This window comes from Glycine max, chromosome 10, assembly GCF_000004515.6.
Source record: "Glycine max cultivar Williams 82 chromosome 10, Glycine_max_v4.0, whole genome shotgun sequence".
Classification (NCBI taxonomy): domain Eukaryota; kingdom Viridiplantae; phylum Streptophyta; class Magnoliopsida; order Fabales; family Fabaceae; genus Glycine; species Glycine max.
The window spans coordinates 37,945,260-38,017,348 of NC_038246.2; the positions used below are offsets into that span (position 1 = coordinate 37,945,260).

Here is a 72,089-nt window from a genome sequence, read left to right on the forward strand (position 1 = left end):
ATAATATATCCTAAATTAACCGTCATTACAAGTTTTTACTTGTGGAGTACTTAAACCTAAACAAGCAGTAAGTCGTTTTTAAATAATAAAAAATTTGTTTTTTCTTCTATCACGGCTTGCAAGTTGTCAAGTTTGGGAATCTAGATAGATATCTGGTTTTAAAAATTTGTTAATGGCCAAAGTTTGGCATACCAAATTTGCACTCTTAGACTCGGACATATTATATTTATATTCTTTCTTTGAATTAGAACTGCTATTCTAAGCCATTCTGATAATGCTTCTTTGCTGTAATCACATTTAGGCTTTAAAAGCTAGGCAGAGCAGAAGAATAACGTGAGTTTTGTTGTTTAATACTTAAATCACACGCTTTGCATAATTCTAGAACAACAATAATAACAAATACTCTTCATAAATGTGCTCAAGGCGGCAGTATTGTTTGTGTGCAAAATAGGTGTCAAAAAATAGAGTTGGATGGAATATATAACGAAAATATTTCAAGAAGTTTAGTAAATTTTATAATAATTATCTTAAAATTCATTTTAATGGTGAAATTATTTTTATATAATTTTATTTGTTAAAATGAGAAATATTTAATCTCTATACATAAAGAAAGTTTGTGTCCAGTGACACATGTTTAGAAGCCAATAATAATGAAAACAGGAAAGGGATGCAGGATTCGAAGAAAGCAGTGAGTCTTACAACTGAGACCTGAGACACTTTTGTATGATGTTTGCATCTTGTCATATTCTCTACTCTTTAACCTTCCACCATCGAAAAAAATAATGAAATTCTATTTCATTTCTGCAGAAGTATTCTGAGACTGTCCAAATATATGGAAAAGGAAAATGAATCAGAAACTTTGTAATTTACTCTGAGCAATGTTGACCAGTTTATTAAATTCTTCGAATTTAATTTCTAAAAACTATCATTAGCTATTGTAAAAGTAAACAAAATCACTGCATACAAAAAGTAAACAATACATTTAGTATCTATTCAAATTCTTTACTGGTTGTCATATTGACAAAGGAGAACTTGCAACAATAATTGTTGTAAAAGGTTATTTTGTCTGTCAAAACTAAAAAAAAAAAAAAGTTTTACTTTGAATCAAAGATGAATATAATACCCACCAAAGTAAGGTGGAAAGAAAAGTACACTCAATTGTCTAAAGGTTACTTTTAATCCAAACATTTCAAGGCTTCAAGCCAACCAGGTAAACAATTAACAAAAGGAGACTAAGGTGCGGATAGTAATTTGTTTTCCTTATTGTAATTCACCTATCCGATACATATCCGTTATCAAAACTGTACGGATTTCTTATTTAACCTTCAAATATTCGCATCTTATATATAATAAACAAGTTAAAGATTTAAAGATGATCTATTTGTTTTTAAAGAAGTCGCGGTTTATTCTCTTTCATTTTATTATTTTGCCTAATCGGAAAACAAGGTACCAATAGACAAATGAAAAGGGAAAAGGATGTAAACCCGGGTCTAATCCCATTCAAAGTTAAACCAAGTACCAACCTTGTAACTCAAACTAATCCCATTCAAAGTCTTGTTTTACTTTTTTATTGTTGTTTGAATTGAATTGGCTTGAAAATTTTAAGAGAACTTCAATTTAGGTAGAATTTGGATTGGTAAAAATTATAAACTACAATTAGGAATCAAATCTAGCCAAGTTATCTAATAATTTAGCTCGGTTGAGGATGTATACTTACCTTTAATTTAAAGTGGTTTATGTTTACAAAATGCCTTAATTCAAAGGATAAAGTTTCATTTTCTCACTTTACATATCTCTTCACTTTAGAGAGGCAATGCTAGTGGAGAAAACCCTCATTCAATCCTAAATGGATAAATCTCAATAATTACTTTTGAGAAAGCCCTCAATTTGAACCTTCAAAGTTACATGTACCACTGTATTAGACTATTAGCAATGCTAAATAGTGCAAAATATGTTGGCATGAAGATTTGATGAATGAATGATGTGTTAATATTTGAGTGGTTTAATTATAAGCTGAATTTTTTTAAAATTCAAGATTTTCTAGAAATCATGAAGATTTATTACGTTCATCGTTTTCGATTTTGCACGAATTCGTACCATATCTTGCTTTATTCTTTCTGTATTAGTGTTCAAAAAAATTTATCACTAAATTAATCCTTAGAAAAGATTCCTTTTGTTACTACTTTAATCCTTTAAAGATTTTATCATTTTTTTTGGTAAAGCAAGATTTTATCATTAAAATAAATTATTCTCTTGAAGTTTTTTTTTTCTTTTTTGCTAACCACTCTAGTTTTCTATAAGAACCAATGTGTCTCTTAAAAGATTGTAACCCAAAAACAAAATATTTAAATGATTAATTTAGTGACAATTTTTTTAAAGAACTAACGTAGTGATGTTTTAAATATTTAAAAGACAGTCGGTGAGCAAGAGTTTTAAAAGACAGACAAGACATAATGGAATATGTAACTTTTGAGGATTAGATTAAATTGAGGATTTTTCTTATTATTTTTATCATCAATTATAAAAGTAGATAATACAAATGTACGCAAACAGATCGCATGATACAATATACGAATATTTGCAATCCTTCTGTTATTATTTGGCACGCGTCACACATAAACTAAAAGGAGTAATGAAGATGGGAGGGGGTAAAATTAGGGTTTAGACTTTAGATTGTTTTTCTATAAAGGATATTTTGGTAATAAAAAAGAAAGGAAGGTATATTTATTAATTAAGGTGGCTATAAATATCAAAAGCCAATATCCGATATACTGATAAACCCAATAATTGGCATGCTGGTCAAATGGTTGCTCGAATTGGTTTTGATGGTTTTGGATCAAAACCAACCTTTTTTTAGATTTCAAAAAGTTATGGGTGGTCATTAGGTCAAGCAAGCCGACCAAGGGTGTTGCTAGGTGCACCAGCATTATTGCTTGTGCACCCAGCAATTTTATGTAATTTTGAAAATGCCCTTTTGCTTTCTTCTTTCTTTTTAAGTTGTTTTTTTTTAGTTTGAGTTACGCATTCATTCCTTCTTCGTTTTCTCCGTTTCCTCTTGGTTTTTTCATTGTTGTGAGAGGTGCACATTGCCACTTCGGTTGAGGTGAAAGACCCACGGAGGTACGTCGGTAGTGATTATTGCGGTGGTTGATTCAGTTGCTAATGGAGTTAATGGAGATACGTTGGAGGTATGCCATTAATTTTTTTTTGTTTGCGTAACATACGAATTAAGTAATCCGTAATTTTTAATATAACTTATGGATTAACTAATCCGTATGATTTATACAGATTACATAATTCGTATAAATCATACGGATTAGTTAATCTGTATGGATTTTTAATTTTTTTAAATTAAAAGAAATATTTAATTTTTTATTTTTTAAAATTATAAATATGTTAGTATGAATGTTAAAAATATTAATTTAATGTGTAAAGAAAAATTATTTGTTTATATGTTCATTTGAAATGTAATTCATATTATTGTTTTAAATATTTTTAAAGAAGTGTAGATTGATAATTAATTTGTAATTACTTATTTTTATATTTTTAAAATGATATTATTTGTAAGATAATTTATAACTGTAATTTATGGATAATTTACTTGAGCTTTTGTGGTCTAAAATTGATTGTTTTGTGTGGTAATAATTTCATGGATTAGAATTAAGTTGAATAAAACAATTTATTTTACTACATATGCTGCAGTTATAATTTTTTATGTATTATATGGTTATGAATTGTAAGTATAAAAAGTTGATGTTATTGGTTTTTAATATATAGGGTTATCAATTTTAATGTTTATAAAATTATATGTAGTAAAAAAATTATGTAGAGTTTTGTGTGATAGTATATGTATGGTGCAATTAAGGGTTATTTGTTTGTGTTGTTGAAACTTTTGAATGTCTTCTTAAGATGGACGAAGATCACTAGATGTAAGATAATATAATGTTTAAAGAAGTTGATATGAATGAAAAAAATGAAGACCAAGCTGGTGTGAATGAAGAACATGTTGATTGTTCTTATGGATTTAATACTTCTAAGGTAATAATGTGATTTATTGTTATTAAATTAATAAAATGAGTGTCCCTTTGAAGACTAAAGTTGTGTGGATTGCATTGTAGGTGTTTGCTAGCTGAGATGATGTATTGTAGTGGGCTCGATCAGTTGCTTATGAAATTGGATTTGTCACAATGATTATGAGGCTAGACACAAATACTGGTACGAGAGAAAACACTTCATTTGTGTTAAGTGCTTGTGAAAGGAGTGGTCAGTATAGGTGTAGGAAGAAAGATTTTGTCAGAAGAGATACTGGCAGTAGGAAATGTGGGTGTCCCTTTAAGATTCGTGGAAAACCATTGGTTGGAGGCCAATGATGGATGGTGAAGTTAATGTGTGGGAGTCACAATCATGAAATGACAAAGCATTAGTTGGACATCCATACGCTGATCGATTGACTAAGGATGAAAAGACAATTATTGCTAATATGACAAAGTCAATGGTGAAACCAAGAAATATTCTGCTAATGCTGAATGAGCACAATGTCAATAGTTGTACAACAATCAAACAAATATACAATGCAAAAAGTGCATACTGCTCTTCCATAAGAGGAAGTGATACTGAAATGTAACATCTAATTAAGCTTCTTGAACGGGATCAGTATATTCATTGGCATAAATTAAATGATGAAGATGTTGTACATGATATCTTTTGGTGTCATCCTGATGTAGTGAAGTTATGCAATGCATGTAATTTGGTATTTTTTATAGATAATACCTATAAAACAAACAGGTACAAGCTCCAGTTACTTGACTTTGTTGGTGTGACAACAACGGGGATGACATTTTCTGCTAGTTTTGTAGATTTGGATGGAGAACGTCTAAATAATATGGTTTGGGCTCTAGAATGGTTTCGAGGTCTTTTTCTAAGACATGATGCCCTCCCTGGAGTTATTGTTATCGACAGAGATCTAGCATTGATGAATATAGTGAAAACTGTATTCCATGACTGTACCAACTTGTTGTGTAAGTTTCACATCGACAAGAATGTCAAGGCAAAATGCATGGGAGTATGTCATGGATGCCTGAGGGAGTTTGGTTGATTGTCGTTCCAAGCATTAGTTCAATGATTGCCTTAAGAAGTTTGAAATTGGTTGCTCACCATAACCAATGTTTGTTGACTATGTCAACGAAACATAGATACTTCCCCACAAAGAAAAATTTGTTAAAGCCTGGATGAATAGGTGATGCACTTAGGAAACACAACAATAAACATGTATGAAAATGTTCATATTTTTTTTTATTGGGGTTAAGGAATTCATGGATTTTAATAATTGTATTTGTTTATTGTTTTTTGTGTATTTCAAATGTAGGGTTGAATCTGTCCATTGGGCTTTAAAAAGACTATTACATAATAGCCTTGGAGACCTATGTAGTACTTGGGATGCCATGAACAACATGATCACGTTGCAACACATTGAAATTAAGGCATCCTTTGAGACAAGTACACATGTGGTTGGACATGTTTTTAAAGTTACCTTATACAAAAGGCTACTTGGCATGGTATCAAAGTATGATTTAAATCAGAATGTTGCGAAGTATGAGCGTGTACATTAAGCTGGCAAAAACTCTTCTCGTTGTGGATGTGTCAAAAGAACTACTCACGGTCTTCCATGTGCATGTGAGTTATCCAAATATGTTCTTGGTATCATACCACTTGAGATAATCCATATGTTTTGGTGGAGGCTAAGTTTTTCAAACCAGGGGTTATTTAAGCCTCAAGTGACCATAATCAAAGAGATGGAAACCATATCCAAGCGATGTGAAGAGCTTGATGTTTGTGGCAAAGTTACTCTAAAGAGTAAACTCTGGGAAATTGCCTACCCTGATTTAAAATCTATGTGTCCTCCTCCAAAAAAGGTGAACACCAAAGATGCACAAAACAAACCAATGATCAAACACCAAAGATCAACAAAGTGTGATCCGTATTACTGGGAGTATGTTGATGCTTTACATTTTGTGCAAAATAGTAATTCTTCAGTAGTGCATCATCTTCTGACCAGGACATTCCAAGAAGGACTATGCTAATGTTGGATCAATTTCATTCGTTCATTCACGATTCCATTAAAAACATTGTTGATGTGAAAGCTAACGGTAATTGTGGATACCATGCAATTGTTGTGTTATTAGGTATGAGTAAAGATTCATGGTCATTGGTACGCAACTATTTGCTTAAAGAACTTGCCAAATGGTTTGATGAGTATATCAACTTCTTTGGCGGCATAGACAGATTTGAGGAATTAAATAGGTCTTTACTTATTGATGGATTATCCATGGTATGTAATTTATGTTTTGTTTTTTATTTAAAATTTAGTTTAAATAAATGTAATCTGTATAGCTGGTTCATGCAGGTTATTATGGATAAGTGGATGGATATAACCGACATGGGATATGTCATTGCATCAAGGTATAATGTTGTCCTTGTATAGTTGTCTCTGCAACAAGCATGACGTTTTTTCCTCTTAGAAGTCAATCACCAACAAATTCTTCTGTGCATCGCGTAATATGTATTAGTCATGTCTTTGGCAATCATTTTGTTCAGGTAGATTTATCGTAATGGTATTTTTAAATTAATGAAATTAATTGTGTTATCATAACTTGAAATTTTTTGTGCATGTGTAACAGGTTTATTTAAGAGATCATTGTCCCTTACCACCTCTAGCTTTGTTATGGTTTAAGAATTGGCATCCTCAAGCAAAGCAGTGGCCAACTCCATATATTAGTAGAATGTATATGTACAGAAATTTGATGATGTTGAAAAGAGACTATGTTGATTTACGTGAAGAGTGAACATTTAGGTACCGATAACATTGTAATGTACTACATCAATATATAATTGTTTCACTGGAAATTCACGTAATTATGTATTATACAGTACCTTACGTTAAAGTTAATTGTTTAGGGTTACTATAATACTTAGGGTTTACTCTTACGTGCGTTGTTAGAGTTAACTGTGACGTGAAAACCAGGGTTTAGTGTTACGCTTTAGGGTTAAATAATTTATGTTTGTCAATAGTAATATTAAAAACAATTCAAATAAAATTGCTAAAACAAAAAATGTTGTCAAATAAAAAGATAAACATAATTTTCAATTTTTCCTAAAAAATTGTAAATGTCTTCATGCGTGATACGTGCGCCACCTTTGTCGCGACCGCACATATAAATTGTGATCCACAGTGACACCCCTAGCGATCCGTATATGTAGTTCGAGCCATGTCTAATCTTGCATGATAGGTGGATGTCTAGGTGGATCCCCGGGCTGTGTCGGTCTCATGAATGGATGCAAAATCATGTATAACCAGTCTATGTAGTCTAGTGCATATTGTCCAAGCCCAACACAAATCTGGTCCACCGATGCAAGGTATTCAGAGAAATGCATCCATCTATCACCAATATCTTCGAAGCATAATCTTAAACCTGGAGAGTGTGGAGGAATTGTCTGAACATACCCAAATTGTTGTACCACCCTCTATGGTCGGTGTATGACGACAACGGTGTTAGAAAAGTGGCCTCAGTATCTTAAGAAGGGAGGTTGAATTAAGATACAAAACTATCCCCAATAAAAATTTTAATTCTCTTTTGGATTAACAATGCACCCTTAATATGAATTACTCAAAGAATAATTCAAAATAAACTTCTTTAAAGTGAAAGATAAACTGCAATAAATAAAAAAAGTTTAAGGGAAGAGAGAATGCAAACTCAATTTTTATACTAGTTCGGCCATGCCCTGTGTCTACGTCCAGTCCCCAAGCAACCTGCTTGAGATTTCCACTATCTTGTAAAAAATCTTTTACAAAGTCTGAACCACACAGAGGCACCCTTCCCTTGTATTAAAAAATCCTTACAACTTAAGAGATCCACGGTCTCTTGAATAATTTTCTTTGAATAAGAAGAAGAAATTTCTCTCTTTAAGAGAAGGATATTACAGTGTAAAGATCACTCAAGATTCCTTATTGAATATGCAAGTGTTTGGCTAAGGAATATTTTGAGAGGATAAGACAATTTGGTTTTGAGGATAAGACAATTTTGTTCAGACAAATTCTAAGGAATTTCGTACCCCAAGTCACCTATTTATAAGCTTTTGATGGCCATTCAAAAACTTTTTGAACAGTTGTGACTCTTGGGAGTTATTTTGAAAAATTCCTTACTGGTAATCGATTACATAAATGTGGTAATCGATTACACGGTTAGTTTTGAAGAGTTGTGACTCTTTAGACTTGAAATTTGAAATTTTTGTGTCTGGTAATTGATTACACAACTGTTGTAATCGATTACAGGCTTTTAAAATTTAAATTCAAATTTCTAATAGTTGTTACAAACAGTTTTAACTTCTGGTAATCGATTACATGCATTGTGTAATCGATTACACTATTTTAAATTCAAATTCAAAATTTATAAAAATGTTTCAGAAATCATTTTAGTTACTGGTAATCGATTACTAGAGAGAAAACATCTTATTTTTGAAAACATAATTTTACTTAAAAACTTTTGTAAGATATTTTCCTTAGCCAAACCTGCGCCGCATCATCTAAGAAATTCTTTTCAAGATCCTATGAACTAAGTACATTGTTCTTCTTGAATTTCTTGATTCTTGACTTGGATTGTGCTCATCTTTGGCATCATCAAAACTTCATATCATATATGCTTCTACAAACGAGATCCCATCGGATATGTCCAGAAAAACATGAATTGAGATCAAACTCTTTAACTACACAGTTGTCACCGTAAGGCATCCAACAAACATCAGAAGTCATCAGTCGATCTAGACATTTCTGATATGTCGATGCTGGTAATGCCTTCGTAGAGGTCTAGCGGCAAGCACGTGGTGACCTTTCATCATAGTCTGACTTGGTAAAAGCCTCAGCAATAGATGGAAACTGCTCATAAATCCAACACTACACAAATTTGATCAGAACAAAAAAAATTCAATTAAACATATTAAAATATATTAAAATAAATTAAATAAAAATCAATGAAAAGTACCTGTAATAGTGTGATATATCCAACAAGTTGCCTCCTGCCGCTCTTACAAGCATCATTCAAATTATCGTACATGTGCACTAGGGCAGCAGCTCCTCATGCATAGCTTCCACTTTGACTGAGGTCTCGGAAGGCGTCCAAGAACACCACATGCACGTGTGTTGCATTCTTGTTAGCAAAAAGAGTGCAACCTAACAAATGCAGTAAATAAGCTCGAGTTGCTACAGTCCGGTGTCTGGCCTCACATTTGCTATGATAAATCTCTCGTAGCCATGGCAGGCGTACATATGCCCCATGACATTGTGCTGTCTTAGCTTTAGCTTCATCTCCACTGACTTCAAGTAACTCCACTAACATCAACACTGCTTCGTCGACATGAAGATTGTCGAAGTTGTGGAATGCGCCTATGATGGGCAGATGAAGCAAAAAGGCTACATCATCGAGGGTGATGGTGACCTCTCCTACTGGAAGATGGAAACTACTCGTTTCCTTATGTCACCTATCGACAAAAGCTTATATAAGTCCCTGATCGCCAGTGTCCTATGAACATGTGATCAAAGGACTTAATCTTGTGCCAGCGACTAACCCTTCAATTTCAGTAGCAGGCCTCCCGAATTTCTAAACCTTCCTTCCATGGGAGGATAGCTTCAATTCAGAATGTTCCTAAAAAAATTTAAATATTTTTAACAATAATAACAAATACTTATTGAAATATAATTTATTAAAAACTATAAATACTTCTTCATTCCAAATAATGACTGCAACATGATCAGCATAGGCAGTCATAACTGATGTGTCATGTTGTCCGCCTAGAAAACCCTGGGCATCAACACCAACCTCTTCAGGATGTTGGAAGACCTCTTCAGCTGCATCATCCACGTGAGGAGCATCCTCAGCAACAGTGGCAACTTCTTGTTGCATAATCTGAATCACGATTATCTTCTCTCCCCATGACTTTTCCTATAACTTTGCCTAAGGCACAACCTAAACCTCTAGTTCTAATAATAATCTGAAAATTTGCACATACATATAAGTTTATGTCAAAATTCAAACAATACTTAAATCAATTACAATACAATCATTCATAAATAAAAAATTAGTATATATATATATATATATATATATACACACACACACATATACATATAAAATTTGATTTTTAATTAATTTTATATAGTGAATTAACTTCTTTATTAAAAATCATCAACTTAAAAAAACACTATAATTAATTAATTACATACAAAAAAAATTATAATAATTATAATTAAAAATAAAACAATAGCTTTTTCAAAACTAAAATGAAAATAATGTATTTTTATTAAAAAATAATAAAAATTTATAAACATAATTCAAAATAATCTATTTTAAAAAAAAAACAAACAATAGATATTTAAAAAAAATAAAATTAATATATTTATAATTTTAAAAAAATTAATATTTCAAAACATAATTCAAAATATTTTATTTTTATTTGAAAAAACAAACAACAGCTATCTAAAAAAATGAATATATTTACAATTAAAAAATAGCTATTTAAAAACATAAAAAAACATTTTTCAAAACAAAAATGAAAATAATCTATTTTTTATTAAAATATATTAAATATTTAAAAACAAAATTCTAAATAATATATTTATAATTAAATAAAATACATTAACTATTTATAAACATAATTCAAAACAATATATTTTCATTTAAAAAAATAACAATACCTATTTAAAAACAAAAATAAAAATAATATATTGACAATTTTAAAAAAATAACTATTTAAAAACAATATTCTAAATAATATATTTATGATTAAAAAAATACAATAACTATTTAAAAACATAATTCAAAATAATCTATTTTTATTTAAAAACCAAACAATAGCTATTTAAAAACACAAATAAAATAAATATATTTACAATTTTAAAAAAAAAAATTTAAAAACATAATTCTAAATCAACTATTTTTATTTTAAAAAAACAATACATATTTAAAAACAACAATTAAATTAATATATTTACAATTAAAATAACAATTACTATTTAAAAACATAATTGTAAATAATCTATTTCTAATAAATAAAATAAACAATAACTATTTACAGACAAAAAACAAATTAATATATTTATATTTAATAAATAAAATAACTATTTAAAAACATAAATCAAAATAATACTTTTTATAATGAAAAAATATTTACTATTTTAAAAAAATTATTTATTAATAATTTTATAAGACATATGGATTGCATAATCTATATGCGTTATACGAATTAAGTAATTTGTATAACACGTACGGATTATGTAATCCGTATGTCGTGAAACGCATATGAAAGCGCAAACAACACCAAGACAAAAAAAAAATACTTACCTCGAAGGTGGAATACCACAACGGTAGTGTGGACTGCGTCAACGGACCCAACGGAGGTTGGCGGCGGCGGCGATGCGGCACGAAAGGCACAAACACGAAGGAGGACAAAGGGTTGCCGCAACTGTGAAAAAAAAGGGTGCACGAGAAAGATGAGAGGGAGAAGGATTTAAAAATTTAAGTGAAGGGCATTTTTGTCACTTCACTTAAATTGTTGGGTGCACCTAATAACACCATAACACCCGCCAACCAACCCAATATATGTCGTATCCATAGGTTGACATATTAATAGGTTTAAGTCTTATTTTGGTCGTTACAAAATCAATTTAGTATCAAATGTTTTATTTGTTCAAATTTTGATTTAAATTTTACTAAATTGTGTAAATGTTTTTCGTAATAATGACATTTATTATACTAGTTGAAAGTGATTACATCCTGCTTGGTAAAAGTATCTAAAATGCATAGTTGATTATGTGAGTTACTTATCATAATTTTGTGAGCTTTACAATTTCATATAAATTCAAGAATTTTAAATAAAAATTCACTCCAATGCCAAGATTGTTAAAGTGAGTACTTAAATTAATTGTGTGGGTCCTACGATGCTTGAAACTATATTATTTATAATATAATGTTGTTAAGCAACAATTATTTATATAAGCAATGATGTTTATACTCCAGTGGACAAAAAAACTTAAACAATGTTGCTTAACCTTTTTCTCTACTTGAGTAAATGGCATAGCGTTGCTTATATAAACATTATTGCTTATATAAAAGCATCTCCAACCGGAGATGCTTCATGGGTTTCTTAGCCTAAGGAGTCGTGTCTTTCGAGTTCTTCAGTGCTAGAGCAAATTGATGTGGCACTTTAGATTTCTTTAGCGGATAATGCATTCCTTATGTAAGGAACCATTTTTTACCATTAAAAAATCATTACTTTCACAAAATTCGTACTCCCCAACCATCAACTAGATTAAGAGGGAAAAATTCACATAGATGAAGCAAACGAAGAAGATGAATAGTTCCAACAACAACAAATTCAACCAGTATTCAGAACCAAATAAAATTTCACAAAAAAAATTGTATTTTACCCAAACAAATAAAATCACCCATTGCAATCTCAACTCAAAATAAAATACAAACTAGATTGAAGAGATATTGAAACATACAAAGTTTGGAGTGTGGTGGTTTCATATCCGCACTCTGTCAACCACAACATGATCAACAAAGTCAACCTCATTCATTTCACAATCATTGTCAATAGAGTATGAACAACTCACTAATTCCAACGATGCCATTCTAAGTGACTTCAAACATCGCTTGTTATTCTTCAACCACACCAAAACTACCTCCATCTGTGCCCTCCTCCACGACCACCTCGACCAACCCGCCACAACCTTCAGGGTGCTGAACCTAGATCTGAAGGAAGATGTTCAAATGTTCATCGTCAATATGCTTGGAAAGTTTAACCCACCGGCAACTACTTTGCATTTTTGGCGGCGATGAGATCTTTGTGAGAATCCATTGAAGTATGTCGTTAGGTTGATACAGAAAGCACATGGCTGATCTAATGGCAAATGAGGGAAGGCTTTATGGCCAATCTAAAAGGGCGAGGTGTTGCATACGACACACAATGGGAGAATGCACTGTAAAGAGATGTTGAAAGTGGAGTAAGGGATGCAATGAGGGAAGGATATGGAGTGGAGTAAGGTCGGTTCTCAAGGAAAATGACAAAAAGGAAAGTGAGGAGATGAAGGGAAAGACATCGGAAGATTATGTAGTTTTTTTTCTTCAAAAATTAAATTAAGCAAGATAAAATATCAGTTTTTATTCTTTGTTTAATATTACATGCTAATCCCAATTGCTTTAATTTTACCATTTGCAATCAATCTTACTGATATCTATCACTTGTCATTTCCAAAGTGTCGTTGTGAGCAAGATTAAATTTTTTGTGAGTACTGAATTTTTATTGTTAACTATTGATGGTATAAATATAAGTTCTATTGATTAAGTTCTGTACACAATTCTTCCACTTCTTACATTATTTTTCTTGTTCTTGTAAGATCTCAATTTTATTTCTTCTCTTTGAGATGAATCCCAATCATTATAATTATCAATATTACTACAACCATTTGCAAAATCAACCATTGGTTACGAGTGAAAATTCTCAAAATACACTGTCGTATGTTATGTATCCACCATAACCCCATACCAGTGAAAATTCTCAAAATCCGCCGTAATATGTTATGTATCCACACATGTGATATATGCATCCTTCATCCAATGTAGAGTCACCTACCAATGATAGTTCTCAAAATCCACAATTTTGTAGTCAAGCACCACCACCCACCACTCCAAACACGTGTTATAGACCTTCTTTATCCAATATTGAGTCCCCTAGCAATAAAGTTGAATCACCAATCGGTCTAGACAATATTCAACTAGTTGAGGGAGAACAAAATTCTAGTGGAAACAAAAATCGCATAGCATTCTTAGTGACAAAAGATGTGGTTCTCGTTCGATTGGGGCTCACTGTGTCAAAGAACTCGATTACAAGAGTCAACCAAACATCACAGCAATATTGGACAAGGATAAAAAAATGCATACAACAACGATGAAAAGCATCAAAGTGTGTAATTTTGTGAAAAAAGCTAGACTCAATTGAAATCTCGGTGGAACAGAATCCACCCTCCAATTCAAAAGTTTAATGGATGCTACAAACAAGCAGATAAACATAAGATAAGTGGAAGTTCAAAGAAGAATGTTATTGTTGATGCTCATATAATTTACTCCTAGGATACCGGTAAAAAAAATTGAGGTTGAGCATGCTTGGTTATTGTTGAAAGATCAACCAAAATTTGATGCAAAATTTATGTCAAAGTCTTCAAAAAGAACCAAGGTTTCTGCTGGTGAAGATTACTCATCCTCTTCAAACCCAGAGACACCCATTGAAGTTGAAGAATATGATACACCATCGCTAATGTTTCGCTCAATTGGACAAAAAGCGGCAAAAAGGAAGAGTAGAGAAAAAGGAGCTTCTAACACTCTCGATTTATTTGACATAAAAAGTGTAATGAAGGAAAAAAATGTGAACACATCAAAACTTATTCAGTTAAAATAGGAAAAGCGTTTGCAAGAACAGGAAAAACATATGAAATATGAAATCCTCATGAAGGATGCATCTAACATGTTCGAACAACAATGCCAAGCCCACCAAAAATATTGTGACCATATTAGAAAAAAAAACTAGGATATTAAATGTTTAGTTATGTACTAATGTTGTGCTAATGTTGTGTTTCTTCTTTAATTTTAGTTGTGTAGGTTGTATTTTAAATTCAAAATTTTATGTTGTAAAACTAACCGTTGTAATTCATTATTTTTAATTGATATTTAATACTTTCTTCAATTATTGATATTTAGTATTTTTATACATAAAAACTCAAAAAATGAATAAATTATTGTATTTGAACAATAATTAAGTTACAATAAAAAAATATAAATGTGTGAATTTTATAGTCTCCTATGGTTTCACATTGAAGTAAAATTATATATGAATTTCTTAGAACATAACATTATAATAATTACAAAAAGTATCATGAAGATCACAAAAAATTAATTAAAAAACTCACAAATAATTACATTGAAGATGTCCTAAGCAACCATTGCTTAGCAAATTTATACCATAAATAGAATATTTTTCAACCATTATAGGACCCACAAAATTAATCTCACCCACTCCAACAACCTTAGTATTAGAGTAAATTTCATATAAAATGTTTAAATTTATGTAGAATTATAAAACCCCACAAAATTATGATGAGCAACCAATCTAAACAATTATGCATTATAAATGCTCTAATGAAATGGTTTTAAGTGTGTGCTTTTCTTGACTGTAGACATTTGCTGCAGACCTTGTACTCGAAACTCAATTTGAGATCCAGCATATAATCAATCAAACTATGTTGTTCGATAAAAAAAAAAAAAAATTGTAGAAAAATATTATTAATGTCTCAAAATCAGTAATGGTTAAATATTTTTCATAATCAGATGCTTTGTGCATCATATTCCATTAGCATCATCATTGGCCAGAGAATTTAAATAGAGCAGAAATTTTAGGCCATCCATGCTATCCACATTGACATGGCATATAACATAGGGGGTATAATAATCTATACGGTTCTACATGACATTTAATGAAAATGGTCCCTTCAAATACAACACAATACATCAAGGTGCATAGTTTCACAAGTACATTCTTGAGATCTATAATGTAAACCTGTGCCATAGTAGTTACAGAAAGCTTATTTACAACACACTAACAAGCTTATTAAAACATGCCCTATATAATCTCCTAGATGTCTTGTTAGGCAGCTTTGGCGAAACCAACTCGGAGGTTCCCATAGTCAAAGACGGTGTGATATACCCTCATGAAAACATCGCCAAGAATCCTTCAAGCAGATAGTGACAATAGAATCAGAAAAATAAGTAAAGGGAGAAACTTAGAACAAGAGATAATTGATTTCATGCATGGTTGTTCTGTACTATGCAAGTGTGTGCATAATGAATAATATAAATTGATTAACGTTATAGGGGTAACATACCAGAGAGGACCTCGAGGAGGAGGAATGTCAAAAGCAATAAACCCACTAAGGCAAACTTCTGCAATGCCTTCTCCAGTTTTCAGAATATACTGAAATTGCAAAGCATTTTCAGAATCAAAAAAAAAAAAATCTAAGTTAGCCTTGGGATATAGTCATATACTCATAGATAATAGGTAATATCATAATTCGTTGTTCAACATGCCCTCCAATTCAATTACATGTTTACATCTTTAGGAAAGTTATTGCTATTAGTTTTTCTTTGAACTATAATTCATATTTCAACCCAAAAGCCATTCAATGTTCTTTTGATGCTTACAGTAAATTGATGGAGTATAATCATCTAACAAAACTGCATTGTAATTTAATTATTCAAAATTTCAAAACCTAACCTGCTCAGGGGTGAGGGTGAAAGGTTTGTCTCCAACAGTAAACGTGATGTTTGGCAATCCATAAATGCTATTACAGTCTACTACTGACTCTCCATTTGGACTTGGCAAGCTCTCGCACAGCTGCCAATGATCAAGGGGAAAAAATAAATCAGCACACCGTATATTGATATAAATGTAACCCACAACTTGGATTTCTGGACAGGTTGGTTCAAAAGGCCTACCTGATTTACATAGTTGAATACTATCTCCTTGGTCTTCTTTTGTTTTAGTTGATTCTGAATCCAAACCACAAGCATCTGACAGGAAGTGCACAAAGCAGTATCTTTAGCTGATAACTCTCTTTGTCCCTTTTCGGTCACCATCTCAATTCCATTGCTGCATGGTATTAGGATTCAAAGTAAACTTTGGAGTCTGTTTCACCCAAAATCTGATAGCATTATAAGCAAGAATAGAACCTAAACTCTCCCAATAGCAAAAGAAGAAATGTATAAACCAGTAATTGTAACCTACGAAGGGTATCAAGCCCTGAGAAATTGGTTGGTAATAGAGGTTCTTTGACAATTATTTTTGCAGAAAATTTCTGCATATTGTATACTTGATTATACTCAGAACTTGACTTTAAGCTCACAGCCAGAATTATTAAGCATCCATCAAACATCTTTAAATCATTACTCAATCGAAGTATACTGAATCAAATATGACAAAAAGAGCATACAAAACATTGATATATAAAAAATGCTTCTTACAAATTTAAAAGACCAAATCCTAACCTCTCTGATTTAGCCCTTTTGAAACATAAACCAACCTGTGAGCATACATCATCAGGTCGTACCTGCAAATCAAGATCAAACTAATTCAGGCTGGGGAGTGAAAACACGGGAAGGGAAAGGGCAAAGACTGCAATTGAGGTGAAGAGAAAACTTCACGGTTGGGCAAAGAGAACTTACCCCTGATACCAAGAGATCCCATAACAATTCTCCATATTCAGAAACAACTTCCTTACATTCTACACTTAGAACTCCTTCAGCTCCAATAGCATGATTGATTTCAGTTACAACAGTCTGAAATAAAAAAACAGTCATAAATAGTATAAATGAAAAATTATAAACAATAAATCTTCAAAAAGATGTAAGCACGCACAGTTGGACCAGCAAGCAAAGATGTTCCTGAATCCACAATAGCAGCACAGCCACCCTCACAAACACCTAAAATAACATTGATATATGCCATAATTAGATACATTTCACAAACACCTAAAATAACATTGATATATGCTAGAAGATATGTTGAGTACACAGATCATGTTTCTTTAAAATATACTACAGTAAGGAGGGGAAAAATACACACCAAGTTTGCTCCTTATACCATATTCTAAATCCTTTCAACAACTCAATCACTCAATTATTTCTAAATAACTCCCCAAAAAACAACTAAAACTATCTTCTAGCATTGAAGAACAATGAAGTCACCTGTTGAGAGACCTCCAATAAAAAAATCTCCCATTTCAATCTGAAAAAGAAAATATTCATGTGAGCTTTTCAACAATATAATATACATTTAAAGAAAATTCCAGATAAAAACTAAATCTTGTTTTGCTAACCTGCCAGTAGCCCTTTTTAGTAACTGGGACATAAATATGATCTCCTTTGAAGTGTTTAGGATCAATACCTCCAAAAATTAGTTCACCACCATCTTTCGCTTTTGGATCACCATTGAGCCAAAAAGAGAACACCTGTTCGCTTACAAGATTTTGCTTCACCATATTGTACCTGTAATTTATAATGGAGCAGTAAATTAAAAGACTTGTCATTTGTCCTTCTGATATGGGAACCAGATGCAAATGAATTAACAAAGGACAGGAAGAAACATACCATACTGGCACAGCATTTTCAACTGAGATCTCCTGAAACCCAAGCCCAAGTAATCCATCAAACTTAGCTAACACAAAGGAAAGACTTCCTTCTCGGGTAGCCTCGATGAAATCCTACAGTTGAAAAGGATAATGTAATGGTGAATTCTCTAAAGTATTGCTGCAAAACTGTACAGTCTAGATGTGGGAACTCATGTATAAACAAGCACTCACCTGATTCTTGACAACAACATCACCAACTTTAACATGATCTTTACTGAAAAAACCAGATATTGATCCAGATCCATATCCTATTTTACATGATGTTCCTGATTGACAAGTAAAAAAGTAAATTCAAACATATTAAACGGCATCCGCGTAGCATCTTATTTAACATGATTCTGAATACTGAGAAGCTGGCATTACCATTTTTGGTATATGTTTTGGATTTCTTTGACTTGTACCAATGATGGGTATAGCACGCAATCTGTAACAGAACATTGGTCAATAGGACTCATTGGTAGTGAAGATTGAACACACAGGAGTTAAGTTGAACTCACAGAAAAATAGCACTTTGATGATGGAACCCAGAGGTTGGAACTACCGGTATCAAATATGACATTAAATTTCTGTGGGGGTGTGCCAATTCCAATCTCTCCATAATATTGTGCATCCAAATAATTTTTCAAAGGTACTATGCCCTCGTCAATTGGTTTGCCAAGATCATGATCATACGCACCCAACACAGGTCTGCCTAATCTTGGCTTTTCTCTTACCATTCTAGCTGCTCTGATACTATCAAGATCTAGATCTCTCTTCTTCAAACCAATTCTCATTAGTCCAAAGGAGAAAGAAGGAAGAAGTGAGCATGTTAAAGCCCACAAGCAAAAGACCAACCACAAATACTTGTGCCCCATCATCAGGGAGAATCTGCCATACAAGGTAATATGACAGTAAGAAGAGTTCGAAATAGTCCCAATTTTACATACAAGGTAGCAACCATGAAACAGAATCATAGATATAGTCCAAAAATTAACAATTAGCACACCAAGTCCTTATAGCCTAATTTCCACATGAACAAAATCAACAATAAATTAACATCAAATCAGATAAACCATAAAGACAATATTATAAAAAAAATTCTCAGAGGATAATCGATTCTTCTTATCTAGATGTTCAACAATGATTACCTTGTACTCTTGTAGTTATTCTCTTGCCTCCTTGTTAGTCTCTGCTAAGAGTAATTTTTTTTAATAAGAACATTTAAAATGGGGGTAAAAGCTCACTCAGTAACAGTATACTTTTTACAGATTTTGGTCATGTTTGGATAAATTTTTTTATAAGCGCTTCTGAAAGAAAGAAAAAAAAAGAAGGAAAAACTGAAATAATTTTTTTGTGAGTTAAAATTAGCTTATGCATAAGCTAATATGTAGAAATTCTCTCTTATTAACTCTTCTAAAAGTTGATTTTAATTTATGCATAAGCTAATTATGGGAGAAACATTTTTCATTTTTCTCAAGTGGAACCTTAAGTGAGCAACACTTGTCTTCTCCATCTTATCTCTTTTTAATGTTTAATTTCAGTTGATTTATCCATTTCTAAATTCGTTTAACACAAATACAAAGAAAATGAACAGCTAAACCCCAAATCCATATTATCCATATGCGGAATATTCGAATAGATTCATCAAAAGAAAAGGAAGGGCTAAAAGTGAGACGAAACATGTTTACACAGATAACATGAAGACAGATCAAAACCAGTGGAAAACTGAGGATAAAATATCACAGTAGAGAAGTCACCTGGACTGAACTCAACATATCATAAACATAGAAAAGGAAAAAAAAATCATAATCAAAATCAAACCTGTACTATAGCAAAACTAGGACAAATCAAATCTAGTGGAAATTAGAAGAAACCAAGTTTGTTGAACTCACTGATGATTATATGATTAAAGTTTTCAACTTTCTTTCTTATTTTTTTGTCATATGTAATTAAAGAATTAAAAAAAAAAAAAAAAAAAAAGCAAACCTTAAGCTGCTGCAGATGCTTGTGCAGCTAGGAGCGTAGTACTAAAGTCCAAAGCAGAGTTGATGCAAGAACAATTTACCCACCAAGTTAGGAAGGTCGAAGGTCGTCTAGGAGCAGCAGATTTGGATTCTTCTGAGGCTCATTTAATATACATTTTTTTATTATTTATTTAATAGATACTTGGTTTGTAAAACAAATACGTGTACGTACGTAATTGCTATAAAAATATCGGTGATGACATCAACGAGGCCATGCTTTAATAGTCTAATAAATAATTAATGCTTTATCTAATGAAAATTGTATGTTAAAGTTTATAATATAATTGGAAGAGAAAAATAAAGAGAAATAAAAAATATTGGAGAAATGTTTAGAATATATGTTTATCTATCATTATTCTTATCAAATTATCTTAAAATGATAATGCGTTTGTGTATATTACTCGTATGGAAATATGTTATCTTATTTTTTTTTTTATCTAAGACAAACATGTTTTTTTTTGTACTGAAAAAAAAAAACTTAACTTTCTCGTGCTCGTGCAATATTCTTTAGTTTTATCTAGGGCAAAAAAAACTATTATTTAATCAAGGGAAAATATATTCTTATTGGGTTTATGGGTGGGCTGTTATAACACTAACCCGGTCCATTTGACTCCGGCCCAACCTCTCTACAAGGCACAAGGAAGAAAAGCAGAAATGTGCTTTCTTCCTTGCAAAGTCGAGGCTGCAACGTTCTTTAGCTTCACTCTCTTTGTATTTTGAGGTAATTCTTTTATCATTCTGAACTGAAGCTTCAATTCAGCTTCACCTTCTTTTATTTCATACTTATAATGAGTTTCTTTCTGTTAAACCTCATGTTGCTGCAACCTGAATGCCAATTCATTCGTTTGGCCCTTATCTAACATGTTCCTTTAATTCTGTTCCTGCTTACATATTAAAATCTGGTTTTTATCTATAGTTTGATTATTTGATGGGCTTGCTTGTTGAGTGTTTGATAAAATGACCCCAAGGGACTGGTTGACACGACTAGGATTTAAATGCAATCATATTTGATTGAGAGATGGTATATTGGCCACTTCAGTTCCTTGTTAAAGAATAATTACTGTAAAAAATTACGAATCTTAATGATACAGAGGCTTCTGTTCTGATCAATGTTTTGTTATTGGGAAGTCTATGTTCTTTTTATTTTTCTAGTTTGCTTAGATAGAAGGGTCTATATATTGTATACAATTTGCTGGCTTCTCGCGGGAGTGTGAACATGTTTGGATGCATTTTTCTAAAAGCACTTCTAAGAGAAAAAATAAGAAGAGAAAAAGAAAATGAATTTCTTCATAAATTAAAATGAGTTCTCAATTAGCTAATTTATAGAGGCTCTCTTATATAGCTTCTCTAAAAGATGAGAGCACATCTACAAATTAGCTAATGGTTAATGGTTAACTAATAGAAGACTTTTTTTACCTTATGGAGAAGCTCATTTTATTTTTTCTTCTTATAGAAATACTTCTAGAGAAGTTTACCCATACCTAATTAGATAACTTCTTCTATAAGCTAAAATTAGCGTATACATAAGTTAATTTGTAAAAACTCTCTCGTATTAGTTTCACCAAAACCTAATGGTAATTTATGGATGAGTTAATTTTAGCTTATAAAAGAAGTTTATTTCATTTTTCCTTCTTATCTTCTTTTCTTTTTAGTGCTTTATGGAAAAAATTATCCAAACATGGCCTATATCCTAGTTCTTGTTATGAGACAATATTTCCAGGGGAAATCTGAAATGTGACTTCTCTGAATTTGACTTTTTAAAGGAAATAAAACTGTTTAATAGAGACCATAGTTGCATATATTGAGATAAATTTATATTTTATAAAATATGTCCTGATAGCTTCTGCTGCTGCATTAGCTTTGTGATAATGAAGCTTGTCTTTGTCCATTTTGATTCTTAATGTGCATAACAAACCTGTCTCGTATATTGTGTGGCTATTGTCATGTAGTTATTTAAAAATTAAAAATTATCATAGGCAGAATTCTACTAAAAAAAATAAAACAAGTAGTTTCCACAACTTGCAATATCAGCAGCATCAGGAGATATTTCGTTCCTTGCATATACTTGATTCCACCCTACTAGCCAATTAGGTATCAACTTTATACTTTTCTGCACTTACAATGATTATTTCTTTTATCCTGTTTGATTTTCATTTTACATCAACCACTTTTAAGTTAGTAATCTGTAATTGCCATTTCTCAAGTGCCTTCTAACTGTTTGAGTAAATTCCGCTTTATCACATGGTCTTTTTTGTTTGCTTGTTTGCATTGCAATCCCAGGCACATTGATGCAAAGTAACTTTCTGATATGCTTACTGTTATATTAAAGTTAGAGCCATTCTAGTGGACATCTTTCTTATGCACACTTGCACAGTATGTTGAGGCATTAGCTGTTAATTACCAGGGATATTTGTGTCAGGTAGCTAACACAATGTCACCGAGGTATTTCTTAGGCTATTCTGATGGTGAGGTCTTGAGATCTGATGCAAAACCTTGTTCTAGGCTAATGAGGCACACAGATGCAATCTTTAGTGTTGGTGGAGTATTGGGATTTTGAGTCCTTTGTCGAATGCACTGTGGTTTGTTCCACCTTTTGCCCTCACTTCTTTCTTGTTCTCACTGAACTTTGTGATTGAATTGCTGACAACTTTGCTTTCCTGTGTATGACAATTAAAGTAAATCCAGCATTTCTGGAGCATTTTCTTTACAGTTTTAATGTTTTTTTTTTTTCTGAATCTCTAAATCAACTAGTTGAAACCTGAGGAAAAAGCTGTAAAAAAAAGTTTGTATATTTCTGATTGATTAAACTGTACAAAGGAAACATGAATATATAGTGTTCTTCACAAGCCATGGAGAAATCGATTGTGTACCTGATGGCCTCAAAGTAGTAGGTTGGTCTTCCATGCTCCACATAGGTGGGGGTGTAACTTACAAAGACTTCAACACTCAAGTCAGTGAAGGTCATAGTCAAGGGATGAGTGACACAACTATGAGCCAATGTGACTATTGCAGCTTTCTAGTCTAGTCTTTAGGAGTATAAAGTCTACTTGTATTGTTATTTCACTGTAACTGAACCAATCGAGTAGTCATTGCTCTTTTCTTGATATTAGCAATTTTTTTATTTTTTTGGTGAAAATATTAGCAGCTTTTTAAACTAGTCAAACTTGTTCTTTTTCTTCATTACAGAGTAGCTAAATTAATAAGGAGGGAAGTTGACTATCATTTAGCATGCTTCTTATGTGATGGGGTTTCTCTCTTGAAATGATTTTATGAGGTTTTAAACAGTGTAAAAAATTCTGACTGCAATTCATCCTTGTAATATGTACTCTCTCTCTCTTTGTTTGTTATGCAGGTCCTCGAATTACAAATCCTAGGAGGCTTCGTAGGGCAGCATGTGCGCTGTAACTGCGAACAATAAAAAGTAGCGACTGCTATTGTCACCCCCTTTCTTTTTTCCCCACTAATTAATATCAAAAAGGGAAAATGATTCTTTCTCGCCCGGGAAATGGACCAGCGATATTGAAATCATATCACTCTGATAACTTTATAATGTACTTGCTGAGGTTGGTTGCAAATATCTCGCATATGTAAGTTTTATGGTATGGATGACATTTGTTGGCACATCACAAATGGAAAATTTGGCTAATTACTCCAACTATTCTTATATGGCAATAACGATGCTAACTTATTTAATTTGTCGTTCAACTTATTTAATTCACATACCGATAATCTTTTCGTTTAGAGCATCACTTAATAATTTCAACTGTTTCTTATATGGCAATAACGATGATAACTTCATCTTAAATGGTAATTATCCTTCAACAACATGGTCATTGGTTTGGTTCCAATGAATAAAGAAGTCAACCATCTTTGTTCTTCGAGACAGCAATTTGTCTCTCAACATTGACGGATTGGGTACGAGGAGATTGGGAGTGAAACCAAAGATCTTCGTTATGCGTCAAATAATTAGGTAAGGAAGAACAAGCTCTTCGTTATGTGTCAAATAATTAGGTAGCAAATAAAATCAACACAACTTATACTATGTGGATTGGTATTCTATCATCGCACGTAGCTTTGTATACAACTTTGAAGCCAAATAGCAAAACACGTTATAACAAAAGTTCTTGTTTAAAAAATCTGCTACGTCGAAATAAAAAACAATATGACTAAGTGGAAAATGAAATTGACAAGCATAGAAGTTATAATGTAAATCCTAAAAAATACGGTGTCGTTGGTTTCCAAATCACCACATAAAAAATAAAAGTATATAATCGTTCAACCTCATTAAAAGAATATCACTAGTAAAAAAAGATATTTTTACGACACACTTACGACATCGGTCCTCCTAAACCGTTGTGGTATAATATGCGGTGGCACGTTAGTAATTATGAAGTTCGAAAACGAAGACGGTCATGTAAAAACCTATCTTCGAATTACGGTACGGTCATTTCCACAACGTTGCTTTCGTCGACACCGTCGTGGTTTGCGCGACATATAGTCACGTGACTTGTTTCATTGACTGAGTCAGCCTCGTGACCTCAGTCAGTACACTCACGCCCTATGCGCTTCCCTCACTCAGGTCACCCTCTTTGTCACTCACCCTTCCACGCCGGCCCACCCCATACGTATTCGGCCGCCGTTCAATTACCACTGTCGTCATCCACGATGAGTATCTTATTTCCCCTGTCTAACTGTTTCAGTTAGTATAATGATGCAAGCTAGGTCAGCGTTTCATGGAACCATTGTAATAGGATTGAATCAGTGTTGGGGGGTTGTGATAGATGCACAAGAACTTAGGTTCAATTGTCGTTGCTTCCACTATGAGATTGAATGTATGATTTGAGTGGATGCAAGTCTTGTTCTTCATCCTACTAATAATCTCAAGTAGCAGCACATGAAAGCACCATGTACCTCTATTTTGCCTGAGACAATACCTGGAGACATAACCACTTTGAAAAACAGAAAGTTTAGCTATTAGGATAGAATAGAATGAAGCAAGATCGGTAGAAACCCCATTCTCTTCTGGTTCTTTGAGAGTTTACCCTTTTAAAAGTCAATTCATGATTGTTTGTCACTAGCATCCATTGATTTCATTGTAATTACAAAAATAGATTGTAACAATGAGAAATATGCAGGTGCAAGTCATGAATTCAGTTGACTAGAGGCTGGTCAACTGATTTTGGCAACTAATTCAAGTGAGTTATGTCATATTTGACACTAGTTTCAGCTCTACGTGAGCAATCATTTAGATGCCTTTACTGTTTTCATGCTTATAGAAATTTGAAATTTGAATATTGAACTAAGTATAATCTAATTTACATTGTAGAGTTGTTTTATTTATCAGCCCATGGCTGTAGATTTTAAGTTAGACATTCTTATACAGTTATGTTATTGTTTTCTAATTGTTGTTGTTTTCTAGAGGATTTCATTTGATAACAATAAAAAGAAAGAAACAAAATATGACTTGTTCTGTATTCTTAGAAGCCCAACAAATAAAGTCATGTGTTACTGTATATTAAGGACACAAAAATATTGCTATAATTGTGGATGCAGCATCTGCATAACTCTTCAAACTCAAAACATCTAGAATCCAAGGATAAGACAACTTTTCCACAAGGATCGATATCTAGAAGACACCACCCACAGTCCCCCCCCCCCCCCCCCCCCCCCCCACATGGACTAATAAATGGATGAATCCAATAACAAAAACAACCTCCAAATTAATTGATAAGAGCCTTAATATACTACTTTGCAGATTGAGGCCCTAATATTATGAAGCACTTTCTTAAGATGGAGGCCTTAATATTATGCAACACCTTAATATACTACTTTATTGGGACTTTCATCACTGAATGGAATGAGGGTAAGGCTGCCTGTAATAAACTACTTTCAACAAAGAAGTCTTCCCAAATGTATGCAAAACATTTGGCAGAGCTTGCTGCTAATTTAGGCTTAGACGGGTGCCTGGTAATCAATTTTCCAGCTCTGTTTGGTACTATTATTAGAGTTTATATAAATATCTCTATTGATTCTTTTTTCTTGCCTAAGTTGATGATTGATTTATATTCACATCATGATATGATATTATTTTATTATTATTCTAGAATGGTTAGTGTGGGTTCTTAAAACTAAAATCCCATGAAGAGTTTGTGCTGCCTAAAGACTGCCAAAAATAGAAAAAGAAACATATTTGAAAGAAAATAACATATTATAAAATTTTGAAGATCATGCTATTAATAAAGCTTGTAACAACTTATATTCTTTTAAAAAAATGTGTTTTCTTTGGCAGTTTTTGTTGGTAAATATTTGTGTTTTAATTTAAAATTTCTAAATATATATTAATTATATTAGTTCTATTTTATAAAATAAAATATTTATTTTAGATTTTCTTAAGATTTTGTTTTAATGAGTCAACTAGTTTGTTACGTTTGTTGTGACAATTGTAGGTTGGTTTCCAACGATCATATTTCCAATGGTCATATTTTCTTGTTGCAAAAATGCCTATATATATCTCTTTCCTCTTTTCTAAAAATGGTACAGAGCAATGTCTAGTTTCTTCCTCCCAAAAAATTGTCTATTTCTTTACCTATAAAAAACTTATTTTTGTGAGAGCAAGAGCATTGGTGTTCAGAAGGTTCGGGGATCCTTTCGTTGCACACGATCGGAACCAACGGGTTGTCGTATCCTAGGAGAGGAGCGCAATCAAATTTTCCTACCAGTGCAGTGGGACGTTTTCTCTCTAAGGATAGCGTTTACGCGCTTCAACCCAGGCTATATCTTTCTTCCCCTAATTTATTTTTTCCTTGTGCTTATTGTATGTTATAATGCATTATTCATATGTTGTCAATTAAATTTATTTTGCTACTGTTATTTTGTTATTTAATTCAAGACTGTGCATCTTCTTATTTATTTCTTTCATTTTTTATTTTATTTTTCTAACAGTTTTGTCATTGGCCACTGATACATACGTAGTTTAGAATAATTACATTACGAAAAGAATCATATTAGGGGAATCATGCATAACAAACGCAACTCATAACAAACAAACCTTATATTCTACTAATGTAAGCCTATTTTTCTTTTGCCTTGCTACAATTTTTTATTCTAGTTCCATTCATAGTTGACACTCAATTTTGTGATTTCTCAGGATGGTAGAATCAACTCTGATGAATTTTGTACAATAATGAGGACTGGAACCCAACAACAAGGCAAGCTATTCTAATGTGTCTAGATTGAGTGTCCTGCAGCCAAGGTGGGGTGCTTGCTTCAGAGAAAGGCTTCCAAAAGTTAATATTCATCTTAGGCATGTAAAGCTTGTAGTTTAAATTTGTTTTGAGTTACATATATGGTTCGTGTGATTTGTTGTCAACTCTTATTTCTCTTTATGGTTTCCATTTCACTTTGAATTTTATTATTCATTCCTCATGTAATTTATTAGGTACACTAATAATAAATGGACTTGCATAGGGAAGGTGATTTTCCAACTTAGATTCTACAGTTGCATTCTTTATCTTCACTTCATCACCAATTACAAGCAAACATAATTATAACTTGTATGTATATCATCAGTTCATCACCAATTTGTATCTATATCCTTACGCAAGTTTCTGTTTTCTTTTGATAAGTTCAAGTCACTATCATCAAATCAGTTAAATGGAAGCATTCCAGATGCCTTATCATTGTTAACTCAATTGTCAGACTTGTGAGTTTATAGCATTGCCTCATCTCAATACTAAGTTGTTATATTTTTCCATAATCTATTTCTTCATTTTGAATGAGAATATGTTGCCACCGTTGTATATTTAAGGGTGTCATTGCTCAAATCAATCATGCAATTGGAGCGGTTGGTGTTGTCAGCCAAGAATGCAAGGCAGTGGTAGCTCAATATGGAAAAACCATATTGGATAAGTTGATAAATGAGGTATTTATTATTAATTTTCATATCTTTTCCATAATGAAAATGAAGAATCATTATTAATTAACCCAATATGTCTTCATCTTAGGTTACCTACTTACCTCGGGTTTGTATATCAAATATATGATTGCATTATAAACTTAAGGACATTTGATTTCTAGCGTAATATATAGACTTTTTCATTTTTTCAGGTCATATTAGGTTACCTACTTACCTTGGGTCTGTATATCAAATATATGATTGCATTATAAACTTAAGGACATTTGATTTCTAGCGTAATATATAGTCTTTTTTCGTTTTTTTAGGTTCTCTCTGTGTCTTCCATTAGGGATAATATCATGGAGGTTGTCAAAGTTTTAATTGGTACTCTCAATTTTTGTTTAAAATAATTATTTAATTTAGGAGCTACTTTTTAATATAAAAAATTTAATATGTTGTCGTTTCTATGAACATGTGTTAGGAATTTTTAATCTTATTTTTATTTAATTTATCATTTCCTTAGTTATTTTTTATATAAATTTTAATATTCTTTCAAAAAAAATATCAACAATTAAAAATAATATGTATTTCAAGGACGGTGCTTACATAAGCACACTACCACAAAAATGGTATTCTAGGACGCAGGTTTTATGATGGTTGTATAAAAACCGATGTCATAAGTAAAGCGGTGGCACTTTTGTAAATAATTGGAAAATTTTAAAGGCATTTTTGATAAACCCGTCTTTGAAAATGCATGATGACATCGATTCTTGTAGAATCGATGTAGAATGCGACTCAGTCCTACCCTTATTTTAATCACTCTCGTTTAGTTTTGCAAATTAAAACCCTAAAGCCCACAAAAGCGACGAAGCGGACACGTCCTGTGTCGCGAAAAGGAAGTCAAAGAGGTAGCCACTGATCTCGGCGTCGATGGAGAACGGCAACGGCCTGTCTCCTGCGAGCTTGGCCTCCACCGATCTCGACATCGATGGAGAACGGCAACGACGTTTGGAGGTAGGTGTAGTTGCGGTGGAGAATGGTGGTGACATGGTTCCTATAGAGGCCCCACTCCATACCCTTCGTCCTCGCCTTCTTCCTCTTCCTCGCGTAGATCTCACTCGGCCTCCAATGTGCGTCCTACTCCTATGCGCCCCCTCACTCCTCCCACTCAGACATTAGGGCCAACCTCATTAGGTTCGACGCTTCCAAGGTCGCAAAGGACAAGCACGGTTGGATCTTTGATCCTATCGCTCTCGCCCTCGCTTTTGGCATCTCAAGTACCATTATTGTTGGATGCAATTAGAATATGGCGTCGTTTTTGTGTTGAGAATGGAATTTTTGAAAGTGCAGGCGGAGCAGTGACGTGTGGATCGCTTCACATGGGAGAAATTAGGGTTGGGAACAAAAGAGCGAATCAAAGACACCACATTTGTAATGAGACTTTCCTTATTTGGGGTGCTACTACCAAGTTTAGGGTAATCAAATCTTTTTCTTTTTCAAAATTGCTTTAGAGATTATGATTATTGTTTATTAAGCGCCGCTAATTTTATATTACGTAATAAGCATGGAGTATTTTGAAATTCTTATTAATAGTCATATTTAGGGAATATTTAGTCAATTTTTTCTTCCATTGCAACTATAAATTCTCTTCCCGTTTTATCTGCCTATTCAGCCTCTAAAGGTATATATACTTTTCTTCACATCTCAATATCTCATCATTGTAAGTCTAACTTATTGAATTTGAATGAAATGGCTCAAAAAGATATGAAATGGATTATGATACGTAGAAAATAAGGTGAACATGAGTACCCACGTTCCCAAGTTAAAATTTATGGCTTAGTTGTATTTTTTACTTCTAATTTTTTTTTAATGAATTTTATTTCTAACAAGTTTTACCTTCTATTGTTAAGTTTGTGGCGTATTAAAATAATTGTACTCTTTACTTTCTACTTTTTACACTATGATCTGATTTTGTTGTTTGTTGTGTTACTGTAATTTTTGTTGTAATAATGTTTGGACCTGTCCAGACTTTCTTTGGATCTATTTAAGCATGGGACTAATATTTCCCTTTCAAATCATCACATTTATAGTAGTGTGAAATCTATGGAAATTATGTTGTAGTTGATTTGATAAAGATTTTGAGCTGAAGATAAGTGATGAGCTACATAAGACAGACATGCAGACACACAAATATATTATTCATTAAAGATATTGTAATTTGATTAACCCTTTTGGGAATTCTCACATTTCTATGAAGGTCACTGCTATTTTTGTCCTTAATATAAATAAACAATACTTAACTGAGCTTTTATTACTTATATGATTTGAAGACATATTCAATTCATGTCCTTGTGATCTCATGAAGTTTGTCACTTCACTCATGTATCACCTAGACAGTTCTTATTTCCATGGTTGTTTTCTTCTAATAAAAAGTTATTTTAAATAAAAATAGAGCAAAATCTAGCATGTAAAGCTGGAGAGCTACCGAAGACAAAAGGAGCAAAATAACAGGTTATCTATCGAGAAAGTATGATAGATAAGTTTTGGGAATGATTCTAGTAGCTAGTTATTCATTGATTCTATGAACATGTTAACAAGGATGAATTCTATGATTTTTGAAAAGTGAAAAGTCGATTTCCTACTCTCAAGATCAGGCAAAACTAATCTATTTGGAAAATTCTATCAAATATTTATGAAGTTGTTATTGGTTTTTTCTAGAATTACTATTTGACAATACAACTTAAGCGCAAGTAACTTTTTTTTCTTAATTAATAGTATTAATTAATACTATGACTTTCAATGTACTTGATGTGCAGATGGGACGTGTTGATGGACACAATCCTCATATCAGGAAGGATTTGCCCTTGACTTGGACTAATGTCTATGAGGAGGCCACTAATTCATCTGTATCATTAAGTAAGAGGAAATTGGCCTTTGCATTTTCCTAGTACTTTCCTGGTTTCCTTTGTGACTTTGGTATGCTTATGTCAATTAGCTTAGCATTTGATTCATCTATGTCTGTTTTACCAAGTATCTAATATGAGCTAGAAAATATCTTTAATGAGTATTATTTGAACAACGTAATGTTAGAGCTGATGCATTACCCTATCTTATTATAAAGTATTACAATTATTATATGAAAAGTCACTTTAAGATAATTTTTATTGTTTTTATTTTTTTAGTGACATTAAATTGAAACATGTTATTCTCTTTTATCTTCTTTTTTTCCATCGTTGTTTGGTCCTTGTGTTTGCTTTGTTGCTTTTTTTTGGAACCGAGGTCTTCATTTAGATTTGTATTAATTGTGCCTCATTTAGATGTAAGAAATGCATTTAATTAAATGATTTAGAGCTACATAATTTTATGGATCTGGAAACTCATTTGTTCTCCATATTTTTTCTTACTAGTTTTATGTCTTGGTCAATGGACTTGTTCCTTTATTTGTTATTTTCAATCACAGTGTGAAGGGAAAGGTGCAAGCCTACTATTAATCTCAATATTTGAGCATTTCTTCATGCTTTGTTTCCATTAAATGTCATCAGGAATTTAAGAATTTAGGACAGGTATAAAATTTTCACCTAAAATTATGTATCTAAGCACCTCAGATTTCAACATTCTAAGATGCATCATTATTTTACTATACCTGTCTTGGAGTTGGAATATGGTTAGACGAGTTGCTGAAGACCTACATGAACTCCTCACAAATTTTAAATTGATGGATAGATTTATTTTTTTAAGAATTTGATGTTCACTTGTTTTGTTTTGCTGTCTCCATAAGTTCAGGCTCTTGAGGGGCTATCCATGTGTACTTCAAATACACAGGCCTATATACATAGGCCATGAGTTGGAATATGGCAAGACTGCAGTGCCTTGAGTTATCCAATTTTTGTGATTGTTCTATATAACATATGTCAGTAAGTGTTCACCATTTGACAACTATTATATATTAATGTGCTCTGTTTATTGGAGAGGCTAGGACATAGTTGAACCTCCTGGTTTGCTTTCCCTATCTTGGATGCTAGAAATTATGGTACTAAAATAGCTTTCCTATGTAACAAGGTATCTATATGATAAAAAAAGTTGAGTTGTATTCTTCATATCATATAAGCTATAACTGGTAGCATTTAAGAATTAAGACTAATTGGTCTCTACTATCTGTGAAAATCATTCATGTATTGTTGTTGGCATAGTTGGATAATTTTGGATATGTAGATTGTCATCGATACATGTTGTGCAACTTTTGCTTAAATTCAAAAGAGAGGCAAAGACTTTTGGGCCGAATTTGAGTTGTATCTTATAGATATTCTTGTTGGGCTGGTTGTTAGTGTTGCTTTGGTAGGTATGTTGGCACCCTATGCTCGAATAGGGAAACCATCAATATCTAGTGGGTTCCTTGGTAGAATACATAAAGCTTATGCAGCCTTGCCTAGCAGGTTACTCATTATACTCATTATACCATTCTTGTGTCTTAACTGCTTTGTGTCTTTGGAGTGTGAAGAAGCTTCCATCTAAGTTTCTATTTTGCTCTCTTTATGTAGTGTATTTGAAGTAGAAAGTCCAGGAAATAGGTTTTCTGTATAACAGAGACTTAGAACATACTTCTACAAGGTAGTGACTGAAAGGTCATTTCATTTTTCAACCAAATTATGGGAAGTTTTTGTTGAGTATTGATTTTAATGCGTAATTCTAATTCCAGGGTATAATGTATGGAGCTGATGGATTTGGATGTGGTATTATAGGCCAAGGCATTGCAAATTTGATCTTGACTGCAAAATGGTATGGTTTCTTGTCTAGAGTTTGTTTTACATTGATTGGTTCAACTAGTTTAGGAGAAGAAAAAGTGAAGATTGGACAAAATTGACCCAAGAACTGTTATTCAAAACAAAGGCTATGACAGCCAAGAATTTCAAGTACACAGGGTTATATTCAAGAGCACCCCAATCCCTCCTAACAGAATTGTCCTCTCTTCCTAACCACCTAACTAATTGTTGAGCCCACCTATTTATAGCATATCAGTTACATTTAACTTAGTTACCCCTTCTACTTATTATCTTGCCTAGTTGCGTTAGATAAACCCTCTTAACTAATGGACACCTATCATACATATTTTGCTTGATTATAGACATAAGCATCGTTCCCTGTTCGTACACTCTGCCCCCTTCCCTCATACCACACATCTTAAAGCTTTTTGACTTAATCATATATCTGCAATTGACCTTGTGGATTATCTAATAGTATGATGATTCTATTAGTAAAAAAATGACTAAAAATTAATTAAAGCATTGAGATTTTTTTGGTTATAAATGAGCATACATATACTTGAGCATTTTTTGGAGTCTATTATTTGCTTTCTAAGATTTGATCGATGTAAAATTATAAATGCATATTTAAATATGATAATTTCCATGTAAAAACTCTGTGAAACCAAAGTGTCACATCATTGTAGAAACTAGAGTCTTTCACTTGACTAAAACATTTTATGAGCACTTTTAAACTGGTGCCACTATATGGTTTGTTGATAAAAAACTGTCCATATAGTGTATGGAAATTAAATCTAATAAATAAGCAGCATTCATACTAAAGAATATTTAACATTATGTTGTTCACAGCATATGAATCCTTATTTTTTTGAGTGATTAATTTCTCACATGTCCTTATTGAATACCAGGAGCATAAAGACATAAGAAGAAGACATACATGTGCCACCACTTGTGAAGAGTGTTGCTCTTTGTGGTATGATCTTGGTAATAAAGACATAAAATCGTCTTAGAAGACATACATGTGCCATCACATGACCTCGCAATTTTGGTAATTATTATAAAATTGAAAATTTATTCTGAAAATCCCAATCTTATGGTAACATGATCATACTTTGTGCCTAATAAAATTCATCTCTTGAAGGGAAGACAAAAAAAGTTTCAGTGTGGGGTGCTCTAAAACATTGCACTGGGATGGCTTTCTTCTGCATAGGTTGGTGACATATACTTTTTTATTTTAAATTTAATCTATTATTTAAATGAAAATAAAATTTTACTTAGAAACCATTATATTGATATCTAGTTATATTCATTGAACAACTAACATATTATAATTGTTTAGAAACTTTTACTTATCTATTTAAAACTGCTTGGTTCAATTAGACTGGTAGAAAGTACTAGATATTATCTCTTTCCACTCTTCCTTTGCAATTTTTGAGCAGGTTAGGAACAAGTGAGATAGGGAAGTAATGTTAAAGTATTATTGATCATAGAATTAAATTCCTTTTAGAACACTATGAATTAGGAAAATTCTATAGGATCGCTTACTTGCCAATGACACTCTAATAAACATTTTAAAAAAAAAATCATTCTAAGACGATTCTTTGCAAAACTATCTTAGAATCCTCTATATATTTTAATTTTTTAACAAAAAGTCATTCTAAGACGATTCTCTAAAAAATTATTTTAGAAAGTGTACTCTTCTAAGACGATTTTTAACCACCGTCTTAGAATGATATTTTTTTTAAAAAAATGGTTGTTTATTGAACTATCGGAGAAAGTATATACTTTTTTAACGTCTTCTACAACGATGGATAATAACCGATGTAGAATGTACAATTTAACCAATGTAGAAAACTTTTTTTACAGTAGTGACACCGTCTTAGATTAGTTGTTTTCTAAGATGTTGTTTACGTAAGTACCGTCTTTGAAAGCTTGTTGTTTTCTAAGACGGTGCGTTCTTACCCGTTATTGAAAGTTAACACTTTCAACGACGTTAGCTTCTACGACAGTCGATGACCGTCTTTGTATGTTGTTTAGGACCGTCGTAGAAAATCATTTTTTTAGCAATGTATGCTTTGTTGTTTTTTATATTTTAGAAAAGTTTTAGTGTTTATATTTTCCAAATATATCTTTTTTTGTTCGTAAGCGTTTCTAGTAATTCCACAATAGATAATATTCTTCCAAGAGGAGAAAGTCCTTATATAAGGAGAAAATGATTTAAATGGTTTTAGTTTTAATAAAGAGTTTATTTTTTTATAAATTATCAGTCTAAAATTTTTATACCGTCAACTAATTAAAATTATTTAAATATGATTTTTAAAATAATCATACAAAATTTAACAACATTTTCATACGTATCAATTTATGATTGAATAATATATATATATATATATAGTGAGTGTATTGTAATTAAAATTTTCATTAATATACATAATATAAAAATGAATTAAACCAACGATTTAAAAATTTAAAATTTATGGGTTTATATAATATTGACCGGTGATATGTAAACTCAAAGCATTGTATTACCCAAAAGAAAAGGTTATCGTTAACAATTATATGAATACGATTAATTCCTATTGTTCTATGTTGTTTCCAAAGGCTTTGACCACATTTTTCAATAACAAGTGGAGGGTTTTGGTTAATTATATATTACCAAATGGTTATAAATTAACGTGTTTTGAAGTTGTTCGAGCAATACGTTTGGTCATGGTAAACAACGGTTTCGTGGATTTGAGCAATGTATCTATTCACACGAAACTTCAAAATTTAGTTGAGTCAAATAATAAGATAGAAAACAAAATCAACAAAACTTTTTTTACTCACATTTTCTGGAGTCGAATCCATCATCGCCCGTAAATTTGTATACAACTTGTAAGGCAAATGAGTGAAATGATAATATACATTAAGAAGTTCCATCATTTGGCAATTTTTGATGTGTTAATTAGGTTAGTTTGAGTGGAACTAATTAAGTTTAATTGTTTTAAGTAATCTTTCAAGTTTAAGCCTTATGATTGTGGATAAAGAAAAATATTATCAAAGAAGAGTTGACTAATTAAGTTACATGCTATTAATGGAAACAACAATACTCCACACACGGTTCATTGTTTATAGAAGAGAAGGCTCTCACAGTTGGCTTTACAAAAGGGAAGGAGAGAAGGAATAAAAAAATTAGAGAGGAATAATACCCATCCATTGCCAGAAATCAAATTCTTACCATTTACACGTGGTAAGTTGATGTATCCTGCTTAAGCAAAAAAAGGTGAGCTAGAACTCTTGAATTAAAACATTTTTACGGCAATGCATTACTGGAAAAGGCCCTACTAGAAAAAGGCCTTTCAACGACACAGTTTTTAAGACGGTGTTGAAGAACTCGTCGTTGTTGTCAACACGGTGGCAATTACGTAATTATTTAAGTTTTTATGTGGCGCGTTTGATGTTCAACATAGAGACATGTTTTACACAGTGTTGGTTGCTCTTGACCCCTTGTCTGTTTAAATTTTAATTATGTTTTCCGCTTAAACGGGTTAACCCAAATTTTGTTATGCAGGGTCTGGAATTCAATGACGGTCAACACAAGACTCGTCGTTATCTATTGAGTTGACCAATACAACGACGGTCACAAGTACAGCCGTCATGAACGTATGATGAACGTAGTACAACGACGTTCTTTGGCAGCCCGACGTTGACACCAACAAACTCAACGACAGTGGGACATACACAACATCGTTGAAAATGATGAAAACAACGACAGCCTATGTTAATGGCCGACGTTGAAGTCATTACTACAACGACGGCGTTTGCCCATGCACGACGTTGATGAGTAACCTACAACGATGACATTTATGTATAAACGACGTTGATATGCTGAATACAACGGCGGCGTTTATGACAACCGCGACGTTGAAAGCTTAAGACAACGACGGATATTAATCAATACTCATCGTTGCTTTCATGTTTACGATGACTGTCCTAAAGTGGGTCTGACGTTGCCATTTTTTATTACAACGACGGGTATGGGTGCACCGTCGTAATCGTTGTCGGGAAACAACGACACCTGTAGCAAAGACGGTGCCTGGCCCGACGTAGAAATAGCATTTCGACCGATGTAGATCCTTACATTTCTAGCAGAGAGGTTACTTGCCAAACAACACGTATCCCTACTGCTAACCATATGAAAGAGCAGGAAGTATGCTTTTCATTTTGAAATATTAAAAAAAATGAACGGCTAAGTCTCACGTTCTTGAGTGAGGAAAATTGTGAGAATTTATCAGTAAATTTTGAAAATGCAAAATTAAGTTATTTACAGAAATGTGGTCGTGTGTTTTAATTATATTTTTTTACTTACAATTATTATAATTTCCAAATACTGTGTTTTTTACTATTTCATCTTACACTATATTCTAAAATATGTTCCAACGAATTTAAAATAAAATAAAAATAACATGTTTTAAGTAGACATCACACATTCATCGAGTTAATTGGTGTAATGATTAAAAATTTAAAATATCTTATAGTATATAATATTAAAAATAATAGCCTTGTGATATGCTATTCTATTGATGAGTAATGATATAAAAATACAAATATGAGTAGTATCAGAAATTTATAAATAAAAACATACATGTATGTATAAGTTTAGTCTAGATCAAATTGGATTGATTTTCAAAATCAAGTTTACAATTTGATCTAATTTAATAAATAAAAAAATTAATTTATTCGATTTTTGGTTCTTTGGGTTTACTTTGACATTTTTTATTGGATTTGGATGAGTTTAAGAACACCTATAATTGGTGTTAATCAATGTTTCGCGTCTAAATATGGAATGCGAAAAAGCTATTAAATGTCCATTTGCTTTACCTTGGATCAATGACCAAGATTTATCTTCCTGTATTATGAGGGTACTTAGTGTGACTAGCTAGACATAGAAGGATGTGATAGGTGGAGTGCTTAAGGAGACATTATCCCTTAAATGTAATAAGATTGTTCACATATAATACATGTTCACGTTGGATTCATTACGTGAGCTATGGTTGTCATCATGAACATCTTAGCTAGGATCTAAGGTTACTTATGAACAAACATTAGGGATAAAAGCGAGAAACAAGCCAACTTAGTACGTACGTTTAGTCTAATCCATGTTGGGTTCCATTTAAATATATTGAATTGAGCTAACCTGTTAATTAAATAGACTTCATTTTTGTCTGGTCCATGTCTAATCCTTTTAGACGACAGATCACTGGATTAGTTTGGAATAAATATGTATAAATTTGAAAAATTAAAAAGTATTTCAAAAGTTGTAAAATTATATAAATAAAAAAATGAAAAGTGCCTAACATAAGATTAACAGAAAATATAAGAAAACATGCATCAAACAAGATTAATTCAAGAAAAGGATACTTGTGAAGAAAAAAAAAATACAAACCTACAATTTAAATTGATCCAAATAAGCTCATATTTAAGTGGACTGGCATTTTATTTGATTTTAATTTGCTAGGGCCACAGGTTAAACAAATCATTCACATGCTCAAGATTAGGGATGTTTAGGGATTTGTGCTATCTTTGTGTAACTGTTTTGTTAACAAGTAGGACATGTAAAAATATACATATACTGATATAAACATGCAAATCAATTTAAATGACATATTCAGATCAAACAACGGAAATTAAAAATATTACAAGTGTACCTCCAGCCATTGCAAATTGAACGTGAAGCGGCGCACACACGAACCTGAAAGACAATTTTGTTATTCCAGACCCTTACTCACTCTGAATAGATGGTGTATTTTTTCTGAATAGAGAAGTGGGTTTGGTGATACAAAACTAATAGCACCCCATCCTATTTATAGAGTTTGTCCATCACAGAGCTCAACTTGTTATCAGAACGTGAGATAAGAAATTATCAGTACGTGAGATAAAGGATGGGTACGTGATTTGTTACTGAAGGTGGTTGCAAATATATTTGCAAAGATATGGGTTGAATGTGGATGGAAAATGGATCAGATTCAGAAATAACTAAATTTTCCAAAATAATAGAATATAAAAAGAACGTGGAACGTGAATGCAACGTGGGCTTCGAACATTCTCTCACTTGGTCCATTTAACTCAACATCAACCATAACAAGAAACATAATATATGAGTCATGGCGATAGGTCCTCTGATGATGAGTAGTATCTTCCATGTACCACAATATATCAAGTCTCTCAACACTAGCTCTCAACTTAATGAATAAACCATATGTTTATTCTATATCTAAACCGAATGATTTTTCTCAAAATAAATAAATATGTGCACAAAATCATATGAGAAAATATCTAACTGAATAAAAGTTTCATTAAAAATAACAAATGTACGTACAATGAAATTACATCATGGAACCAAGTCTCATTCGTACTACATGATCCTTAAAATTCTTGGGTGGCATGCCTTAAAGGATCAGCAATCATCAACTCAGTGTTCAATGACCACTTTCTTTTCTTTAACACTTTCTCTTATGGCTAAGTACTTGATGTCGATGTGCTTACTTCGACTTCCACTTTTGTTATTTTTAGCCATAAACACTGCAGTAATGTTGTCACAATACAACTTTAATGGCCTAGCAATAGAGTCCACAACTCTAAGGCCAGATATGAAACTCTTCAACCATATACCATGCGAGGTAGCCTCAAAACAAGAAACGAACTCAACCTCCATAGTGGAAGTAGCAGTTAAGGTTTGCTTGGCACTTCTCCAAGATACAACTCCACCGGCTAACATAAAATATATCCAGATGTTGATCTTTGTGAATCAACGCAACCAGCAAAGTCTGAGTCGGAGTAGCCAATCACTTCCAGACAATCAATTTGTTTGTACATGAGCATATAATCCTTTGTTCCTTGAAGATATCTCATCACTTTCTTTGCAGCTTTCCAGTGGTCAATACCTGGATTACTTTGATATCTTCCCAAGACTCCAACAGCGAATGCAATATCAGGTCTAGTGAAAACCTGAGCATACATAAGGCTTCCAACTGCTGAAGCATATGAAATATTTTTCATGTGTTCCCGCTCAAAATCATTTTTGGGGCATTGACTCAAAGCAAGTTTGTCACCCTTCACAATGGGAGCTACACTTGGTGAACAATCTTTCATATTAAATCTCTCTAAAAATTTGTTGATATAGGTTTCTTGAGACAAGCCTAAAATGCCTCGAGATCTTTTTTTATGGATCCTTATGCCTATGACATAAGATGCCTCTCCCATATCCTTCATATCAAAGTTCTTTTAGAGAAATTGTTTCACCTCATATAGCATACCCTTATCATTAGTCGCAAGCAGAATATTATCTACGTATAATACAAGGAAACAAATCTTACTCCCACTGACCTTCTGGTATATACAGTGATCCATGACATTCTCTTCAAAGCTAAATGAAGAAATGACCTCATGAAATTTTAAATACCACTGGCGGGAGGCTTGTTTCAATCCATAGATGGACTTATTAAGCTTGCAAACTAAGTGCTCACCAACACTAGATAAGAGTCCCTCAGGTTGTTTCATGTAAACCTCTTCTTCTAGATCACCATTCAGGAACGCCGTTTTCACATCCATTTGATGCAGCTCAAGATCAAAATGAGCTACTAATGCCAGAATTACTCGAAGAGAGTCTTTCTTAGATACAGGGAAAAAGGTCTCTCTGTAATTGATTCCATCTCTTTGAGTGAATCCTTTAGCAACAAGTCTTGCTTTATGTCTCTCAATGTTGCCTTCTGAGTCTTTCTTTGTTGTAAAGACCCATCTACATCCGATGGTTTTTACACCAACAGGCAACTCAACGAGATCCCAAGCTTGGTTAGATGCCATAGAATCCATCTCACCCCTCATAGCATTATACCACAAATTTGATTCCTTAGAACTCATGGCTTGTGAAAACATCTCAGGATCATTTTCGGCTCCAATGTTGTAGTCTGATTCTTGTAGGAACACTACATAATCACTAGGAATTGCTGTCTTTTTTACTCTAGTAGATCTTCTTAATGTTGTTTGGTCATCTTGCTGAGGAACTTGTTCAACTGGTTCTTCACCAGTTTTTTCAATATCATCATGTTGTTCCTCACAAACAACTTGATCTACATGATCACTTTCAACAGCTTGTGGAACTTCAATCACTGGTTGTCTAACACCCATTTTAACTTAAGGGGTGGGAATGACTACCAACCTATTACTTTTCCCAGAAGGTTCAGCTTCATAGTGATCCCTTTCAGAAGAAATGTTCTGAAATTGATCACTCTCACTGATCAAGTCATTTTCAAGAAACTTTGCATTCCTTGATTCCACAATCCTAGTGTTGTGGGATGGACAATAGAACCTATACCCTTTAGACCTTTCAGCATATCCAATGAAATACCCAGTAATAGTCTTAGGGTCTAGTGTCTTCTCTTGTGGATTATAAATTCTTACTTCAGACAGGCATCCCCAAACGCGTATATGTCGCAAACTTGGTTTCCAACCCTTGAATAACTTAAAAGGTGTCTTTGAGACAACCTTGATCGGAAATCGGTTTAATATATACGCAGCCGTCTTAAGAGCATCAATCCACAAAAATTGAGGAAGCTTTACATTACTCCTCATGCTTCTCACCATGTCTAATAAGGTTCGATTTCTTCGTTCTGCCACACCATTCTGATCCGGAGAACCAGACATAGTGTATTGGGCAACAATCCCATGTTCTTGAAGAAATTTCGCAAATTAACCTGGTGCTTGTCCATCCTCTGTGTATCTACCATAGTACTCCTCACCTCTATCTGATCTCATGATCTTAATTTGTTTTCCACATTGTTTCACAACTTCAGCCTTAAAAACTTTAAAGGCATCTAAAGCTTCATTCTTAGAATGAAGTAAGTAGAGATACATATATCGTGAATAATCATCTATAAAGGTTATGAAGTATTTTGGACTATTTGCATCCATGTCTGGACAACATATGTCTGTATGTATGATTTCTAATAAATTAGAACTCCTCTTTGCACCCTTTTTAGACTTGTTAGTTTGCTTACCCTTAATGCAATCTACACAAGTCTCAAAATCAGTGAATTCCAAAGTACTAAGTACTCCTTCATTTACTAATCGCTTGATTCTCTCAATAGAGATATGTCCTAATCTCTGGTGCCACAACATAGAGGATTCTTCATTCACAATACATCGTTTTAACCCAACAGAAACGTGCATAGAAGTAGCGTCATTTTTCAATTCAATCGAATAAAGACCATCAACCAATTGACCACAACCAATAATTTCATATTTATTTAGTAAATTAAAACCAAAGTTTGTAAAATTAAAATAAAATCCCAAAGGTGCAAGTTTAGAAACAGAAATTAAGTTTTTACAGCAACTAGGAACATAAAAAACTTTCTCCAAATGTAATTTAAAGCCACTACTTAAAACTAAGACGCACGTTCCAATGGCCTCTACATGCGAGCTCATCCTACTCCCTGAGTAGATGCACTGCTCACTTCCCACTGGCTTCCTTAGGCTTTCCATACCCTGCAAGGTATTAGAAACATGGATTGTAGAACCAGAGTCAATCCACCATGTATTATGATTCACATTAATCATATTAGATTCATAACAAACGAAAGTAAATGGTGTACCTTTCTTCTCAAACCAACTTTTAAATTTGGGGCAGTTCTTCTTCATGTGTCCTTTCTTTTTACAGAAGAAACACTTTGACTCCTTTTTAATTGTTGGTTGAGTCGAAATCCTTCCTTTATTGGTGCCTACAGACTTCTTCCTATCCTTTCCAAAAGTAGAAGTAGTCAAATTTACCTTCTCACCCTCTTCCATTATCAATCTCTCCTCTTCTTGAACACACATGGTCATCAATTCATTAATAGACCATTTATCCTTAAGTGTGTTGTAGGAGATTTTGAAGGGTGTATACTGTTGAGGTAGGGTGCACAAAATGAAATGTACCAGGAAGGATTCAGACATGGTAACTTTCAGGGTTTTATATTGAGCCACTATGTCCCTTAAGCGCATGATATGTTCACGCACACCTCTCGTTCCAGTAAGCTTAATGGAAGAGAATTGCATAATGAGTGTGCTAGCAAGCGACTTCTCAGAGGTCGTAAACTGTTCATCAATGGCTTTCAACAGATCCCTGACCTTATCATGCTGGTCAACTGAACCCCGGATACTAGCGGATATGTTGGTTTTTATGAACATAACGGAGAGACGATTAGATCTCTCCCACTTTTCATAAAGATCAACAGTATCAGGTTCGCTAGTTTCAGTAATAGCCGGTGGCTTATCCTTCCTTATAGCATAGTCAATATCCATCCAGCCCAAATGAAGGAGAACTCTTTCCTTCCAAACCTTATAATTATCACCTTTCAAAATGGAAAGGTCACAAGAAATATTCATAGATTGTGAAACTGCAAACAAACACACATGCTCATTAAGAAAATTTGAGACTAAACAAATGTCATGTTTTGCCAATGCAAATCATGTCTCAATATATGAATCTAGTGACACAAAACTTGCTTGTGGACTAAAGTCCTACTCAATTAGATTCATCATGCAACTTTATGATAAAACTATTAAATCATGTTCTTTTCCTTAATTCCTGTGGGTAAATTAAGAAATATAATTTAATATTTTATCCTAATTAATCTTACAAATATAATAAAATTCCTGTGGGTAGATTTCATCACATTACATATGATTAATCACAAATAATATTTCTAATGTGATTATAAATTTATCATATAATTTTACTCAATTAAAGATGTTGTGGCTATTCTCTAATTTAATAAAATTATATTAATCACTTAATATTAAAAAATAATCCTTGCATAAACATACTTAATAATGCAAATGTGCTCAATATTGAATCATAAAAAATACATGTATACTAATTCAAAATAACATTGCACGTATATTCATTCAACATGTAATAAACTTTAAAGGATCAAATCCAATGCATACCAGTATTTAACATAATATTGCATGTTCAGCATAATTTAGAGACACAATTTTAAACAGTTTGTGCATAAATGATTTATCCTTCAGAATTTTAAACAGTTTGTGCATAAATGATTTATCCTTTAGAAGTTATAAATATACATGAACTACACTTAATAAACAATTAAATCACAATAGCTTAGCTGCAAAGGGAGTCTTTTCATGTTGCAGGGCAAGGGTTCAAGGCAGTCCAAGGCATTTTTTCATTTCATTTATGCATTCCTTTTAATTAATTAAAAACGAAAACAAGCAACAAAAGGCTCTCAATGAGATTCAAACCCACGACAAAGAGGTAATACTAACCGCATCAACCACTGGATCAAGTCATGCTTTATTTAGAATTTTCAGAAAACAATATGTATTAACAATTTCACATCAGTAAACATGCGCATGTACATCTTCATCCTCCAGCGTATCACATTATTTAATATATAAAAGTTAGCTTCGCTTCCCTTTTACGCTTTCTCAAAGAGGCTCAAACTTTTAATATTTAAATATTAAATTCAGCCCTTTGAGAACTGTATGCTTTAAAAAAAATTCGTTTAACGCTGAATGTTCATGTTTCTTCTTTAATTGAACAAAGCATAATAAAAGCAAGGCAGAGGTATTATGAAGCTATGATACCAAATGTAAAAATATACATATACTGATCTAAACATGCAAATCAATTTAAATGGGATATTCAGATCAAACAGCGGAAATTAAAAATATTGCAAGCGTACCTCCAGCCATTGCAAATTGAACGCGAAGCGGCGCACACACGAACCTGAAAGACAATTTTGTTCTTCCAAACCCTTACTCACTCTGAATAGATGGTGTATTTTTTCTGAATAGAGAAGTGAGTTTGGTGATACAAAACTAAGAGCACCCCATCCTATTTATACAGTCTGTCCAGAGCTCAACTTGTTATTAGGACGTGAGATAGGAAGACTTATCAGTACGTGAGATAGATAAAAGATGAATGCGTGATTTGTTACTGAAGGTGATTGCAAATATATTTGCAAAGATATGGGTTGAATGTAGATAAAAAATGAATCAGATTCAGAAATAACTAAATTTTCCAAAATAATAAAATATAAAAAGAACGTCGAGAATGCAACGTGGCTTCCAACATACATGTTAGAACATTGTTCTTGTGACTTCGAAATATCACCTCCTTAAAAATTTAGTCTCACTCAAGGACCAACCTCATACCAAGCATGTTATCTCATACATATCTCAAAATAGTTATATAAGTAAATGCATAACGTATTATATATACAAAATTCATAACTTGGATAGCTCAGGCAGGTTCCCACCATGATTTTACACGACCTGCGGTGAGGGAGTTATTAAACGGTTACCAATTTGATAATCACGTAACTTTTTTTTATATCAAATGTTAGTATGTTACATTGTGTTAGAAATGTAAGGGAAATTCAAATACGTGACCTCTTTTTTTTTTTTTTTTTACTTTTTTTTAACCATTGAATCAATTTTATATTTTCATCACCTAACTTATTAATGATAGAGGATGAAGGATATCAAGCAGGTAATTAGAATTCAAAAATATCATACACTTCTAACCTAAACTAACTTGAGTGTCACCACCACCGTGTTTTAATAATAAGATCGATATAAAGAATAATGGCAAATCTTAATGGGGCCGAAGGGGAGTCATGGCCCCCCAAACTTTTGCAAATTGTAATTATATTTATACTAATTGTTCTCTTTATTGCATCCCAATTTTTTATTCTATGTATACTTGACTCAATCAATGCAAAAATGAGTCAATTGGTCCTTTTAAAAGTTTAATGGTTTCCCTCGATTTATTTATTTGGTTTTAATTTAATCCTTTTATTTTTATGAGATTTAATATAGATCTTTTATTTTTTAAAAATAGGTTAAATTTGATCCTATTTTCCTTGTGTCAGTTCTGAATAGTTTTAAAAAATGGGATAAATTTAGTTTTAAATAGGACCAAATTAAACATATTTTAAAAATAAAGGACCTTATTGATGAGTTAATGGAATATTTAAAAAAAAAGAATAATGAAATAAATTTTAGTGGTTAGTGAAATATTATATTTGATTAGAGTTGATTTATTGGACAAATACATTAGATTTTCTGAGTCAATGTTGATTTTGAATTTTTATTATATGAATATTACTTATTATCTTGGTCTCCTTGACATTATTGGTCAAGCTCTTGGTCAAGCTCTGATAAAAGAAGAAAGATCGGAATACTTGTGGAGTGGAACAACTTGATTAACGAATATCTTCCAATAACACGTAATTTAAACTCGCTCGTTTTTAAATAAATATATTGATCTGGATTATTTTTTATGATAAAGAAAACGACTATTCATTTAATTAATTTCAAATACACAAATGAACAACTTTCAAATATTTTTTTTTTTCTGTGACAACGTTTATTGTGTTTTATTCATGTGACTTGGCGGGGTCAAAAAGTAGCTACGAAAGAAAATAAAGAGAAGGATGAAAAATCAGAACTGGTTTACAAATGGACATGGCCTCGTATATTGAAGCCCAGTGTCGTTCAGCCCTAAACGCTTGACACGGTAGCAGCATGACAAAATGTCTCTTTCGATAAATTGAATTGAAACAAATACATATTTTTTATTTGCCTCTGTCTTCTGTTTTTATTCACTGGCAAAGGAAAAAGCAAATAATGTGACCGCACTCTCTGCCGATGCATCCACAAACCTGAGAAGCGTGCTTCCCAATTCCCATACAATACAATTCATCTTCGCTTGGGGATTGACAACCCTGATTCTCCTTTTCTGATAATCAACCAGGTATCTTTACATTATTCTTTGTTTGCGTTTCCTCTGATTTTAGGGTTACACTCTGATTGATGATCATTCCTCTTCTGAATTTAAATGGAAACACAGCCAAGTTCTCTCAAAGTTTATTGGGTCCCTAAATTGCAATTCTGTTTGGGGGGTAACGGAACATTATTATGAATGCCCCAATACGTTGTCTATTTGAATTTGCCATTGAATGTCCAAAAGGGATTGGAAATTGTGCTATCTTTTCTTTCTAGCAACAGCAAAAAATCAAAACTGATTAGTTTGGCGTAGTGCTAAGGGTGTTTCTGAATGTTCTTTATATTTTACCTTCTTTTGTTGCTCTTGTAACTATTCCCGGAGCATTCTTTCCATCTGGCATTTTGAATCTTTGATGATGAGGATTCTATTGTGCTGTGTTAGGTCATGGCTGCCATGAAGATAATTGCAATATGTCAGTCGGGAGGCAAGTTTGTGACTGGGAAAGATGGTTCTTTGTCATATAAAGGTGGTGATGCTCATGCTATAGACATTGATGATCTAATGAAGTTTAATGAGTTCAAGGAAGAAGTGGCAGAAATGTTTAGTATTAGAGCTGATAGCATATCTATCAAGTATTTTCTTCCCGGGAATAAGAAGATTCTTATTACTATTTCTAATGACAAGGATCTACAACGAATGATCAAATTTCATGGAAGTTATTCTACTGTTGATATCTATATCCTTATTGAAGAGGTAGCTGCCCCTGAGCTGTCAAACATGCCAGCCAGTAGGTAGTTATCTTTGTTTCTGGGCCAATAATATCTCATTATTATTTTATGGAACTTTCTAAAGTTTAATTTTGGAATTCTTGGGCTTTTAGGTCAAGCAGAACAACCTTGTCTGAAACAGTAGTAGCTGTAGCACCAGCGCCACTCAATGCTTTTCACACTCATGTTGCTGATGACGTGCTTGATGTCGTTCATGATACCAATCAAATTGATACAAATATGGATATAGACATTCCTCTAGAAGTTCCCCCCGTCTCTCTCCGATCCTCAAATGATGTGAAGTACGCCAAAGGGGCACAGCAGTGGCAGAATACAATAACTGGGGTGGGTCAGAGGTTCAGCAGTGTACATGAATTTCGAGAGTCCTTGCGTAAATATGCCATTGCTCATCAATTTGCCTTTAAATATAAGAAAAATGATAGTCATCGTGTAACTGTTAAATGCAAGGCAGAAGGTTGTCCTTGGAGAATACATGCATCAAGGCTGTCAACTACTCAGTTGATATGTATCAAGAAAATGAATTCAACTCATAACTGTGAAGGGGCTTTTGCAACAACAGGGCATCAAGCAACTAGGAGTTGGGTAGCCAGTATTATAAAGGAGAAGTTGAAAGATTTTCCGGATTACAAGCCCAAGGACATTGTCAATGACATCAAACAGGAATATGGAATTCAACTTAACTATTTTCAGGCATGGCGTGGGAAAGAGATTGCTAAGGAGCAGCTTCAGGGTTCTTATAAAGAGGCATATAGTCAGTTACCTTTCTTCTGTGAAAAATTAATGGAGGCTAATCCTGGAAGTCTTGCGATGTGCACTACAAAGGAAGACTCAAGCTTTGACCGTCTCTTTATATCACTTCATGCTTTGTTGCATGGCTTCCAACAAGGTTGTCGACCACTGATTTTCCTTGATAGCATTCCATTGAAATCAAAATACCAAGGAACATTGTTAGCAGCAACGTCTGTGGATGCCGATGAAGGTGTATTTCCTGTTGCCTTTTCCATTGTTGATGATGCTGAATCTGATGATAGCTGGCATTGGTTCTTACTTCAACTGAAGTCGGTGCTGTCAACATCTTGTCCCATAACATTTGTGGCAGACAGAGAGAAGGGGCTGAAAACTTCTATTGCTGAAATATTTGAAGGTTCATTTCATGCGTACTGCCTACGATACTTAACTGAGCAACTTTTTAGAGACTTGAAAGGGCAGTTTTCTCACGAGGTAATGCGACTCATGATTGAGGATTTATATGCTGCTGCTTATGCAACAAAACCAGAAGGCTTTCAAAATTCAATGGAGAGCATTAAAAAGATTTCTGAAGAAGCCTACAATTGGATTATTCAAAGTGAGCCCCTGAACTGGGCAAATTCATTTTTTCTGGGTACTAGGTATAATCACATGACATCAAACTTTGGGGAGCTGTTCTATAATTGGGCAGCTGATGCAGATGAATTGCCAATAACACAGATGGTTGATGTAATTAGGGGTAAGATTATGGAGTTAATTATTGCCAGAAAGGCAGCATCTGATCAATGGGAAACTAGGTTGAGTCCAACCATGGAGGAGAAGCTTAAGAAGGAAAGCCAAAAAACTGATTCACTTTCAGTTCTAGAATCAACCTGTAGCACCTATGAGGTTTGTGGTGACACAACTGAGGCGGTTAATATTGATAGGTGGGAATGTAGTTGCAAGGCCTGGCAGCTGACTGGTGTACCATGTTGCCATGCCATTGCTGTCATTAGTGGCATTGGCCAGAGTGTTTATGATTATTGCTCCAGATACTGTACAGCTGAGAGCTACAAGTTGACTTACTCAGAGATTGTACATCCAATTTTAGACATGGAAGTGTCTGCTTCAAAAGATTCTCAGCTTGTGGTAACAGTTACTCCTCCTCCCACCAAAAGACCACCTGGTCGGCCAGCTACGAAGCGATTTGGATCTCAAGAAGTAGTCAAGCGCCATCTTCATTGCAGTCGATGTAAGGGACTAGGGCACAACAAGTCGACTTGCAAGGAGCAATTATAGTGCTGGACACCGTTGGTAAGTGCTTCCTTGAATAGAACAAATTATTTTGCTCTGCAGAATTTTGAATTTTTGCTGTTGAGTCTTAAAAGTGCAATGTTGGGTTGGCAATTGACTAATTTATTTCCATTTTCGATTTTATCAACAGAGTTTCAGTCAATGGTCGGTAGCACAAGAATCTGTAAAAAAAATGCATCCAACTGCTCTTCTGAAGGGACTGGGAAAAAATAAAACTAGAATTAATTTAGTTTAGTTGTACAATAAGCATAGTGGTTTCATGGTATCTTAGTATTCTTTTGCACATGGTTTGCTAGTTTAAATTCATGTTGTAATCTTGACGAGTTCGATTCCCCTTGTTTGAAATATCTCCTTAGTCTGGATAAATGCGATGGATGTGTGTGGCAGACAAATAAAATTAGCGAGGGCGGCCTCTCTTGGTTCTAGCTCGTTACAAGTGGATAAATAGTCTGCTTCCACAGTTGCACTAGATTGTAAATACAACGTCAATAAAGAGTATAGACATTGGGATTTGGGGCTTCTCTACTTGATTCTTTTGAAGTTGGAAATATTGAATGTAATTTATATCAGTGCCTAAATTAATTTTAACCAACTTGTATTGAAGCATATGCACGGCACGGTGAGGGAATTTATTCTTGGTATTGGATTTTAATCAATTTGTATAGCCATGTTGCTACCATATTCATAGCACCATACTGCAACTTGTACAAACAAAACATGACCAAAACATAAAAAATAAAAAATAAAATAAAGGGAGTTGCTAGGTGCACCCAGCAATATTGCTGGTGCACCCAGCAATTTTAGTGAATGACCATTTTGCCCTTTAAGTTAAAAATTTAAAAACGCGCTCCTCTTCTCGGAAGACCACTGCTACTTCTTTTCTTCTTCCATTCCTGTTGATCCTCCAAGCTTTCGTCTTCTTCCGGACACCGCGAGCCAAGCTTTCGTCTTCTTCCGGACACCACGAGCCAAGCTTCTTCTTCTTCTCCGTCTTCTCCGCGAACAGCCTTCGAGGTTAGTCTCCCTAACTCTCCATTGCTTTTACTATCCAGTATTGATTCAGCAGTGGAACCTTAGGATAGTAACCTTAGGGTAGTAACCTTAGGGTAGAAGACGAGAGGGGAGAAGATTAGAGTATGCCGGAAAAAATGGGGAAATGGCTGACGACGGAGTCTTCCGGAAGACCCGTTAGGGGTTCTTCCGGAAGTTCCGGAAGAACCTTTTCCGGAAAGTTTCCGGAAGAAGTGTTCTTCCGGAAGTAACCAAACGTCTTCCGGAAGAACACTTCTTCCGGAAGACTTTCGAAAAACGTCTTCCGGGAACTTTCCGGAAGAAGTGGTTCATCCGGAAGAATTCCGGAAGACGCGCACTTCCGGAAGAACTTCCAAAGTTCCGGAAGACCTTTCCGGAAGAACCCCCTCTTCCGGAATGTTTCCGGAAGAACCACTTCTTCCGGAAGTGGTTTTTTTGTTTTTTTTTTTGTGTTTTTTTTTTTTAAATTTTTTTTAAACAGAAATTGTTTTGTTTTTTTTTAAATGAATTATTTTATTTATTTTGGTTATTTTGTTTTTTAGATTTTATGAAAAATGAAGTTTGGGTTTTTGATGTCATATTTTTTTTATAATTTAAATTGTGTATTTTTACTAAATATTAATTTGTAAATTAATTTTTTTTATAAAAGTAGTTGTGTTTGTTTTTGTTTATTGTTTTTTTTTAAATTAGTGTTTTTTTTTAAAAAATGAAGTTGTCTATTTTTATAATTAAAGTTGTGTGTTTTGGAAGTTTTATAAAAATACTAATTTTTTATAATTAATTAGTTTATTTTATTATAAATGAAGTATTTTATTTACTAAAAAAATTGTGGATGTTTACTAAATAATTTTTTTTTTACATTAGTTGTTTAATTTTTTTAAAAAAAATTAACTTGTGGATGTTTACTAATTAATTTTTTTTACATTAGTTGTGTTTTTTTTTATAAATGAAGTTGTTTATTTTTTTAAAAAAATTAAGTTGTGGATGTTTAGTAATGAATTATTTTTATATTAGTTGTGTTTTTTTTTTTTTTTTATAAATGAAGTTGTTTAATTTTTTTTAAAAAAAATTAAGTTGTGCATGTTTATTAATAATTTTCTTTTACATTAGTTGTTTTTTTTTTATATAAATGAAGTTGTTTAATTTTTTTTTTTAAAATTAGGTCGTGTATGTGTGAAAATAATTTGATTTAAGTTAGTCTTATTTGTTTATAAATAAAGTTGATTTTTTATAAAGAAAATTGTGTATATTTTGACCGAAAAAAATACGTGTTCGACATGATTTACAGATCATGGCCAGAACACGAGGTTTAGGTCGTGCCATAGGTAGAGTTGTAGGCAGAGATAGAGCTGCTGACGAGGATGCTGGCGATGTTCCCGAGAGGCGTAGGCCTACTGCCTCAGCCCGTAGGCTACGCGTTCATCAGATGACTACGGAGGGACGTGATATGGCTGAGGACGTCGCTGACATGACTGATGATGTCCCTGAGCAGCCTACGGAGGCACCTGAGATGCGTGCGGACGCACAGGGTGCTGATAGTGGTGAGGGGTCAGATGGTGATGATGCTGCAGAGGGATTCCCTGGTGGTCCACGTGACCCGTCAGTGCTCACATCATTTGCCGAGCATGTTGCACATGCCGTGTGGAGTGGACAGGTATTTTAATTTGTTAATTATTTGTCATTGTTTATTTATTTGTTTATGATTAATTTTTTTTAATAATTGTATAATTTGTACTTCAAATCAGGAACGTCCTGATTTGAAGTTAGTGTCACATGGGAGGAAGCTGACACTGATTGGGAGGCCAGTGCCTGAGATTGAAGGCCTGGTGGCTGCCACAGGATTAAGTCCACTGATAGATTGTTCAGTTATTACTGGCGATCCTGGACTTATATCCGCATTTGTGGAGAGGTGGCACAGTGAGACTAGCACCTTCCACCTTCCAGTAGGAGAGCTGACGATCACATTGGATGATGTGTCGTCCATTCTACATTTGCCCATCACTGGCGCCTTGCACAGTTTCCACGCTCTTTCTACGGAGGAGGCCAGATTCTTGCTCACGGAGTTGCTGGAAGTGTCTGCGGAGGAGGCCAGAGCCGAGACAGCACTCACACGTGGAGCATATGTACGATTAGGATGGGTTCGTGACATTTATGAGACCAGATGTCAGGCCCGGCGGTGGATTGTCGCAGCTCGCGCTTATTTGCTGCACCTTGTCGGTTACACTCTTTTTGCTAATAAGAGTGCAACATACGTGCATGTGGTCCACCTTGACGCTTTCCGGGACCTCGCTCATAGTGGTGGTTACGCTTGGGGGGTTACCGCGCTGGTTCATATGTACGACCAGTTAGATGAGGCTTGTAGGACCACCACCCGACAGCTTGCGGGGTACTTGACGCTATTTCAGGTAAATTTTGTGTTTATTAATATGTTAGGTTCGATTATGATTTAAACATGTTTTTATGTTATGTTAACCTCAATTATTGTGTAGTGCTGGATCTATGAGCACTTCCATAGTGTGCATCAGTGCGTGACTGACGACACATACCAGGAGACGTCCCCACGTGCTTCCCGGTGGTTGACGTCGAAGGCGCACATGAAGGCCATCACAGGAGCACCCTACAGGGCACGTTGTGATGGTTTGACCGTCACAGATGTGTCCTGGTTGCCGTACACGGAGCATCGGGGTGTTAGGGCGTTTCAGGAGATTTCATCGTTCCAGGGTCAGCTCAGATGGGGTCCTATGATCGTCGCAGTTCGACCGGAGAGGGTGGTACGCCAGTTCGGTTACATCCAGAGCATCCCTCCGCCGCCTGTTAGTGCACGATTGTCACAGGATCAGATAGATGACAGGTGGATGGAGTTTGCGGATCACTTACTACCTGCGGGTCAGCCTTGTTTAGTGCCTGGGCAGGTATCTGCGGATTACATTGAGTGGTTTTTCCGCATATCTCACCCTTTCATGACACCGACCCAGGCAGCTGACCAGCAGAGGGATGCACCAGCTGCAGACCCTGAGGACTACATACAGCCGCCCAGCCCCCAGGTTCTAGTGGCATTTGACCCCCCTCCATATGTGGTAAGATTATTTGCGCGTTTAATGTTTTATGAGTTGATGTTTATTTTGAATTTCATAATAAATGTTTTTACTGACTTTGACAGGATGATTACGAGGGATATGAGGCGATTGCACAAAGGTTGGAGCGTGTGCTCAACCTTAGGATAGTCACTGCAGGCACAGAGTTATATGACATTATGCAGGACTGCTTGACGATCGCGAGAGGGGGACCCAGTGCTGATGGGACGGTCAGGGCTCGTCAGAGACGCCGCACGGACCATTGATCATTGTATTTATTTTGTTGTGTTGTAGTTGACATGAATATTTGTAATTATTACAGTTTTTGTTTAATATAGTTGGCGTGTTTTGCACAGTTTATTATTTTATAATATAGTTTGTTATTCCGATTGTTTGTGGTCCTTAAGCGAAGTTTACGGTTGTTTTAAATTTATTTTTAAAAAAAGGGAACCTAGAATCATGAGTTTTGTTTGTAAGAATTACATAAAAAATAAAAGTTTTTAAAATGATTAATAATTCATAAGTGAACCCTTTTTCCATGTTCAAGTACCCATGTTTGTAAGAATTACATAAATGAACCCTTTTTCCATGTTTGTAAGAATTACATAAAAAACATAAGTTTTTAGAATCATGAGTTTTGTTTGTAAGAATTACATAAATGAATCTTTTTTCCATGTTCAAGTACCCATGTTTGGGATTTTTTTGCGTGGGTGTGTCTGTGCCCTGAGACAATGGAGGGCGGCCATTTCTCATGTTTGGACGTCAAAGAATCCAAAAAAAATAGTCCCGTTCCCCAGTTCCGTCAACTAACACGTCAAAACAAAGCCTCAAAATCGAAAAAAATAGGAAGTGAACCCTTTTTCCATGTTCAAGTACCCATGTTTGGGATTTTTTTGCGTGGGTGTGCCTGTGCCCTGAGACAATGGAGGGCGGCCATTTCTCATGTTTGGACGTCAAAGAATCCAAAAAAAATAGTCCCGTTCCCCAGTTCCGTCAACTAACACGTCAAAACAAAGCCTCAAAATCGAAAAAAAATGGAAATGAACCCTTTTTCCATGTTCAAGTACCCATGTTTGGGATTTTTTTGCGTGGGTGTGTCTGTGCCCTGAGACAATGGAGGGCGGCCATTTCTCATGTTTGGACGTCAAAGAATCCAAAAAAAATAGTCCCGTTCCCCAGTTCCGTCAACTAACACGTCAAAACAAAGCCTCAAAATCGAAAAAAATAGGAAATGAACCCTTTTTCCATGTTCAAGTACCCATGTTTGGGATTTTTTTGCGTGGGTGTGTCTGTGCCCTGAGACAATGGAGGGCATCCATTTCTCATGTTTGGACGTCAAAGAATCCAAAAAAAATAGTCCCGTTCCCCAGTTCCGTCAACTAACACGTCAAAACAAAGTCTCAAAATCCAAAAAACTACGAAATGAACCCTTTTAACAATTAAATTTTTGGACCACTGAAACAACGCATTCAACTTTATTATGGGAATTAAACACGCCGTAAACATATAAAGGTTACATCAACAAAAAAACAAAAAATTAAACATGACATTCAGTTGTTTAGCGACGTCCCACTGACCTCGTCTTCAACATATTTAGTAAAGACAGCTAAAATTTCTATTGGTCCATATTTTTTCCAGTAGTTAGATTGTACTAACACTTTCAGCAGTTCTTCGTTGGTGATCAGCTCATTTATTTCATATTTTATAACCGTATCTGAATACTCAAACCGAGCTGGTTGGCGGAAAAACAATCGTCTTACCGTTTGTGATTCGTGAATTCCAAGAGGGGGGATCCCTTTAGGTGCAACTTGCTTGATTAAATTCTTAAGTTCATCGATGGTACATGTTGAAGGAATTTGAAATTTCTTAGGATTTTTTCCTGTGAACGCGCAACCAACAAATTTGTTCTGCGGTGGCATGTTCCATTTGCCGTTGTAATACAGGATCGCGTCATGAATACGAGGCATAGTGCGTTCAAGTAAGTTTATTATTCCATCTGGTGTTCTTCCAACGGTGCATAATAACTCAATCGGACCAACACAAGAAAATTGATCATTACACATTAACATTGTGTTGACATCGTCATCATTTATCAATTTGATACACTCAAAGCGAATTTGGTTACCTGTATCGGTGAATGGCTTCCGGTAGTGAATTTCATCCAAAAATTGTTTGTCGGATAGCTGAAGGGTATTGTGTATTCTGGTTTTTAGGCTTGCAAAATCACACCTATTTGGTACTCGAATGGGCACCGGAGTTGAAGTTTGGAAGTAAACCCCAGTATCATTGTGAATAATCGATCCATTTGGATAAATGAAAGCCAACCTTGAGTTGACAATCGTCTGACTGCTAGTTTCTCCTAGAAATGCCATAGTTTGTGTATCAGTTGGGAGATTATTTGAAAGCAAGATAATGTGTGATTTAGTAGCCTAGTCTGCCATATATATAGATGGTTGTGACCGAGCCTTTGTTTAACTTTGTTTACAAAAAAATAGACACGCGTAAATGTGTAGTCAAGTCAGCCAATGTGTTGTCGCTAATGTGTAGTCAAGTCAACCAATGTGTTGTTGAGCGACTGCTAGTTTCAAAATGTGTACTGAAGTCAACCAATGTGTTGTCACGCTCAAACTGTAACACGCATGCATGTCATTATGTGTTGTCAATTATGACAATGATGTATGCTGTACGCGTAAATGATTTTTGTTGGACCAACAATTTCCTTGCTTAACCAAACGAGTAGTTGATAATATTAATTGGTTAGTGACGGGTTACAACGAATTATATCGCATAATGAATACAAATAAATAAACAATGAATGTTTAGTCTTCATTTAGGTCTACATAGTGTGTTTTGAATGACATCAAGCTTGTGTATTCCTGCATTCTACTAATATATGGAATTGCCCATTGCTTTGCCTGAGAATAACAATTGGTTGACCACAACAGCGCTGGGGGCGGCAACGGACAATGGTCTTTCAAATAAACCTGTTGTACATGAACAAACATTATATCATGCGCTGACCGTGCCAAACGAACAAGCGAAGTCATTGCATAATTACACTAACTATATTCAATGTACCTGAACAAAATGATTTCCAAACACGTGACCGACACATATGATGCGGTGGCCAGAAGAGTCAGGTGGTGGTTGACTTCTAAGAGGGAAAAATGTCATGCTTTGTTGTTGGGACAACGATACAAGGATTACGTTATACCGTGAAGCAATCACATATCCCATGTCTGTTATATCCATCCACTTGTCCACACTAACCTGAATGAACCAAACATACACATGTAAGTAATTTAAACATTGTTATTAAAAAAAATTAACCTAAAAACATACCTTTGAAAATCCATCAACAAGTAGGGACAACTTTAATTGTTCAAATCTCTCTGTGCCACCGAAGAGGTTCATGTACTCATGCGACCACCTGCCAAGTTCTTTAAGCAATTCATTACGCACTAACGGCCACGAATCTTCCCCCATACCTAATAAAGCGCCAATGGACCGATATCCACAGTTACCGTCCGCTTTCACATCCACAACGTCACGAATGAAACCTTGAAAGAATGACGCAAATTGATCCAACATCGGGATGATCCTTGTTGGCTGACGCGGTTGAGAACATGATGCACTTCGTTTCACTGGAGAGTTGCTGCTTTGAACAGAATGAAAAGCATCAACATACTCCCAGTAAGACGGATCACGCTTTGTGGATGTTTGACTTCTTTTCATCGGTTTCTTCGGTGCACCTTTAGTGTTCACCTTTGATGGAGGAGGGCACATAGAGTTATGATCAGGGTATGCGATTTCTCGAAGTTTACTCTTCAGATTTACTTTGCCAGCCACATCAAGTTCATCAAACCTTTTAGATATGACCTCTATTTCTTCCTTGATGGTGACTTCCGTCTCACATAACCCTTGGTCTGAAAAGCAAAGTCTCCTCCAAAAAAGATGGACTGACTCCAATGGGATGCTGCTAGCAGTATACCTAGAAAGCTCACATGCACAAGGAAGCCCGTGCGTGCTTCTCATCACACAACCACAAGAAGAGAGATTGTTGCCGAGATAACGTAGACGGTCAATCTCAGAAGCAATCTGATTTAAAGCATCCCTCGAAATCATCCCAAGAAGCCTCTTGTATAAGGTTTTTTTATATACATGGCCAACCACATGCGTACTGGTTTCAAAGGATGCTTTAATTTCGACGTGTTGCAGCGTGATCATGTTGTTCATGGCATCCCAAACACTACATAGGTCTCCAACGCTATTTTGTAGTACTCTTTTGAGAGCCCAATGAGTTGATTCAACCTTACATTTAAAATACACAACAAACATGAAAATATACAACAATTAAATACCATTTAATATTAATCGTTACTAACAAATAAAATCAGTTGTTAATACCTGTTTGTTGTTGTGTTGCCTAGGTGCATGACCTTATTCGTCCATGCTGTAATAAATTTTTCCTTGTGGGGGATAATCCATGTGTCATTAACATAGTCAACGAACATCGGCCAAGGCGAACAAGCAACTTGAAACTTCTGATATGACTCATGGAACTCGTATTCGGACGGACAATCAACCAAAGTACCCCAGTTATCCATTACATAGTCCCACGCATTTTTTTCCCCGATTAAAGATTTGCACTTCGCCTTCACATTCTTATCGATATGAAACCTGCACAACAAATTAGTAGACTCGGGAAACACAGTTTTCACTGCATTCATCAGTGCTAGGTCTCTGTCAGTGACAATAACAAGAGGGAGGCGATCGTGTCTTAAAAATAGGCCTCGAAATCGTTCCAAAGCCCATACAATATTATTAACACGCTCAGCCTCCAGATATGCAAACCCAGCAGAGAATGTCATCGCCGTTGGTGTCACTCCAACAAAGTCAAGTAGTGGGAGTCTGTACCTGTTTGTTTTGTAGGTACTGTCTATAAAAAACACTAGATGACATGCATTGCATAACTTTACTGCATCTGGGTGACACCAAAACAGATCACGCACCACAACTTCATCCTTCAATCTATGCCAATGAATGTATTGATCACGTTCGAGAAGCTTCATCAGATGCTGCATTTCGGTATCAGCTCCTCTTATTGAAGAACGATATGCACTTCTTGCATTGTAAATTTGCTTTATCGTGGTGTAACTGTCGGCATTGTGTTCCTTCAACGTTAGCAAGATGTTTTTCGGTTTCACCATCGACTTTGTCATATCAGCAATAATTTTCTTTTCTTCCTTAGTCAATCGCCCGGCGTATGGATGTCCAACTAAGGACTTCGCCAATTCATGATTATGAATCCCACAGATCAACTTCACCATCCAACCTTCCCCTCCACGCACTGGTTTCCCACGAAGCCTGAAGGGACAACCACATTTCCTACTCCCGGTGTCTTTTCTAACGAATTCTTTATTTCTACACTTGTACGTACCACTCCTTTCACACCCAATTAACACAAATGAACTTCTTCCTCTGCTACCGGTCTCTGTGTCAGATCTCATAATCACTGCAACAAATCCATTTTCATGGGCAACTGTTCGAGCCCATTGCAAAACATCATCTCGAGTAGCGAATACCTACAACGCAACCCTAACACATTAATTTTCGTACAAACCATCAATTCAACCAATGACTCAAATTATCTATGATTACCTGAGATGTATTAAAAGCATTTGAACAATCGACATGTCGTTCATTCACTCCACATTCTTCTTGATTATCATAATCATAATCCATATGAACTTCTTGTGACATCGCAAAGTCATACCTCCATTGATCTTCGTCCATCTTAAGGACATATGCATCATACACAAGTACATTCAAATTATCATATAACCACATCCAAAAATTTACTACACCTTAAATAACAAACATATTAATAGGACATATGCATCATACACGACTATATTAAAATTATCACTATATTCTAAATTTATAACTACATTATTTACTTAAACTAAACTTATCACTATAATAAACAACTAATAAAACATTTTTGTACCATTATACATTTAAGTTACCTAAATCATTTAATATTATACCATTATACCTAATTAAATCAATAATCCACAACATATATAAACCAGAAATAAAAAAAAAATTATAAAACAGAAATATATATATATATATATATATATATATATACCATTATAAAACAAAAAAAATTATAATCCACAATATATATCATTATACCTAATTAAACCAATAATTCATTATTAACTAACAGAAATATATATAAAACAGAAATTAAAAAAATTATAAAACAGAAATTAAAATAAATTAGTAATAATTTAACATTCCGGAAGAAGGTTTTCCGGAAGTTACGAAGGCCAATTCCGGAAGAAGTGCTTCCGGAAGTAGTTTCCGGAAGCACTTCTTCCGGAATTGGCCTTCGTAACTTCCGGAAGACCTTCATCCGGAAGTGGTCATTCCGGACCTTCCTCCTTCTGTGCCTAAAATTTCTTCCGGATACATTTTTTACTGTTTTTCTTCTCTAAAAGCTAACCGGAAAACGAAATAAACGCGTACCTCCGACAAAATAGGAACAACAGCCACTAATAAAACTTCAAATACGGAACACGGGACCACCAAATCTTCAAATACTTCACTTCACGGGACCACCAACAGACTGCTGAAGGGACCACCACCGAAACAACAGCAAACAGAAGAAACAAACAAAGCAAACGGAAGAAGAAACAAAGCAAACGGAAGAAGAAACAAAGCAAACGGAAGAAGAAACAAAGAAAGCGCAGTAAAACACAGCCTGAAGACGTTAATTTAAAGAAATTTACACAAGGGCAAAATCGTCATTACATACGCATTAAAAAAAAAAACTAACTTCCGGAAGAAGCTTCTTCCGGAAGAATTCCATTGTCTTCCGGAAGTCTTCCGGAAGAAGCTTCTTCCGGAAACATTCCGGATGACGTTCTTCCGGAAATTGTCTGTGAGTATTTCCGGAAGACACAAATTAATCTTCCGGAAGAAGATTCTTCCGGAAACTTTCCGGAAAAATTATTTCCGGAACTTTTCCGGAAGAACCTTCTTCCGGAAGAATAATTGTTGAAGAGCAGTTTCGCCACTTCACTGTTTGCTGGGTGCACGTAGCAACTCCCTAAAATAAAATAAACACTGAATATGCAAAAGCCTTGTATTGGATCTGCACCTCCACTCAAGCACCTTTGTTCAAATTTGTATTTCCGTTATATGATCTTCTAACATTACAACAAAAATAGATGTGAAGTTTCTCAAATAGACAATACAACTTATTTTCCACTTACATATTTTGTTGTTTACACTTAATTTTATTTAAAAAGAAAAATAAAAGGTTGCATTGATTACCAGCGTAAGCACGCTAGTAGCACAATGTTAGTAACATATTCTAGGATAATTTTTCTAATTTATTCTTTATTATTTGTTAAATTTTATTTAAAATTTAAAAAACGATGAGTGAAATTTGTTAAATAAAAAAAGAGACTCACGAATTTTTATGATTTTAAATAAATATTATCCAATAATTAAAATTGTGTTAGAAAATATGTTAGTAGCATTTCTTTTATTATGAAAATACTCAAAATTATTATTTTTTACATTAATACATTTTTTATTGGAAACATTAATACATGTTTTAATGTAAAAATTATGGATAAAAATTTCAAAATATAGTTGAATTTATGCATATATTTTTATTTTAGTCTTTTTATTTTTTAAAATAATTTATTAAATAAGTAATAGAATATATATAATAAATATAGTAAAAGATAATTAAAAATATAAAAATATCTCGTATGATTTGCTATATGTAATAGTAGTAGGATTAGATTGGTTTTCATAATAAGATCTGAAATCTCATCCGAATCAATAAAAAAAATCTTAATTTTCAATTATTTCGGATCAATCTTTCACTAGTAATAATTTTAACCGACTCAAATAAATCACTTCAAGTAAGTATTAAAAATACTTAATGATTTTGTAAAAAAAAAAAATCATTAATAAAATCCTATACATTATTATTGTTACATTAAAAAATTTGATTCCTAAAAAATTTGTAATTATTAAATATAGTCTTCGCCGTTAACAATCTTCGTTAAGTGTTGAGATGTCTACTTAAGTGACCACAAATACCATAGATTGCAGATGAAGAGGATGAATTGTTGTTCTACGTCGCAGATCTCCTAATGAGTGTTTGGTTGGTGTACGTTCATGGGTGGGTGTTTGGAGTATTAGGGTTCAACAATTACATATATGTGACATACATGACATTTAATCTGTCTTATTTCATGACATTTCATCACTCAACATAAAATATTAACTATAGAGATTATTTTTAATAACGAAAAATTCTTTACGGACCAGTTTTTTTTTATAAAAAAAAATAGTTTATGGACCAAAAATTCAAAACCCCATAATTTAAGAACTAAAAACTTAATTAACCCTATTTTAAATATATATTTTTTATGAAATACTTTAATTATAGTTTAGTATTGTGAAGTTAGTTTGTTTCCCGGAAAAAAAAAAAAACAAAGTTAGTTTTCTCTTGGTGGGGTTACCATTCAGGCACATCTTTATTTTTTTTCGACTTTTTCATATGGGATCATTTTCAAATTATTTCTAAAAAGGGGTAAGTCATAACGGTTGTTATGATTTTTGAGTAACAAAGTCTTAAAATTATTTACAACTTTAATGTAAAAAAAAATTATTTATGACTTCAAAGTGCTTAAGTTTTTTTTTTTAAAAAAAAAATTACAATTTCAAAGTTGCAATTTTTTTTTTTAATTTTACGACTTTGAAATCATAGTATGTTTTTACTGTTTTAGGATTTTTTATTTAATATGTTATATATTTTGTAAATACTTTTTATTTTATATATTTTTTAAAAATATATAACATATTAAATAAAATCATATAAAAAATATATACAATATATTAAAAAAATTAATAACAAGTAAAATTAAAATTATTTATTTAATGATTTAATAAATAAAATTATTTACAATTGAAAAAAAAAACAAAAAATATAAGTAAATAAAAAATCCCAGTAAAAAAAACACATTATTTATAAAAAAAACTTATAACTTTAAAGTCATAAATTAAAAAAAAATAAAACTTAACTCTGAGGAAGAAGCAAGTAAAAGAGCCTGTCATCAAAGCAGATCAGGAAGGGATCCGTTTCACGGTTATTCTGATCCTTTTTCACTCTCCAAAACCCTAAATCCCTCTCAATTGCCATGAACCCTCCACCCACCACCAGCTTCCCCCTGAAGGGCGAATGCGGCAACTGCAGCTCGAAGGAGCGGCGCCTCCTCCACCGGCTCTGGATGCGCGGCATGAACCGCCACCTGTGCACATCCTGCGTCCTCCGCCTCCATCCCTCCTCCTTCTGCCCCTCCTGCTTCGACTTCTTCGACCAGCCTCTCTCCGTCACCTCCTCCGCCTTCGCCCACCGCTTCGTCTCATGCACCAAATGCTCCTCCCTCACTCACCTCTCCTGCCTCCCTTCCCCTCCTCCTTCCCCCTTCCTCTGTCCCCCTTGCTCCCAACAAACCTTCTCCTTCTTCCCAGATTCTACCGCTCCATTAGATAAACGCCGCGCCATCATCCTCCTCTGCGCCTGCAAGATCGCGGCGGCATCCGTCTCCAAATCCCTCGCCCTCGCCAGGACCAGAGTCGAACGCACCGTCCGCGAGGCCGCCCTGGCGAGAAAGAGGGCCAGGGATGCTCTTGACCATTGCTCCATCGTCGACAAGATCAAGCGCCTCGGACTTGAAGGCACCTTCGAGGCTTCAAACAGCAAGTACTTGGGAATGAATCATAATCATAACAATGTTGTGAGTAATAAAAAAGAAGAGCTCAATGGCTTCGGGGGAGGTCAGGGTAAGGTTAAAACTGAGGCGATGTCCTTGACTCCCCCTGTCAACAAAAATGGGAACAACCACGCCAAATTGCCGAATCGAGTAGCGTAGTTCATGTTGCCTCTACTAACATTTTGCTCTGGAAAAACCATTCGGATTTATCAAGGTTATTTTTTCTTTTTCGATTTTGTTTTCTTTCTTCCGTGAATGCAGTTTTGTGGCTTACGTTATGAATAACACCTCGTTTTGAATTGTGCAGGTAGAGGAAGAGAGTGAGTGTGTTCTAGAGTTTTGCAGTGGAATTCTGAGTAAGAACACATTTTATTTGTTTTGGGATTTTTTTTTCCTCAAAGCATACGGCTGATTCGTTTCATTATCCACTCCATTATTCCCTTGTAAAGCCTCCGTAGTATTGTGATTATGCGACTCTATTTCATTTTAAGTGCCCCGCCTGTAATTACGTCATGCACATTTTTTGTTGTTCCCTTTGTCAGTATCATCATATGTTAGTCCATTTTCTTTTTAGTTCCTATATTAGGTGACTGATGGTGAGTGGTGACAGACTCCTCACACTTAATTTTGGTTATCTTGGATTTATTAGCTATCAATTTTGGAATTGGTTGGATTTAGGGTTTCTTTTTTCATTGGGTAGATTTTAGATTAGACTTGGGCCATAGCAGATTTCACGTTTGATCAGCTATGTGTTGCATATATTTGAGAACTGGTTAGTAATTTGCTAGAGTTGCTGTTTGTATTCAATTTAATGTCAGGTTTAGGTTTCATATGCCTAATAAACTGTTGAAAATCAACAGTTTCTCCATCGGCTCTTGATGTTCCGTTTTAATTCTCATGGTAAAAGTTATCTTGTGGCCTTGTTTACCTCTTTTTTAGATAAGTTAAAATTTTATTGAATTAAGAGTGCTAGTGGATGAAAGCATAAGGGATGCTCAGCCTAGCACCAAAATGAAAGTACAGAAAATGCTAAATTCTGCATAATATGCAAACTAAAAGCACAACAGGAAAACATTCACCAAAGGCCTTGAGCAAAGTGGCCTTGCATACCATTTGAAATGGCCAAAACAAAAGATTATCTTTCCAGTACTAATTCAATGACTTGAATTTTGAGTGTAAAAATACTTGACACGTGGCCTTCTGAGAAATAAAATCATGAATGTTAGTCTTTAATGGAAATCTGAAGTTTCTGTTTTTTCGAGGCAGCTTAGTATGTATATGCACTGCATGGCCTGGGGATGTCATGCTGTTATTTGTGTTGCTTTCTTCTCAAACTGGCTCTTGAATGTTTTGTGTGAGTGATGATGTTCAAATTGTGCTCATATTCTGCTGCTAGCCTCACAGTTGAACAGCCCCCTTTCTCCTATTATTTTCTTGTGCTGGCGGCATTTGGGGGGAAGGAGGGTGGAGAAGGTGGTGGTTTAAATCTGCTTAGGTCCTAGATCAATTATTATCACGAGTATTATGCTCCACAGACAATTTAAGATGCTATTTGGTCTGTCATTTTGGACTGAGTAAACCTATTAAGTGGTGAATGGTAATGAGGCATACAAGGTCAATCTTCATATGTCTATTGAGTATTGATGGTTGATATCTTTGATAAAGAGCATTCAGAACTTAAGGTGTGGTGACGTGGAAGCTACTTTAAAGAATCTGCTAGAGTCACAAAATAAATCAGAACAAACATCATTCTCTATTTTTATTGTGTGATAGTGTAGAGAGAGGTATAAGGTCCAAACCCAACAAGGAGGGGAAAGCTAAATCATTTAAGAGTCTAGTTTTGATTTGAAAATTTCAGTTTAATCCTCATGAACGTAAGGATTGTCATACTTTCTTAGATCCTAGATCTATGTACTTATGGGGTGCGGATTATCTGCAGTTAGAAGTTGGAGAGAGAAGGGAAGATCAATCTTTACCCTTAAATCATCACATTTTTTTTGAATATTATTCCTAGAAGTGCTATTCTCACGAGTTTGTTTGATTGGCATTTAGTAATTATAAGAAAAAAGGAATTATTGAAAAATTGAAGAAAAAAGAAAAATAGAAAAAAAATGTGAAATAATGAAGTGGAGGTAGTACTCTAAAAACTAACTTCCATTCTTATAAATATAATTACAAGATACCTAATTTGTATTTATGAGAACAAAAAAAATTTAGAATGTTCTTCAAAAATTTGTACCAAATATAGGAATAAGATATTTTCAAGGTCACTTTCCTGAAAAAAAAATTGTGATACTTTAAACCAAAATGTTCTCTATGATTTTAAGTCACTCAAACATGAAATATATTTGTATGTGGCAACAATTGTGAAACCTGCGGAATTTTATGCCTTAGCAGTTTAGTTACATTTTTAATTTCATTCTGACAATTTTATTTTGTCCAAAATCATCTATTTTTTTTTTGTATCTTCAACTCAAAAATTACCCACCAAAAACATAAAATCTGATTCAAAACAAAACAAAAAAAAAATTCTCTTCAAATTTAATCTCACATCCTTCAAAAATAATATTTTTTACAAAAAAAAATAATATTTTTAAACATTTAAAATTATTCCATATCCGAATTATATCATAAACTCCCAAATATTTGAATATATTCTTTTAAAAAAAATAGATATGAAAAATTTGATGGAAGGATGAAATTTACTTAATCTTAAAAATAGTAAAGAAATTAATTAACTTGAAAATAAATAAATAAATAAATAACCAAAATCACACGGCTTAAATTAAAAGTGTAATTAAATCATGTCTTAAGCTAATGTTTAGAGAATTTTAGAGGAATTAGCATAAATAAAAACAACTTTTATGAATAAGGAAGCATAATTTCAAAAGACAAGTTCTTTTAGGTGTTTTTTATGTTTTACTTTAATCAAAATTAGAGTTTCACCTCAATATATTATTTTTGTCTACATCACAATTACTTTTTATGAGATAATTCGAGCCTTGTAGAATCATTGTAAGTGTCATCATCACTGTTTTTGAAAACTAGAACCAAATCGGCTGGTCAATTAGTTAAATTGGAAAACTGTCTAATGACCACCAACCCAGTAACTCCAAAAAATTGGGACATCTCAAATCCACTTGAACCGGTCCAAACTGGTGATAAACTAGCGTAAAAAATCGGTTTGTTCCGGGTTTTTTATTTAATCTAAAATATATTTAAGAAAAATTAAAAATACATATTTAAATATTATACATTCATATCAATTACTTTGTCAATTATTCTTAATTTTTATCTTATAAAACATATAATTTAGTTATTTATATTAATTTATAATTTTTAATCCTGATTGCTTACAATTTTCTATTATTTTATTACTTAAAATATTATATAATATTAAAATATAAAATTGGTTCAACCACAATTAGACTATTGAACCTTAGACTAGTAACTTTATCAACTCAATCATCAGTTCGATTTTAAGAACATTGGTGAACATGGTAAAAAAAAATTATGTACGCTATCTGGAAATTTATTTAGTAATAAAGTATTTGAAAAGATAGATATATTTTCTTGAAATATATGTATTTGACTATTTGTTGCTCAATAGTTTGACACTCCTTATCACTTGACTGTTGTTAGCCACAGGATGGATCTGGATACAAAATTCATTGGAGAAAAGTGAGAAAAAAACAAAGATGGAAATGTTGGTGAAAATGTTTGTTTATAAGAACATGGAAATTTCTCAAGGTGTCTTATTTCCAATATGTAACGACGACTAACACGACCCTTAACTCTCAAGAGTTGGCTAAGTGATAAGAGATTTGAGTAGTTTACATGAAATCTTATACTCAAACCTAATTGTTGCTATTGTATAGAAAAAATAAAATAAAATAAAATAAAACATAATTCCTAGTAACAACTAACACGACCCTGCCCAGAAATGACTTGTCATGAAATCATTTATTTATATCAAGTACAGATATTTCCTTGAATTTGATTAACACCACTTCATTCAGTTGCCAGCTTGATTAAATCAGCAACCAACAGTAAGTAGCTTTCCAGCAATCTTCCCATCCCTTTCAGCTAATAAAGCACGGGATAGAACCTCAATAAGTAAAAAGACAGTAAGCCATTATGGTAGTGACCACGAAAAATAATTCTCTTTTAAATAGCAGTTGGTAGGTACCATTGTCAAATTACCATAGATGTAGAGTACCGAAAAGTCATCTGCAGCATACAAATTAGAAAGGTTAATTCCCGCAAATGAACAAGATTAAGAGATCATGCTTTTAATATGCCAGTGTGCGTGTGCATGCATGCGAGTGTTAACTGTCAATTAAAAGAATCTAAGACCCTCTTAAGTTGCCACACCAGTCAGCACTAGCTGGTAATATGCATAAAACTTGTACTATGAGAGTTGAGACCATTTGATTAAAACCAAGAAGAATGAATGAACTAGCTTCACGAATAAAGCATGCCATGTATATATTGTCAAAAAAGTAAATCTATCCTTTGAAGTGAAGTCGTATGCAGTATGTAAATCACAAGTCATTCCACATCTTACAGAGCCTGGCAAATTAATATGACGAAGCTAACATCTTGCCCATCTGCATCTCTTGAAAGAATTGTCAGTGACACAATAGTTTTCATTGCTGCAAGACTAGGTACTGAATAAACAATCCTTGATGGATGGAGCAGTACTTGTGATGGAACTAGCATGTTAAGCAATTAAGATACTTTTAATAGAATGCTGAAGTTCCATGTATCTCCAAGGCCTTCTGCAGGTATATTGCTAACAGAATCTAGTGAGGCAGAATTATCAAACAACATTGTTTTACTCCTTTCTCTAACATCAGATCCAATCAATAAATAATGAGTGGTTGCATCAGGAAGCCATCCTTTCTCTAACATCGAATCCAGTAATTGACGAGCCTCGTGTTCCTTACCCTCTTTCAACAAGACAGTTATTAGAAAGCCAAACATTGCTGGATTCAAAATGTCACCATCAGAAATTCTATCAATTGCACTAGAAATCATAGATAACTGAGAATGATTGGTTATGAATGACAGTTGATCAAATAGTCTGTCTGGATCAGGTATTAGACCTTCATTGACCTTCATATTGAAAAATAAAACGCATTCCTTTACTTTCTTTTGTTTACTCATGCTTTGAATAAGTATACAATATGCTTCTACATTAATATTGCTGCCGACCATCAACATTTGTGAGAGGAATGCTAACAGATCTTCTGCACTTCTTGATTTTGACAACTCACGCATGATAGTAGTGTGTGTGACAATACAACAAGAAATACCACAAAAGTAAGCTAATTGCCATAAACTTATGGCTTGGTTGACCTGTCCTGAGTCACATACACATTTTATCAACTTGTAGAAGGATAAGGAATGAAGAGAGCATCTCTTCATTGACATATAGTGGAACACTTCAATGGCATCTTGAGAATGCTTGATGTCGCTGAGGCCACTAACTAGTTCAGAATAAGAAGCAAAATCTAAAGCCCAACAACAACAACAACAACAACAACAACGCCTTATCCCACTAGGTGGGGTCGGCTACATGGATCAACTTCCGCCATAATGTTTTATCAAGTACCATACTTCTATCCAAATCATTAAGTTCGAGATCCTTTTTGATAACCTCTCTGATAGTCTTTTTGGGTCTTCCTCTGTCTCGAATTGTTTGTCTTCTCTCCATCTGGTCTACTCTCCTCACTACAGAGTCTACCGATCTTCTCTCTACATGCCCAAACCACCTAAGTCTATTTTCCACCATCTTCTCTACAATAGGCGCTACTCCAACCCTCTCTCTAATAGCTTCGTTTCTAATTTTATCCTGTCGAGTCTTACCACACATCCACCGCAACATCCTCATCTCCGCTACACCTACTTTATTCTCATGTTGGCTCTTGACCGCCCAACATTCTGTTTCGTACAAAATCGCCGATCTTACCGCAGTCCGATAAAACTTTCCCTTTAGCTTGATCAGTACCTTTGCATCACATAACACCCCCGATGCTTTTCTCCATTTCATCCATCCTGCTTGAATGCGATGAGTCACATCCCCTTCAATTTCTCCATCATCCTGTATTACAGACCCAAGATATTTAAACCGTGTGACTTGAGGGATAATATAGTCTCCTATTTTCACCTCTGAGTTAGAAACCCTCCTTCTTTTGTTGAACTTACATTCCATATACTCTAAAGCCCAACATCTGGTACAAATTTGATGAAATAGTTCTATTGCTTCTTCATACTTGCCCAATCTACACTTGCCAACTACAAGAGCAGAATATGTCACGTGATCAAGAATAACAAATGACTTTATCTCACAAAGCCATCTAATGAGAATATTCCAAGATTGACAATCAGTTATGTTTCTCTCAGACATTATCTCGAGCAGAACATTTGCTGCCAAAAATCTCACCAGCATTGCAGCAACCTTCAAGCAATGTATTGAAAGGAGCAGTTTCATGAACTTGCGTATCTTCTAAAAACATTATTGCCTCATTAATTTTCCCTAATTCACAAGAGCAATTCATCATATCAACAAGAACATCATGTTTTGGTGGCATACCACTTTCTATCATCTCATTTATGAGGCCTACTGCAGAATCCAATCGCAAGTTGTTGCAAAAGCACCATACTAGAACCTTGCAAATGAAGGAATCAGGTACAAAATCGGAATCTTTCATCATTTTAAACAACTTTACCGCCTCCTCTACTTTATTTTCTCTGCAAAAGAGAGGTATAATACAAGTATAAAAACCCAAATCTAGTTGACATTTGAGTTCAAGCATTTGCTCTAAATCAATATGTTAACTCATTGACAAGTGCACAAATTCGTCCAAGTAGTAAAGTAAAACGGAAGTCCGAGTGTTGAGTTCACAAGGACTTTGTACTCAGAGTTGTGTATATCCAATTTTCAAGCAATTAATGAATTGATTCAAATATTTGTGATATGAAATATTAAAAGTAAATTGACATAAAATTAAACTAATTATCCAGCACGTGCAACGCGAGAAAAACAAACACTCGGAGAGGTGAAGTGACGGTTGATGCAGAATACGTATATGTTGGGGCTTAGCCCACCAAAACTACTTTTGATGCAATGTTAACGATTTTTCTCTATTTAATATTATTTCAATTATTACTTACATCTACTCATATACTCTAGTCATGATTCCTCACACGAAAGAACCTAATTTACCTAATTTCTCTCATAATCCCTTAAGAGATAAACTAGTTAAATTGCATTATTAACGGAGATGCATAAGACAGGCTAAATAACACCATTCTATCCCTAGAGATGAATTATATAAATGCTCTTTTCCAGTTCTTAAGAGATAAACATTTTTTCAATGCCTAAACCCTAAAACATAGCATGAATATGGATGATCAAGCCACAATCATGAGAACAAGCACATAAAAGAGACAATGAAACCGAAATAACATTATATAGATAGTAAGGATCATCACATCAAGAGTGTTTGGTTGCTAAACTCCCAACAATGAGTGATTTAACCTCTCATTGTCATGAGAGGCTTACAATTATAAAAAGGGTGAAGAGGAGTGAAGAAAGTGGAGAAGAATAGAGATAAAGGGAAGAAATGACTCCTAATGATTAATTTTCAATCTTCTTGCATGAACCTTAGCCTTTGTTCTCTGTGGGAAACTAAATCCTCCCTTTTTCCTCACTTAAAACGCAACTCTATTCTGTTTTTTCGTGACCTCACGCTAAGCACGACTGTGCGCTAAGCGAGGAGTAGGTGATCACGTGCTAAACGCGCGACTCACGCTAAGCGCGCCTTCACGTGATATCAAGCTTCTTCATGTGACTTTTTTGCGCTAAGGGAGTGCTACCCGCGACTGCGTCGCACTGAACACGTATAACACACTGAATGAGAGTCTTCAAACCTTCAACTTCTCTTCCAAACCTTATTATGTGTTTCTACAAAAAAAATACACCACCAAAACAGTATGAATTTACCAGTTTAAGCACCTATTAGACAAAATTCAGATGGTGCCAAAATCCTAATGATTCACACAAAAAAGAAGCAATAAAAAAGGGAAAATCCGATAATTTTTACGTGACTAATTAGAAAGTATACTTATGCACAGCAGTTATCACAGTAGCAGCTTCATTCACTCGACCACTTTCTATGAGACCCTTTACAAGAATCTCAAAGGTCTTGCTATTCGGATTGTACCCTTTATTCTCCATTCTTCTAAATTGATCTAAAGCCAACTCAATCTGATTGGCTGCAAACTACACCTCCAACAAATAATTCAAAGTGTCGACCGTGGGTAACTCACATGCCTTCACCATCTCTTTATAAACAAACAAAGCATTTTGAAAATCTCTACTCTCCTTCCACAAGAGCACCCAACAAAACATTAAAAAGTTCAATGGGGGGCCTATAACCAACCAAATTCTTGTTCACTAAGACAGCAATAGCTTCTTCAATGCCTTACAAATGTGTTAACCAATGCCATAAGAGCTTCTTCAGCACCAGGGCACCTATCCTTCACCATATTTTCAAAAAAACCCCTCATTTCCAAAATTTCCTAGCCATACCCAGTTTCAAAATTATCCAAAAATATGTGTGGG

General features: G+C 34.0%; 4 protein-coding genes and 2 long non-coding RNA genes across 10 annotated transcripts; 4 read left to right on the forward strand and 2 right to left on the reverse strand.

The window, feature by feature from the left end:
* Positions 1 to 15,573: 15,573 nt before the first annotated feature.
* LOC100776327 (aspartic proteinase) lies at positions 15,574 to 20,406 on the reverse strand. 2 transcript variants are annotated; one of them, XM_006589039.4, is made up of 15 exons: positions 20,252 to 20,387; positions 19,414 to 19,454; positions 18,784 to 19,153; positions 18,650 to 18,710; positions 18,458 to 18,552; positions 18,246 to 18,358; positions 17,975 to 18,143; positions 17,844 to 17,883; positions 17,515 to 17,579; positions 17,322 to 17,435; positions 17,145 to 17,206; positions 16,596 to 16,749; positions 16,375 to 16,494; positions 15,986 to 16,074; positions 15,574 to 15,832 (listed from the first exon to the last, which is right to left on the reverse strand). In XM_006589039.4, the coding sequence occupies exons 3-15, from the start codon at positions 19,141 to 19,143 to the stop codon at positions 15,748 to 15,750; spliced, it is 1,527 nt and encodes a 508-aa protein (XP_006589102.1). In that variant the 5' UTR covers positions 19,144 to 19,153; positions 19,414 to 19,454; positions 20,252 to 20,387; the 3' UTR covers positions 15,574 to 15,747. The 2 variants fall into 2 exon arrangements, with proteins under 2 accessions (XP_006589102.1, XP_003536026.1); XM_003535978.5 differs by lacking the exon at positions 19,414 to 19,454 and having other exon boundaries at positions 20,252 to 20,406.
* Positions 20,407 to 20,855: 449 nt separating this feature from the next.
* LOC100793341 (uncharacterized) lies at positions 20,856 to 23,944 on the forward strand. The gene is made up of 2 exons (XR_416461.3): positions 20,856 to 21,010; positions 23,642 to 23,944. It is a non-coding gene; the product is annotated as an uncharacterized lncRNA (long non-coding RNA).
* Positions 23,945 to 29,010: 5,066 nt separating this feature from the next.
* On the forward strand, positions 29,011 to 37,091 carry LOC102659703 (uncharacterized). 4 transcript variants are annotated; one of them, XR_005886639.1, is made up of 7 exons: positions 31,127 to 32,097; positions 32,509 to 32,616; positions 32,722 to 32,791; positions 32,880 to 32,959; positions 33,852 to 33,991; positions 34,085 to 34,153; positions 36,494 to 37,091. XR_005886639.1 is itself a non-coding variant. In XM_041005720.1 (4 exons), exons 1-3 carry the CDS (start codon positions 29,329 to 29,331, stop codon positions 32,897 to 32,899), a joined length of 450 nt encoding a protein of 149 aa, XP_040861654.1. In that variant the 5' UTR covers positions 29,011 to 29,328; the 3' UTR covers positions 32,900 to 32,959; positions 33,852 to 33,991. The 4 variants fall into 4 exon arrangements, 1 of the variants encoding a protein (XP_040861654.1); XR_001383219.3 differs by having other exon boundaries at positions 31,127 to 32,616; XR_001383221.3 differs by having other exon boundaries at positions 31,127 to 32,616; positions 34,090 to 34,153.
* Positions 37,092 to 46,485: 9,394 nt separating this feature from the next.
* LOC100776861 (uncharacterized) lies at positions 46,486 to 50,055 on the forward strand. Its single transcript, XM_003535979.5, has 4 exons — positions 46,486 to 46,741; positions 47,156 to 47,505; positions 47,595 to 49,542; positions 49,673 to 50,055. The coding sequence occupies exons 2-3, from the start codon at positions 47,159 to 47,161 to the stop codon at positions 49,525 to 49,527; spliced, it is 2,280 nt and encodes a 759-aa protein (XP_003536027.1). The 5' UTR covers positions 46,486 to 46,741; positions 47,156 to 47,158; the 3' UTR covers positions 49,528 to 49,542; positions 49,673 to 50,055.
* A 6,477-nt stretch (positions 50,056 to 56,532) lies between these two features.
* Positions 56,533 to 56,789, reverse strand: LOC121172878 (uncharacterized). The gene is made up of 2 exons (XR_005886640.1): positions 56,727 to 56,789; positions 56,533 to 56,632 (listed from the first exon to the last, which is right to left on the reverse strand). It is a non-coding gene; the product is annotated as an uncharacterized lncRNA (long non-coding RNA).
* A 5,916-nt stretch (positions 56,790 to 62,705) lies between these two features.
* On the forward strand, positions 62,706 to 64,244 carry LOC102660270 (uncharacterized). Its single transcript, XM_006589041.4, has 2 exons — positions 62,706 to 63,671; positions 63,765 to 64,244. The coding sequence occupies exon 1, from the start codon at positions 62,882 to 62,884 to the stop codon at positions 63,614 to 63,616; it is 735 nt and encodes a 244-aa protein (XP_006589104.1). The 5' UTR covers positions 62,706 to 62,881; the 3' UTR covers positions 63,617 to 63,671; positions 63,765 to 64,244.
* The last annotated feature ends 7,845 nt before the right edge of the window (positions 64,245 to 72,089 follow it).

What these genes read in the sequence shown, in the direction of transcription:
- LOC102660270 (XM_006589041.4), top strand. Translation starts at nt 62,882, where the DNA reads ATGAACCCTCCACCCACCACCAGCTTCCCCCTGAAGGGCGAATGCGGC.
- LOC102659703 (XM_041005720.1), top strand. Translation starts at nt 29,329, where the DNA reads ATGCGCCCCCTCACTCCTCCCACTCAGACATTAGGGCCAACCTCATTA. An exon ending in GTGCTACTACCAAGTTTAGG is followed by an intron (nt 29,659 to 30,999) that starts GTAATCAAATCT and finishes CTTGATGTGCAG; the next exon opens with ATGGGACGTGTTGATGGACA. An exon ending in TAATTCATCTGTATCATTAA is followed by an intron (nt 31,100 to 32,879) that starts GTAAGAGGAAAT and finishes TTCTAATTCCAG; the next exon opens with GGTATAATGTATGGAGCTGA.
- LOC100776327 (XM_003535978.5), bottom strand. Translation starts at nt 19,143, where the DNA reads ATGATGGGGCACAAGTATTTGTGGTTGGTCTTTTGCTTGTGGGCTTTA. An exon ending in CAAAACATATACCAAAAATG is followed by an intron (nt 18,553 to 18,649) that starts GTAATGCCAGCT and finishes CTTGTCAATCAG; the next exon opens with GAACATCATGTAAAATAGGA. An exon ending in GGGATCTCTTGGTATCAGGG is followed by an intron (nt 17,207 to 17,321) that starts GTAAGTTCTCTT and finishes CTTGATTTGCAG; the next exon opens with GTACGACCTGATGATGTATG.
- LOC100776861 (XM_003535979.5), top strand. Translation starts at nt 47,159, where the DNA reads ATGGCTGCCATGAAGATAATTGCAATATGTCAGTCGGGAGGCAAGTTT. An exon ending in TCAAACATGCCAGCCAGTAG is followed by an intron (nt 47,506 to 47,594) that starts GTAGTTATCTTT and finishes TTGGGCTTTTAG; the next exon opens with GTCAAGCAGAACAACCTTGT.